Raw genomic sequence first — 64,710 nt, forward strand, 5'->3', positions numbered from 1 at the left:
GGCTGGAGTGCAATGGCGCGATCTTGGCTCACTGCAACCTCCGCCTTCTGGGTTCAGGCAATTCTCCTGTCTCAGCCTCCTGAGTAGCTGGGATTACAGACATGCGCCACCATGCCCAGCTAATTTTTTTTTTTTAATTTTTAGTAGAGACGGGTTTCACAATGTTGACCAGGATGGTCTCTATCTCTTGACCTCGTGATCCACCCGCCTCGGCCTCCCAAAGTGCTGGGATTACAGGCTTGAGCCACTGCGCCCGGCCTATGATGAGCTCTTAGGGGTTGGATTGGAATCTCCAAAACGCCTGTCCTCCTTCATGCAGAAGAGAAGGGGAAATCCCAGCTACTCAGGAGGCTGAGGCAGGAGGATTGCTTGAACCTAGGATGCAGAGGATGAAATGAGCTGAGATCATGCCACTGCACTCTAGCCTAAGCAACAGAGTGAGACTCTGTCTCAAAAAAAAAAAAAAAGGAGGTGGGGAAGAAGGGGAAACAATAGAGGCGCTTTGCTGAGGATAGAGAGGAGCTGAGCCACCAGCAGGGCAGCACCAGGTCGCATGCCATGGTCCTCCACTGGGCCTCCTCCCCAAGTTTCTCTTCTTCTCTCTGGGCTTACCATCTATTGTACTGGAGGGAGGTGAGGCCCTTGAGGGAAGCTAGGGTGCCTAGATGGGCAGAGGGTGCCACGCTGTCATCTGAAAGGGGCCTTCAAGGACAGGAAATCACAGACCTGAATGTTGTCTGTTTCTATCCCATTTCACTGCAACCTGATTTCCCTGAGAATTAGTCTGTTTCCTGCTCCTGTTCTTACAATGGACAGTGGTGTGGGCCTCCCCTAGGAGGGGTCCCCTGGGCTTCTCCTGGAACTTTTGAGGAAGATCAGCAGCCAAGTAAGTCATTTTGAGCCCATAAGCCCTGAATCGAGGGCTCTGCTTAAATAACCAGCCCTTCCTGAGCCCTCTCTCTCCTTTATTTCTCCAGTGAGAAATGTCCCCTGTATTCCTGAGGTTTCACATGATCCAGTGTCAAGGGTCTGCACTTTGACATTTAAGTCACAGGAAAAGAAGCCACCAGTGTGGGATCTGCTTGAGTTGTTATACAAGTGTGAGTCCACCTCCCAGAGATCCTGAGATCCTACCCCAGGGAGACTCCAACTGCTGGGCTTGGCAAGGTGGCTTTTTCACTCTCTTCTCCCTGCCCACTCCTGGCATGCAAGCCCTCTTCCTACAAGTGTTTGCCACTGACCTCCCAAACCCTCCCCTGTGCCAGGGACTGACTGACAGGAGGGTGGAGAGCCCTGTCAGATAGTAATGCATGCCTGGTGGTCTTCCCCCAGGCAGTGGCAGTGTTAGAATTCAGAAGCCAGACCAGTGATGAGAAAGATCAGGTCTTTACTGCAAAATCATTCAAAACTCACACGGCAGTAATTCCTTCAATACATTGCAAAGACTTCTCAGGGCCAGAGCCCCACTCACTATCAACAGTGTATTGCATAAAATAACATTTTAAAAATAGTGTGGGCACTACCTTTTGGGGAGGAAGAGTCAGTGCATCTGAAAGCACTGGCCTCTTCTGGGGAACCGGCCCCCCAGGGCCTCATCCCTGCTGCCTCTAAGGGCACCTTCGGGAAGAATCTGCACAGGCCCAAGCCCTCCCCATGTCAGGCTCCTGCCCACTCAGGGATGGGGCAATGAGGGCTCTGATCGGGCTGGGCTTGTGTTGGAGCATTTATGTGGGCCATGGCGGGTGCATAATCCAGCTCCTGGCTTAGGAGGCGTTGGTGTCTGGGCACAGGTGCACGCCATGACCAGGAGAAGTTGTGTACAGCCTCCACCTGCCTGCCACCACCGCCTCTGTTCTGCTGCACAGGCATCTAGCTCCAAGGCTGGGTGGGTGACTCAGCAGCTGATCGCCCCCAGGGATGGGTGAGCGTGGGCTCATCTCTGACAGTGACAGGTGGATCTCCACCTGAGGCCTCAGACTCCAAGCTAAGCACAGGCAAGACAGCCAGACGAGGGTCTTCTCGGGCCTGCTGGGTTCAGGAGATGTCGGGGAAGGTGTCAGATCAGCAAACCCACATTTCTCTGAAACCTGGAGGGCCTGAACATCACTTTGCAAACAATTCCAGGCTCCTACCCCAGCCCGAGACCCCTTCAAAGGCAATTCTGCTCCAGGAAGTTCTGTCTCCAGGGTCCTGGCTGGGCAAGTTCAGTGATGCTTTAGGAATTCATGGCTTTGTGAGGCCGAGGCTGCATCCACAGGGCAGCTCCCCCGCAGGCCCTGCACAGCTTAGGGCAAAGGACCAAGTCACTTCACGGTCTCTGGGGTCCTGCCTATTTGAGTCCCGGCAGGGGTCAGTCAGGCCGAGAGTGTGACCCCGAGAGCCCACCAAGGCGGGCCTGGAGCATCTGCAGCAGCGCCCGTCTGTAGAGGGGTGAGGAGGGCACGGGGATCGGGGGTGGGCAAGGCGGCACCCTCCCTAAACCCAGGAGGGCTCAAAGTGCTGACAGTGCTGGTTTTCAGTCATTTCTCCTTCTCCTAATGGGGCCAAGGCCCCAGGCTAGAGAAGAGCTAGGGGCTCCCACGCTGAGAAAGGGGTGGGCTCAGAAGGCGAGATGCAGTGGGGTGGGGAGTAAAGAGGAGACAGAAGAGAAGCGGAGTTACCAGGACTGGCCCTGCCCTGCCGACAGGAGGTTTGGCACTGGCAGTGAGGGCCAAGGAAAGGCACCAGGTAGGCCCACAGGCCCTGTCCCAGCAGTGGCCTGCCTGCCAGCCACCCTCTGTCTCCAGGCCAGGCCTGAGTGGCTCCTGTGCATCCACTAGGAGTGAGAATGTCTGGATTTCTTGGGTGACTTGTGTAGCGTCAAGAATAAAAAAATACTTTCTATTGAAATATGAATGGGAAAAACCCACCTTAAAAAACTAGACCTTTTAAATCAGAAATGTGGAATTGAAAATGCTTCCAAGTCTCCATTCCACAGTGTGTGAGCGGCCCTAACAGAGGCGCTGGGACACTGGTGAGCCAGGGCCTGGTAAGTAAAAGGCCTGTCTCCCCCGAGACAGGGAGCATCTGGTGGTGTTCTTGCCTCTGCAGCAGAGGGGTGGTGAGAGGGTCAGGGCACATGATGGGGGTTCCTGGGCTTTCTCTGGGAGGCCGGTGCTCTGGTCACGTCTGAGGGTCTTCCTGACAAGGGGACACAGCTGTGATGTGGTGAGTATCCTGAGCTGACGGCAAACCCAGCTGGAATGGCTGAGCCACACTCACCCCCAGCCTTCAGAGCAGGGTCTGCAGATGGGCATCAGGTGAAAACGTTTTGTTCCTGGTACTTGCGCCGGCGGGCACAGCGGGGGCAGCCCTTCTTCACCACAGCCTGGCAGCTCTGGTGGAAGACGGTCTTGCACTCGGCACACCTGGGGAGAGAGCAGCACGCCTGCTGGTGTGAGCTGGGCTGGAGATTACCCTGTGGACACACTGGTCAGCGCTTTTGACCAGAACCCATGATACAGCTGTGATGTACTGTGTAACCCATGCATGCACACTGTGCCTCTCTGTCCCGGAACTGGAGATTCTTGTAACAGTGCTTATACATCACACGATGCACACAGATATTCTCTGTCCTACTGCATTTTCATAAATGCTGCTTGAGATTCATTAAAGATTTCTTTCCTATATTTAAAAACATTTACTTACTTGATTGTTGAGGCAGAGTCTTGCTCTGTTGCCCAGCCTGAAGTGCAGCGGCACAATCTTGGCTCACTGCAACCTCTGCAAGGATTCAAGCAATTCTCCTGCCTCAGCCTCCCAAGTAGCTGGGATTACAGGTGCCCACCACCATACCTGGCTTACTTTTGTGTTTTTAGAGGAGACGAGGTTTCACCATATTGGCTAGGCTGGTCTCAAACTCCTGACCTCAAGTGATCCACCCACCTCGGCCTCCCAAAATGCTGGGATTACAGGCATGAGCCACTGCATCCAGCCAAGACTGTGTAAGTTTAAAAACTCAGCCCCAGGCCCATTCAGGGCTGAATCCTGACCAGTGAACACAAAAAGAATGAATGCTCCCAGTTCAGTTCTCCACTCCCACATGGGATGCAGGAAGGTTTGGATAAATTTTTCCATTGAGAGGTTGCTGATAATGAGCAATAACTGGGAACAAGAGGGATCATTTCAGCAACAGAGGCAGTGGCGGCAGGTACTACCCATGAGGTGCCCACTTTGTGCCTAGTCTCACACCAACAATGCAGAGCAGTAACTCATACAACCCTCCTCAACCCATGTATACACTGAGGTGCCAGGAGGCTCCACTCAGAGAGCCAGTAGCCACCTCTTCTTTAGGAAGACAGACGGTTCCGCAGAGGCAGAGTAGTCCTGGGAGGGCTTGTCTGTCCCGAGCTGGACCGGAGCTGGCCATGACTGCCCAGGGCATGGGCTGCCCTGAAGAACTGCACCACCCCTTGGCACGGCACAAAGTGGATGTTCAATACGTTCCTGCCCAAAGATCAAGGCCTGCTGCCCTGCATGGTTGGGCCTGGCTGTGGGCATGGGGGAGGGTGGGGCTGGAAGGCGGCTGGCTGGGTATCCCTCATACCTGACTGTGGTGTCAAACTCAAAGGGAAAGATGATGTCGTGATGGTGGCAGATCTGGCAGATGAAGCCTCGCTGGGTGCACAGGTCGCAGTGGTAGACATGCTGGGAGGCAAATTCAATCAGGGCCTTGAGGAATCCTTCATATACCCCATCTGCGATCTACGGAGGGCAAGTAGGAATCCTTCATACACCCCGTCTGTGATCTGTGGTGGGCTGGTAAACTGAGGCACCAGGCCTTTCAAGCAGCTGCACTGAGGCATCATGGCACCCTGCCTGGAGAACTTCTGCCCCCAGTTTCCATGTGGGCAAGGAAAGAAAACCTCCCTGAATCAGGCTCCCTGAATCAGGCTCCCTGAATCAGGCTGAGCATCCAGCCTGTGGATGCCAAGGTTGCTGGGGGCTTATGGAATTTATAGATGAGACCCAAATCCACTGTGCTCTCCCCTTGGGGAAAGGAGTATTCCATTCTCTTCCCTGTGATCCTGGGATTGCTGGAGTGCTTGTTTATCCAGGGGGGCTGGGGGTATCCGTCCCTGCCCAGGAAGCTGGGGCGGCAGAGCAACCCATCCTAAGCTGCAGAAAAGCTGAAGATTGCCGTCTTCTTCAGCAAACTACAGACAGCTCTGTCCCATCTTCCTTGCTGATTTCTCCTAGAATGAAGTCTCTCTAGAGGTCTGGGCAGGGGAAGCATGACACTCACCTGCTGGAGGTCAGCAACACTGAACCTGTGTGGAGACTCCAAGAGATAATTCCTGTGGTTGAGCCTTCAAACAAAACACAAACGACTCTTTAGAAAGGTTTCCAAGACCTGGGCCAAGCTGTACTGTTTGTTTTCATTCCCCTGGTGCTGCTTACCAGGCAGACACTTCCCTCCTGGGTGGGGCAAGGGCTAGGAGTGCAATTTGGCCTGCCCGGGCTTGGGACCTGGTCTTCAAGGTAACTAAGTAGCTGGTGGTACCTTGGGCAAGTTATTTAACCTCTCCGAACCTCTGGTTTCCCTCCCTGGGAAACGGAGTTGTCTGGGTTAAGTAACTTATTTAAAGCATTTGGCTTGGTGCCAGGCTCACAGTAAACATGTAATTAATCATGAGGAGGAGGATGGGTTCTGACACCTGGGACCAGGAACTGGACAGTCATTCATTTGATCCTCACAATAATCCTGTGAGGCTGGTACTATCATAACCCCAATTTCGAGAAGAGGAAACAGAGGTTAAATCACTTGGCTGAGGTCACACAGCTAGTAGGTGGGAGAGCTGGAGTTTGAACTCAGGGGCCTGGCTCCAGAGCCTGCACCCTTGTCCACCTGGTGAATGCCTAGAGATGTAGGCTGTTGTCATTACTGCCACCATTACAAACCAGGGACAGGGCTGGGGACAGTAATGCACAGGATGTGGCCTCTGCTCTGCTGTGGCCCCTGGCTTGGCTGAGGGACAGACATTCAAGTGTTTGGTTTCAGTGCTACATGAGCAAGTGAGACGTGTCCTAGGTACAGCTCACTTCAGAGCAGATCCCATTTCAGAGGTGGCAATGGGAGCAGAGGACAAGGGCTGAGCCGCTAACATGGCTCTAGTTTCTACCACACCAATGGCAGGGATCCAAAGGGCCCCATCCTGAGAGACGGAGAGGAAACAGCTGCAGAAGGTCCCCTGGTACAAAACCTGCCCGGTCTTGCTGTGTTTGTTTGGGTACTGGGGGTGAGGGTTTATTCCAAGTCAGAGGACACTTGGGAACCTGCCCCAGGATGCCCCAGACATCTGGGGACAGGATGATGCCAGCCCTGGGTCTGGGCCTCCTGAGTGCAAGCTGTGGAGCATCTGGAATGGGGAGGCTTGGCTTTGTCCCAGCTGGTGGCCTCAGCTGTAGCCTAGGGGAGCCCAATCTGGGGTGGAGACGGTGAGTTCCACCAAGCAGCCATGCAGGCCGAGATGCCAACTGGCCCCTTGGTTTACCACGCTGGTATCCCCAGTAAACTTCCTGCACTCTAGGAAGGGGAGCTGCCATTTGTCACAGAGAAAACATGGGACACAGCAGGCCGGGGGGTATACAGGTTGGGCCTGAGCTGGCAGGAGGAGTGGGCTGATCTGGATGGAGAATTAGCTTTGCCATCTGTCCTCTGACCACACTGTGGAAGCCCCTGTGCCCTGGGCCTGTCACCCTCTCAGCAAGGGCTTGCAACTGGCTTCTCCACAGCACTCAGCAAGGCCAGAAGGGAGAGAGCGCTGGCCCAGGGGTGAGAGGTCACTTCCCCTCCTGGCCTCCAGGAGAGAAACTCATGCACTGAGGCATAGCCAGGCCTACTCAGGGCCTCAGTTTCTCCACCCATACAATGAAGAATACCCTCTTTGTCCTCTGGCATGAGGCTGGCTACCTGGGAAAGAGAACAGAGGAATCTGGAGGGCTCTTTGGGAGAGAGGAAGATGAGGGAGAGGTTGAATCTTAGCTCCTGGAACTGATGAAGTGATGGGGAAGGAAAGGGCCTGGCAAGGGCTAGAAGATCGGGGAACATGAGTAGGGGGCCTGGGTACCACCTGTCTCCTGAGCCCTGGATCCTCCTCTGCCCACCCCTCCCTGGCTGTTGGGAAGGACACTGAGGTCTGGTGGGTGGACAGTGTGTGAGGCATTTTGTGATAGCTTTCTCCCAAGAGCTGGAGAAGACACTTTCAGGGGCTTCTTGGCACTTGGAGACATGTCCCAGGTCTGCTGGAGAGAACCTGGCCAGGCAGCTGCCACTAGTGCAGGCCAGCTCCTCCCTGACTTCCCGTCCCACATCCAAGACCTGCCTGTTGCCTCAGCCCTCTCAACCTCCCCTGTGGCTGACTTGGTCCAGACCCAGCTCCCTGGGTTAATTACTAACACCAGCCGACACCCAGGGCTCTCCCCTTCACAAACTGCACTCCCCTGGGGCCAGAATGGTCTTTTTGTTTGTTTTTGTTTTTGAGACAGAGTCTCACTCTGTCTTCCAGGATGGGGTGTAGTGGCATGATCCTGGCTCACTGCAACCTCCGCCTTCTGGGTTCAAGCCATTCTCCTGCCTCAGCCTCCTGAGTAACTGAGATTGCAGGCGTCTACCACCATGCCCTGCTAAGTTTTGTATTTTTGGTAGAGTAAGGGTTTCACCATGTTGGCCAGGCTGGTCTTGAACTCCTGACCTCAGGTGATCCACTTGCCTCAGCCTCCCAAAGTGCTGGGATTACAGGCATGAATCACCTCACCCAGTCTTTTCAGAGTGGTCTTGTCTAAGCTGCTGATCAGAAGTGACAGCCCCATGCTCAAAACCCTTCAATGGTTGCCCATAGGTGGCAGATCAAATCCAAAGGCCCTGCACCTGCAGCCCGCTGCCCAGAACCCCTCAAGGTCCTAAGTGAGCTGTGCTCCTGCCCGCCTGCTATTGGTCCTCTAGCCAGGAAAGCCAGGTTCTCCCCTGCCCTTTCTGCTCTTTCCTCATTTTTCTAAGCCCCAGTTCAATAGACACACAATACCACTGGTGTTGTGGCAGCACGTGTGTGTGGACAGAGTGCCGGGCAGAAGCAGGGATGGTGGGCTCTGACACGGGCTAACTGAATGGTCTGCTTTATTCCCTTTCATAAATGCCTCTCCCTTGGAAGACTGACCTTTGTAAAGAAGAAAAACATTTTAGAAGAAAAAAGGAAAATAACTCCATGCCCTCAGCTCAGATGGCATCTCCTCTGGGAGCTCCTCTGGCCCCTGCCAAGGTTGGATCAGTTGCCTTCAGGGCAAATACTATGCTGACCCAGGGCTTGAGGGCACATACTACGCTGACCCAGGGCCATCTGTGGCCCAGACTCTGAGTCCCTCATGCAGCCCTCACCACTGCTCAGGAGGCCACAGGTATGGAGGAATCACTGGCCCATTTTATAGATGGAAAAGCTGGACCCAGAGAAGTGAAGCAATTTTCCCGACTCATAGTGAGTGAGGGGCTAGGGAGGGGCTGCTGCCATGCTCTTTCCTCTGCTCCATGGTTTCCATGGGACTTCCACAGGCACGGCCCTGCCCTTTAGCAGACTGAGCACATAGCAGGAGTACAGTGCTGCTGCCCAACGACAGAGCAGGAGGGCCAGGGAGAGACAGACAGGGCTGCCCCTGGTGCCCACAGAGACAGGTCAGTAAAGCTGATGAACAAACTCTCTCAGCAGCGCAGGGATGGGTGAATGGGGCTGGGGCCCACAACGTACCCCACAGGCCGCTTGTCTACACAGGTCTGCAGACCTCTGCAGGCTCCTTGACCAGGGAGGGTAATGAGGCCCCACCTGACTCCAGAGATTTCACCACCTGATTAGGTGGGCTGGAGGGTAGTCTCTCTGGAGCCCTGAGTCATGGGCTCTCAGAGGTAGCGAGTGAGTCCGCGCACTCCAAAAGGTGGAGACCCAGTCACCCACAGATGCTTGGGATGGACAGAGCCTCCTGGGGCAAAGCCTTCTAGGCTCTAGGGTCCTACATGGTGGCCCCCAGAGGGCTTTCTATTCTTCCAGGCCCTGCAGAGGAGACCAAGGCTCAGCTGGCAGCTGTGGGGCCAGAGTCTCCTCTTTCCCTAGGGGAGAGCACCCTGCAGCACCCCTTGAGAGCCCCAGGGGACCTGCTTGGGGCACACTCTGGCCCTGAGGAGGCCCAGCTCTGGGAGCACTACATCCAGGATGGAGGAGGCAGCCTTCAGAAAGGTGCTCTCTGGGACAACCCTGTGGGGAGGGAAGGCCCAAGCTGGTCCCTGCCCCGAGAAACCCAGCAGAGGCGGACTTGAAGCCCATGCTGGGCAGTAGGCACAGGCAGGCTTCTCCACCTGAGGTCTGCCCTCCTGAGGGCGAGGGTGAGCAGAGCCCTGGGAAGGCTGCAGCCCCGGCCTGTGACCTGAGGACTAGGACACATTTATGATAGGCTGGGAGAGGCCCAGCATCACATCCCATCCCTGAGCACCAAGGGCCCCAGGCCCTAGGTAAGAGAAGCTTCTTGAAGGGCATCCTGAGGGCCCTGCCCTGATGACATCATCTTTGGAGAATTTCAGGAGGGAGGCTGCTGTGGGACAGGGAAGAGGTGAGAACATCTGGCCCTTGTCTGCTCTTGCCACACTCCCTACTTCCCTCCTAGCTGTGGCCAAAGTTCTCCCTGGGCTTTCCATGGATGGTGACTTTGCTCATGGCCTATGCGTGCTGTTCCTTCTGTGTGGAATACTCTTTCCGCTTTGCCTCCCCTTTCTAATTATTCCTCATTTTTCAGGTCTCACCTTAGAAGTCACTTCCTCCAGGAAGTCCTTCCTGTTTTGTCCTCCTCTGATCTGGGCTAGATGTCAAGCCTCTGTGCTTCTAGGATGTCCAGCCTCTCACCCTGGATGGAGTTGCTGGCTTTCCCACCTGTCTTCTGTCTCACCCTCACCCTGCATGGAGTTGCTGGCTTTCCCTCCTGCCTTTCCTGCCAGGCCAGAGGCTTCCGGAGGGCTGGCCCTGGCTCTGCCCTGCTCAGTGTTGGAGCCCACACACCTCGCCAGGTGTGCAGTGCTTAGTATGTTCTCAGTCTATGTTTGGGAGTGAACAAATGGATACATGAACAAAACCCCAAAATCACTCCCAAAAGATGTGATCGTTTCCCAGGCCCAATAGGAAGATCTCTGCCCAGGTTTCCTCCAGGGGGATGCCTTACACTGGGCACTGCCCCCTGTGTGTGTGTGTGCACAAGTGCCTGCATGTTTGTACATTTGTGTGTACATTCATGTGTGTGCGTATGTGTTTGTGTGCATGGGCACATGTGCATGTGTGTCTGTGTGTGCATATTTGTGTGCATGCACATGTGTGTGTACATGCACACACATGCACGTAGTGGGTGCTCACCTCTTGCTGAGCTCCTTCAGGGCGCCGCTGCGGCACAGACCCAGGTAATCCCCCAGGAGCTTCAGCTGTTCCCGGCTTCTCCCGATGAGGTGCATCTGCTCCACATGCTCGTACAAAGACGCATTCACCATCTGCAGGTTGATGAGGGGCTGGGCCCGGATCTGCGTCAGGAACTTCAGGGCCTGCCTGCAGATCTGGGGGTATCACCAGGCATTGGGGGTGGGAAGGAATGGCTGTTCAGTGAGCACTGCCCAGCCAGGTGCCACCTGACCTGCTCACTTACCTGAGGGGCTAGCTTCATTTTACAGATGGGGAAACTGAGGCTCAGGGAGATGAGGGGATTTGGCCAAGGTCACCCAACTTGTGAATGGTACAGTCAAGCTCTGAACCCAGTTTATCTGACTCCCAAACCCACTCTCCCTCTAACGGCAAGGGTCGCTGCCCCCTCCCCAACCATGCTATGAGGGAGGGACTGCTCTCCTTGCTCTGGTTAACACCCCGCTGGGCCTCACAGATCCTTTCCTGTCCTTCCCCCTACTAAAGGAAACAGGCACTCCCATCTGCGCCCCGACTCAGGAACCAGGTGACTGGCTGAGTCAGGCTCCAGCCACAGGAAGCCACAGATCAGACACAGCCCAACAATAGGCTTCCCCAAGCTCCCTCAGTTCACACCAGCAGCAACACCAGGGCTCCGTGTGCAGCTGAATGATCCGTCTCAGTCTGTCCTGGCTGACAGGGTGATGAAGGTTCTACCCTCGGCCCTGATCCTAATACCAATGCCAACAATTGAGTGCCTACTATTGCAAAACACTGAGCCAGGAACTTGACCACAACCCCTTTATCCTCAGAATGACCCGTTAGGGAGGGTGTCCCATCCCCATTTTCTTAGATGAGGAAACAGAGGATTAGAGCAGCTAGCGTGGCTTATAAAACCTGCCTGCAGAACCTGCCAGGTCTGAGCTGAGGTGTCATCTCTAAAACCAGGCTGCTGCACTCACCAGAAGCCCCCTCCACTGCATTTTTTTTTTTTTTTGAGATGGAGTCTCGCTCTGTTACCCAGGCTGGAGTGTAATGACAGCTCACTTGAACCCTCCTGGGTTCAAGCGATTCTCCTGCCTCAGCCTCCTGAGTAGCTAGGATTACAGGTATGTGCCACCACGCCTGGCTAATTTTTTATATTTTTGGTAGAGATGGGGTTTCACTATGTTAGCCAGTATGGTCTTGATCTCCTGACCTCGTAATCTGCCCGCCCTGGCCTCCCAAAGTGCTGAGATTACAGGCGAGAGCCAACTCGCCTGGCCTCGATCTTTAACATCTTAATTAGTCCTCTCTTTACATATTTTCTTTTATTTGTGGTGGCTTTGTTTTTGACACTATTACAAATTATTACCTTTTAAAATAGTAATTTGTTTGCTGATATATAGAAATGAAATTGATTTATTTGACTGTTGTATCCAGCAACCTTTCAAATTCTAATAAATTGTGTAGGGAAAAAAATCTGGCGTTGGAGTCAGAACTGAATTGAATCCTGCCTCCACCACGTTCTACCTATATGACCTGGTGAAACTCATCCCTCTCTGTGACTCAGTTTCCTCATCTGTAAAGTGGGGAAAATGAAAGCAACTAAGGTCCATGGGTTTGGGGCCTTTTCGTTTGCTGTTGCTGCTGTAGTGCTGAGGCCTGGCACTCAGCAGGATGTCAGCCCAGGACTGAGGCTTCTTTCTCATGGGTTTATTTTGCATTTAGAATAAAGGAGGTATTCCAGGAGAGTTCCTGGCACAGGGTCTGCCAGGTGGCACATCCTCAGTAAATGTGAGCCTGCTATCAGCTGCTGTATGAGTGCCTGGTGTGGCTCTGTTGTCCCCTTAAGGGTTAGAGGACCGAACAGGCCCTCAGGAGACTTGCCCCTGTATTCGGGGGTTGGAAGGACCTCTGACCTCCCGTCTTCCAGCTCCACCAGCATCTCTCACCTCCCCTAGCATGGACAACGCCTTCTTTTCCTGTAGCCTGGGGCCCTGAGTTACCAGCCCCTACACCCCCCACCCCCCAGCCTAGGGACAGCCCAATGGCAAACTCCTGGTGACTTGGGTCAAACTTTTATTCTCCAACCCTAACTCAGCTCTTCCCATGACTTGGCCCCAGGCCTTGGGTGAGGCTCTGATGAAATAACACAAAGGAATGTGCACTGAACACTGCCAAGTGCTGCAGATGGGCAGGGGCTTTGTGCTCCCCAGTGACTGTTCCTATCCTGTGGGAATGGAGGAGACAGACAAAGAGAGAAGCCCCACTCCTGGGCTGACATCCTGCCAGTGCCAGCAGGCCTCAGCACAAACGGGTTAGCCAGAACAGCAATGGCAAACGATAAGGCCCCAAACCCATGGGCCAGCCACTTTCTATCTTGAATTTTCCTGTCTTTCCTAAGCCAGCAATCTTTGAGAGGGAGAGTAAGCTGAGGACTTCCTGATTTCAGATATTCCTAGAGAAGGATTGTAATTTTCTAGTTAGAAAAGGAAGTGAAAAGGAAGTGGCACAAGAATGAGGGCAATGAATCTTCCAAGGAGATGGCTCAACAGAAGTATCAGGGTCCTCTAAATAGTGAACGTGTTTTATGATCAAAGGGTTCTTTGCATTTTTGGTGATTTTGTGGTTTAATTTCCTCTATGTAGTTAGTTAAATATTTAACACTGAGAGCAGGGGTGGGGATAAGGCAAACAACAAAAAAGCAAAAATGAAGCCAACTTCTGCAGTGGGGGAGGTTCCCCCACCAGGGACGTGGAAGCTAAGGTTGAACTGACTCAGAGAGTCACCCTCCCTGCACTATGATGAAGACACATCCACACATCAGGACTACACAGCTGGCAGGCCCTGGCTCTCCAGAGGAGCAAACAGCTTCTTCCTTGTGTTTCTGTGTCTGTCCTAGTAGAAATCTGTGCCCTTGGAAGAAAACTAAGTTTGCACCCCTTGAGGCAGACACTAAGTGAATGAGATAGATGGGTGAATAGGTGGATGGCCCAGGGCAGGAGGTATGACAGGCCCTGGGGAGGGAAAGGACTCTGTTCTGACAGGCACACACTGCCACACCTGCCCGCTCAACAACCCCGACACAGACATTGTTGTTAATCCTCCCTTTATAGATCAGGAAATGGAAGTTAATTTGCTTGTGGTGACACAGCAAGAAAAGTGGCTAAGTTCAGCTGGAGAAAAGGAAAATTCTCAAAGACTTTAGGATACATTTTATTCAAAAGCATCTGGTGAACTTAAAAAAGTACCCAAGGTATAATATTAAGTGAACTAAGCTTGTTATAAAGCAGTATGAGTCCTGTCTGATCTCAACTTTACAAAAAATAGATGCATGTGTCAATAAATGCACAGAGAAGGGTATACCCAGAAATGTTAATAATGGTGATCACTGGGTTATGACACAGAATTTTGATTGGTCTTTGGGCTCTTCTGTAATTTTGAAATGTTAAACAATAACCACGTATTATCTTAATAATGGGGGAGGCACAGAAAAAGTGCTTTTCAAAAACATGAAATAAATAAGCCCATGCAGGGCCTGCGGGGATGCAGTCACCTGGGCCTCATAAGGCTGGCAAAGGCAAGGATAACTGCTCCAAGGTATAGCCAGCTCACTGGCCAGCCCATCTACCCATCTACCTACCTATTCATCCATCCACCCACTCATTTACCCATCCATCTACCTATCTATTTACCCATCCACCTACACATCCAACCATCCATCAATCTACCCATCCACCTACCCATCCACCCATCCACCTACCCATCTACCCATCCACCTAACCACCTCCCCATTCACCTACCTACCTACCCATCCACCTAGCCATGCATCTATCTTATCTATCTATGTATCTATCTATCAATCAATCAATCATTTATCTGCTGGTGCCTTAAGCAGTTATGTTTGTAGCTGCAGGAAATCATCCTCAGACTCCCTCCTGGGGACCAAGACAGCCACCGATGGTACTCTGCCCAGGTCTGCGGGCAGGCGCCAAGCTTTTCTCTTGGTTAGCCACCCCCACCTCACAGTGCCTGAACCAGTGACCCTGGCTTCCCTTGTTCAGAGGAGCCAAATTCCTCTAAACAGATGAACAGCAGCAGCAAAGAGGAGTAAACACCCCTCTGCCTCTCCGCAGCCCTGAATGGCTATGACAGGCTGGGCTCGAGACTTACCGGGCGCTTGGTGAGGTCCCAGTTGTGGATGATCCTGGCTGGAATCACTGAGGCATCGTCTTGGTGGCAGATGTCACAGTAATAGAGGCCAGAGAAGGCACAGAGCTTGGGTCGTACAAAGGAGAAGCCGATCTGCCGGGAGCAGCCTGGGGAGATGGGCAGAGTGAGTGGTGTGGCCAGAGTCAGCTCCTAGTAACCTGGGAGCTGCTGTGGTAGAAAGGATCTGCTAGTTTTTTTTTTAAAGGTAAGTGCAAAGATAAGAATAACCACCACTTGTATTTCCACCACTCAGAACCACCCCCATTCATTAATCTTTACAACACACTGTAAGAACTATCATTATTTTACAGCTGAAGAAATAGATGCTCAGAGAGGTCACACAGTGATGAAGTGGCATGGCTGGCATTCAGATCTGGGTTTGGCTGGTTCCAGAGCCTGCATTCAGTTCCACTACCCCTTGCTGCCTGTGTCCAGTGTCCCCACTGCTGGCTCGGCAATGCCAGCCTCCTCTAGGTCCACCCCTCCACTGGGTCCCAGAATGGAAGGAGCAGAGTAGGGGTCTTGGTGAGCAGTGAAGTCGGGGGTGGGGGTGGGGCAGGGGCTGGGGTCAGGGCTGGCCACAGGGAGCGGAGGGGCAGCCAGCAGGGGGCAGGGCAGTCCGCACAGTGTCTGCTGCCTAGGACTGTGGGGCAGGGCTGGCTTCTGGCCCCTCAGTTGGAGGTGTCTCCACAGCTGGGGTCAGTGGGAGCAGGAGTGGGGTTTGCCCTGGGCAAAAAGCAAAGGCCCTGACTCAAATCCTGAACACATGCCCTACCTCCCCCAGGGGCAGGCAGAAGGGTCCCTGGGCCTTGGGACCTTAGGGCAGGCTCTGCTGCACACCAGCTGCCTCACCCTGACCTTCACCTAATTTCTTCAAGGCTCCATTTCAGTGTCTGTAAAATTCAGCGACTACCAGCTATTTTGTGGGGTTATTACAAAGCTTAAATGAGACAAGGTTCTGCAAGTGCCCTGCAAATTATGAAATACAACCCAGATGCCAGTGGTTGGTGTCTGCCACTGAGCCATGCCTGCTGGGTAGAAAGGAAACCCAAACTCCCATGTGGCACAGTCCCACAGGCAGGCTAGTGGGTGGCAGCCATGGTGAGAGCTGCCCCTGTAACATTCACACCCACAGGCGAGAAACTTTCTCCCAAGCCCCAGAGTCCCGGCTTCCTCAGGGCCTGGCCCCCACAGGCTGAACAGCAAAATGTGAGTGCTAGGGCAGGCTGGGGAGAGGCCAAGTGAGGCTTGCAGGTGTTTTCCGTAGTAAGCTCTGCTCTGCCTAGCTTCTCCCATCCTCCTGGGGCCAACCGCAGACCACTTCCTTTCAGACGCTTGAAGCAGGCTTCCCTCCAGTCCATGCCAACAGGATAGCTTCCAAACCAAGGATCAGCTTCTTGCTCTGGCCTTCTGCAGCAGGGCAACCCCCTTACAGGTCACCTGAGTGCCCCATGGTGATGGGATGCTATCTGCCTCTGGATGGTGGGGGTAGTGGGAGGAGCTAATAATGGAACGTGGGCAAGTGAACATCACGAAGCCTCGAATAATACCCTAGAGGGATGCCCTCTAGGGTCTTGTCTATGAGCACAGACTCTGGAACCCCCCTATTCATTAGTCTTTACAATACACTGTAAGAACTATTATTATTTTACAAATCTGCCTCTGGCCAGGCATGGTTGCTGACACCTGTAATCCCAGCACTTCGGGAGGCTGAAGCAGGAGGATCACTTGAGCCTAGGAGTTCAAGACCAGCTTGAGCAACATGGGGAGACCCCATCTCTACTAAAACAAGCAAGCAAACAAACAAACAAAAAAGGAAAATTCTGCCTCTGTCACTTACTAGCTGTGTGAGCCAGGGACCAGGCACTTACCAGCTCTGTGCCTCAGTTCCCCCCATCAACAGAGATGATAATAGTGACACCTATCTCTACAGGGTTGTTATGAGACTTAAATCAGATAATCCAAATAAAGCAGCTGGCCCAGAGCCCAGCACAGAAGTATTAGATTTGATGATGAGGAAGACACAGCAGTTGTACTGATTTGGAATAACATCCACAATGTAGGAAAGAACCAAGTTGCAGAACAATATATACAGCATTCAACATAGCAGCCAAGAGCCCCGTGTGCCCCCTTTAAATGTAGATGAATTTAAATGGAAAATTCAGTTGCTTCACTAAACTAGCCACATGGTAGCACCACGTGGCTCATAGCTACAGCACTGGACACACAGACCTAGGATATTTTCATCATTACAGGAAGTTCTATTGGACAGCACTGAATAGCACGAGCCCATTTTTATAATTAAAAAAACACTTATAAAAGCAGCAGAAATCTTTGGAAGGATACCACACCCCCGCTCTGAAAGAATGGGATAGTGGAGCAAGAAGAAAATGAAGGGGGCTGGGACTCCCTGAGCAGGGCAGTGAGCAGCCAGCCTGCCACCCATCAATGGGAGGTGGCAGGAGAGGGAAGGGGAGAGCTGGGTCCCCTGCCTGTGAGCTGGGCACTGGACCCAGCGGGAGCTGGGGAGGAGCAGAAGCTGCAGGGCAAGCCTCGTCTGCGGCCTCACCCCTAGGGGAAGGATGGGGCATTTGTGGGGAGTCTAAATCAGGAACCCGCAGGAGGCAGAACGAAGCTGACAGGCTGGGGGTGGCAGCAGAGCAAGTTGGCACCTGCGCAGAAGCAGCCTTGGGAGTCAAGGCCTTTCTCTGTGGGGATGGCCACCAGGTATTGTAGCAGGAAGCCATTCTCCCGGGTGGCAAATTTCAGCACCTCCTGACAGTTTTCATCCAGGCTCCCGCCCAGAGTCACCGCCTCCTCAGCTGTCTCTAAGTAGGATGCCAGGACTTTTCGGACCAGGTTCCTCCATAGGGTGGCCTCCTCAGCGTTCCCAGCCTGCAGCTTCAGGACGGCCTTGGCCGTGATGATTTTAAAGAAGGACGGGCCCCCAAGGCTTGTGTCCGGCAGGATGTCCCGTATGGTCTCCACGCCATGGCTGTCACTCAGCATCTTCTCATTGTTCCTGACGCGAAAGCATTTCAGAGCCTCTAAGGACAGGGAAAAAATATAGGGCATCCAGGTCCTGTCCATGTACAAGAACAGCAGGGACTCCTTGATGGCATCTGGCTCTGGAACCTGGGCAGAAGACCAGTCAAACTGTGTGCCCTGGAGGGCCACAGGCTCTGAGAGCAGGTCCGACTGAGAGGGGCAGCCGCCTTGGGGTGCCTCGGGGGAGTCCTCAGGTTGGTCTGGGTACTGCACGTTCACCCACTCATCCTCCTGCTGAGGCCGTACCTTCTGCAAGGCCTCCCGCACCCGGTCCAGCCAGTCCTCGGCTTCATCCTGGGAGGAGGCACGCAGGGCCAGCTTCTTGCCAGAGAAGACTAGCTCAAAGCGCCCGTCGCTGTGGGCTGGCCCCACAGACTCACAGCGCAGCAGGGAGCAGTTCTCCACACAGGTGCGCTCTTCGTTGCTCAGGTAGAGGCGGAACTCCAGCGGGGAGAGCTCACAGAAGAGCTCCTTCCAGATGCCCATCGCCCCCCGCCGCTCCACGGTGCCCAGCTTCATGAGACCCCGGAATGGGTTGGACAGTCCTGGAGGCAGAGGCAAAAAGGGACACATTAGACAGCGGGCCTGTCTCTGTCCTGCTCAAGGCAACCTCTGCTTCCTGATGCCCTGAAGTGCCTGTGAACTGTCCCCAGAACACAGGGCACTGTCACATGGGACCCTGAAAACTGGATGGGAACATCCCCATTCGCACCTCACCCCTGCTGCTCTTGCATCCTATATTTCACTGAGAAAATAAAAGCAACCAAAAGATCACCTCCACATGCCCTGCTCCCTTCACCCACCCCTTCCCTTCTGCTGCCAGGGATGAACCGAGTGTGCTTCTTTCCGTGAGGCCAAACCCACCATTTGTGTAGGAGGTCCTCCCTCTGCCACCTACTCAAGGACAAGGACATCTCTCCAGCAGTCCCCCTCTCCTCTGTCACTGCTTTCTTCCTTCTCCGTGGGGTGACTCCCATTGGCACACACGCTGTTCTTTTTCCCATCTTTAGAAACACCTCTCGTCTCTATGCACTTCCCTAATGACCACCATGTTTCTTGGGCCCCTTTATGGAAAACCTGTTTGAGGAGCTATCAAAACTCTTGGACTTGACCGGGCACAGTGGCTCACACCTGTAACTCCAGTACTTTGGGAGGCTGAGGTGGGTGGATCACTCGAAGTAGGAGTTCAAGACCAGCATGGCCAACATGGTGAAACCCTGTCTCTACTATAAATACAAAAATTAGCCAGGTATAGTGGTGAGCACCTGTAATCCCAGTTACTCCAGAGGCTGAGGCAGGAGAATCATTTGAACCCGTGAGACAGAGGTTGCAGTGAGCTCAGATCGCTCCATTGCACTCCAGTCTGGGCAACTGAGGAGTGAGACTCCGTCCAAAAAACAAAAACACTTTTGGTCTCTAGTTTCCCTGCTCCCATTCCTTCTGGAACCTGCTCCAAGTAGGCTTCTGTCCCCTCATTCTACTGATGCTGCTTTTGAGACGGCTGATGTCCTCCTTGTTGCCAACCCCCAGGGCCACTCCTCAGCCCTCACTCCTACCCTTCTGTTTCTGTGGCTCACTCCTCCCCATGGCCTCTCAGATTGGAGTGCCCAGAGCTCAGTCCCAGGTCCTGGTCTCTTCTCTGTGGATGCCACTTTCTCAATAATCTACCTGCTCTCAGGCTTTAGCTCCCAATTTTTATCTCCAGCCTGGCCCTTGCTCTTGAAATCCAGATTCATTTATCTATCTGCGCCATGCGTGTCCATTAGGATCTCAGCTGACAGGCCCAGAATGAATTCCTGCTGCCAACCTGCTTCTTCCTGAACGGTCCTTATCTCATCAAATGGCAAAATTCATCCTTCCAATTACTTGGGCTAAAAACCTTGGTGTCAGCCGGGCATGGTGGCTCAAGCATGTAATCCCAGCACTTTGGGAGGCCGAGGTGGGTAGATCACGAGGTCAAGAGATCGAGATCATCCTGGCCAACATGATGAAACCCCGTCTCTACTAAAAATACAAAAATTAGCTGGGTGTGGTGGTGTGCAGCTGTAGTCCCAGCTACTTGGGAGGCTGAGGCAGAATTGCTTGAACTTGGGAGCAGTGAACTAAGATTGTGCCACTGCACTCCAGCCTGGTGCCTGGAGTTTTGGTAACACCAAAAACCTTGGTGTTACCCTAGGTTTTCTTTCTTTCACAGCCTACATCAGCAAATCCTGTTGGCTCTGCCTTCCACACACATCTGGAATCCCCGCCTTTCCCAACCACACCCCACTCACTGTCATCTCTGGCCTGGCTCGTGATGTCAACCTCCTCTCCTCTCCCATAGTCCCTCAACATAGGAGCCACGATGACCTGTTTAAAGGGAAGTTAGAGCATGTCTCTCTGCCCCAAAACTCCACAGTGGCTGCCATCTCCCTTGGCAGAAGCCAAAGTGCTTCAGGTGGCCCACAGACCTCATCAGGTTGACCTCATCGCTCGCCACCCCGCTCCCATCTCCTCTCTTCTGCCACTCTGGTCTCCACTGTCCCTGGACAAGTCAAGTGCAGCCCTGGTGCAGGGTCTTTGCATTTGTTCTCCTTGCCTGAAACACGTTCATACTCATGCCTCCTTCCCTCCCTCCCCTCGAGTCTCCTCAAACCTCCCCTTATTGGTGAGGGCTTCTCTGGCTATCTTATATGCAATGGTCCACTCTACCTCCGCAGAGAGGGAGAGATTTACTGTCCTCCATAGCACTTATTACCACCTGAACACACACTATGCTTACTGGTTAATTTTATTTCCCATCTCCCCTAATAGAATCTAAATCCCATGAAGAGAGGGACATTGCTTTGCTTCCTGCTATGTCCCCAGCACCTAGAACAGTGCCTGGCATAGCACAGAGGCTCAATAATATTTGCTGAATGAATGAGTGGGTGAGTGCCTATGTATCCCAGGCTGCCCAAAGCTCCCTGCTCCCTGGGGTGTGACAACAACCAAGGTGTCCAAAGGACATACAATTCTCACTCCGCCAGTTTGGAACAGGCTTTGAGATTTCACACTATTGTACAGGGGTTTCCCATCCTTCAGGAAACTTGATGGCCTAGACCTGAAGTACAGCTTCGTTGGCAGGTTAGAGAATACAGCCATCACATAGGCTGACAGACAAAACAGAAGCCAGCCAGAGATTGTGTTCTACCCACGTGACCCACACCAGGACTACCCATGCCAGGACCCCCTAAGCTGGGCAGGATTCTCTGCCCAGTCACTGCAAACAGAAAGTGAGAGAGAGAGACAGATTCTGGAGCGTACGTTTTTTGTTTGTTTGTATTGAAGAGGAAACCCATCATGAGGGTTACAGAACAATTTGGTTATGGCTATTTAAGGCTTACTGAAATTTCACAGTGTGTGGAGATCAAGCTGGCCTTGCTGTAAAAGCAGTGGAGAGGCTGGGTGCAGCGGCTCACACCTGTAATCCCAGCACTTTGGAAGGCCAAGGTGGGTGGATCACATGAGGCCAAGAGTTCAAGACCAGCCTGGCCAACATGACAAAACCCTATCTCTACTGGAAATACAAAAATCAGCTGGGTGTGGCAGTGTACTTCTATAATCCCAGCTCCTGGGGAGGCTGAGGCACTTGAGCTGGGACGTGGAGGCTGCGGTGAGTTGAGATCATACCACTGTACTCCAACCTGGGTGAAGGAGCAAGACTCTGTCTCAAAAAAAAAAAAAAAAAAAAAAAGGAAGCACTGGAGGACATTAAGCAAATAGCAGATAGCCTGGCCAACACAGCAAAACCCTGTGTCTACCAAAAATACAAAAATTAGCCAGGCATTGTGGTGGGCACCTCTAATCCCAGCTGCTCAGGAGGCTGAGACAGGAAAATCCCTTGAACCCAGGAGGGTGAGGTTGCAGTGGGCCAAGACTGTGCTACTGCACTCCAGCCTGGCCAACAAAGGGAGATTCCATCTCAAAACAAAGAAACAAACAAACAAAACAAATAGCAGATCTGATCAAACCCCCCAGAGCTGTTACATAAACCAACTACTGAGAGTAAAGACCTTTGGAAGGCCCATTTAAAACACCTGGGGCTTCATGGGGCCAGATTTACTCTGAGCTACAGGTGGAATCAAGAGTTCTCTATAATCATAAATTGCACAGAGTAGCTTTCAGGGAAAATATTTTCCTATTTGACAGATGAAACAATATTTTTATCCATGCAGGCAGTTTTGAGACAATATAGTACTTTTCCTGAAATGCTTCCCTGAATGACTGAGCACGATTATGACAACATTCTACAATGAAGTTTTATAATACTGTGGAACACACTGCTCCTTTGGCAATGGAAAACAGGACTTCACAGCTGCCTTCTGAAAGGCCTGGTCCCTGCCGATGGGCCCCACCCAGGACCCTCCTGGTCACCTACCTATCTGCCTGCGGTGAACCACCCGGAAGCTCTTATGGCCCTGTGCTGGGGCTGCCTTGGTTTGCCTGCCTCCTGGGGAAGGCACACACACTTGGTCTAATGCCCCCAGGGAACAGCTTTTTCTTGGTCCTTGAGAAAAATGCCTGTGGAGACCAGGCCTTGACTCTCGAGTCCCCCTGGAAGAAGCTATGGGGTGGTCTGAAGCACTCTCCAGGGGCTGCTCCTGGGAAGGCCGGTAGAAGTCATCTTCCGAGATCCAGCTCTTGTTTTTCTGTTGGAAAAGAAGTTGTTTGTTTAAAAATTTGTTTTGTTTTTTTGAGACAGAGTCTCGCTCTGTTGCCCAGGCTGGAGTGCAATCATGGCTCACTGCAACTTCTGCCTTTAGGGTTCAAGCAATGCTCCTGCCTCAGCCTCCCGAGTAGCTGGGATTATAGGCACCTGCCACCATGCCCAGCTAATTTTTGTATTTTTAGTAGAGAAGGGGTTTCACCATGTTGGCCAGGCTGGTCTCAAACTCCTGATCTCAGGTGAGCCACCTGCCTTGGCCTCCCAAAGTGCTGAGATTACAGGTGTGAGCCACTGTGACCAGCCTAAAAAAATTTTTTTTAGTCTTTATTTAGATATGGCTCATATATCCTAAAATTAACCCACTTAAAGTATATAATTTGGCCAGGCATGCTGGCTCACACCTGTAACCCCAGCTTTTGGGAGGCCAAGGTGGGAGGATCAACTGAGCCCAGGAGTTTGATACCAGCCTGGGCAACATAGTGAATACCCATCTCTACAGAAAATAGCTAGCGGGGCGTGATGGTACACCTGTAGTCTCAGCTACTGAGGAAGCTGAGGTGGGAGAATTGCTTGAGCCCGGGAGGTCCAGGCTGCAGTGAGCTGTGATTGTGCCACTGCCCTCCAGTGCTTACAGCCGGGGCAACAGAATGAGACCGCATCTCTAAAAATAAATAAATAAAGTGTCCAATTCAAGCGTTTTGGCTTAGTCACAGAGTTGTGCAATCATTGCTACCATCTAAGTTGAGCAAATTTTCCTCACCCCAAAAGGAAACCCCATACCCATTAGCTGTTGTCATCTCCCCCGGCCGCTCCCAGCTCTAGGCAACCACTCATCTACTGTCGGTCCCTGTAGATCTGCCTGTTCTGGACGTCTCACAGGGATGGAACCATATGACACGTGACCTTTTGTGCCTGGCTTCTTTCTCTTAGTGGAAGAGAAAGAAGGTGCATCCATGTTATATAAGCATGTATAAGTGTTCATTCCTTTTTATTGCCAAATAATATTCCATTGTCTCGATCCACCACATTTGGCTTATTCACTCATCAGCTGATGGACGTTGGGTTTTTTCTCCTTTTTGTCTGTTATTAATAGTGCTGCTACAATCACTTATACAGAAGTTTTTGTGTGGCCATATGTTTCACTGTCTTGGGTATATACTTAGGAGTAGACTTGCTGGGTCATGTGTAACTCTATGTTTCCCTTCTTGAGGAATTGCCAAGCTGTTTTCCAAAGAGGCTGCACCATTTTATATTCCCACCAGCAATGTATGAGGGTTCCAATTTCTCTCCTTTAGAAATCTATTCAAATCCATTCAAATCTACTCAAATCTATTGTCTGTCTTAAAATGGGGCTGTCTTTTTGTCGCTGAGTTGTGTTGTGGGTTGAATTGTGCCCCCCCCCCATAAGGACATGTTGAAATCCTACCCCCAGTATCTCAGAATGTGACCTGTTTGGAAACAGTCTTTGCAGAAGTCATTAGTTAAGATGAGGTCACGCTGGAGTGGAACGGGCTCTTCATTAAGTATGACTGGTGTCTTTGTAAGAGGAAGAGAAAAGACACACAAAGAGAGGAGAACACCAAGTGAAGACAGAGACAGGGAGGAAGACCACGTGTGACAGTGGAGAGAGAAGACCAGAGTGACATGCCTACAAGCCAAGGAATGCAAACAAGCGCCTGCAACACCAAAACCCAGGAGAAAGGTGAGAACAGATTCTTCCTTAGACTCTCCAGAAGGAGCCGCCAGAACTATCAGAGAATAAATATTAGTTTTGTTTTGTTTAGGTTTTGAGACAGAATCTTGCTCAGTCACCCAGGATGGAGTGCAATGGTGCAGTCTCGGCTCACTGCAACCTCCACCTCCCAGGTTCAAGCAATTCTCCTGCCTTGGCCTCCTGAGTAGCTGGGATTACAGGAGCGCACCACCAAGCCCGGCTAATTTTTGTATTTTTAGTTGAGACACGGTTTCACCATGTTGCCCAGGCTGGTCTTGAACTCCTGACCTCAGGTGATCCACCTGCCTTGGCCTCCAAAGTGTTGGGATTACAGGTGTGAGCCATGGCACCTGACCTGTTTTATTTTGTTTTGAGGCAGGGTCTTGCCCTTTGCCCAGGCTGGAGTATAGTGGTGCAATCAGAGCTCATTGCAGCCTTGACTGCCCAGGCTCAAGCAATCCTCCCACTTCAGCCCCACTGAGTAGCTGAGACTACAGGCATGCACCGGCATGCCTAGCCAGTATTTTATATTTTTGGTAGAGATGGGTTTCACCATATTGCCAGGCTAGTCTTGAACCCCTGGACTCAAGTGATCCTCCCGCAGTGCTAAGATCACAGGTATGAGCTACCCGGTCAGCAATGTGTATTGTTAAAATTTAAACAATGTATCATCCCATATATGGTACTTTGTTATGCTGGCCCTAGGAACTAATCTAAGTTGTAAGGTGCTTTATGTATTCTGAATACGAGACCCTTACCAGATTTATGATTTGCAAATATTTTCTCCCATTCTGTGATGTGCTTTCACTTTTCTGATGGTGTCCTCTGGAGTACATAAGTTGTTAATTTTGATGATGTCCAGTTTTTGTTGAAGTCTATTTTTGGTGTTGTGATTCTGGTGTTGTATCTTAAAAAGCCATTGCCTACGCTAGTATCACAAAGATTTACTTCTGTGTTTTCCGCCAAGAGCTGTGAGGTTTAGTTCTTATATTTAGGTTTCTGATCCATTTTGAGTTAGTTTTTGTGTAAGGTGTGAGGAAGGGGTGTTATTATTTTGCATGTGGGTATCTAGCTGTCCCAGTATGTAGGGTTTCTAAGCCCTGCTTTCAGGTCTGAGATGAGGGAGGCCTGGTGAGCGGGTCTCAGGGTCCTTACTGGCTGCCTCTGTGGCTCACTTCTGCGCAGGCCCCTGCAACCCCAGGCAGCCAGGCCCTGCCCCATCCCTTTGTTGTTCTCTTTTGAATCTGAAGCTGCTGGGAGACAGGGTTGCGGGGAGTGGCTGGGGTGAATGGGCTTGTGGGAGTGGATTCTAATTCCTTTTCTCCAGTATTTCAAGTCTTCCCTGGCTTTCTGTGCCTGAACATGGAAGAGCAGAAGCAAGGGAGTTGGCTGGGCCACACTAAGTAGCTGTGTACACAGAGGAACTGAGTCACCCAGTGGTGTGACCAGCCCTGCTGTTTTGTTAAGTGCCACTAACCTGATTTATACCCTCAACTGCTTGGACTTTGGGCCAAGCACTTGCTGGAGATACCAAGAAAATTTACTGCATACCTGCTTTGTAATCAGGGAATGGCTGGTTTGGACAGTTGGATCCATTCGGATGCTACACAACTCCTCAAGCCAAGAGTGGCAAGTTCTGACTCAGGCGCTTGGGGGGCAGCTCACAGAACTAGGTCCCCAGGGCCTCCTCCATGGGGACTTCAGAACTGGCAAGTGCTTCCCCCTCCCAGTGGCAGATGATGTGTCAGTCAAGGCACTGGGGACTAGAATCTGAGCAAAGCCTGTGTAGGTCATCAAGACCTGGGGGACCTCCTCGAGGAAAATGGGCAGGAGAAACAGCTCCCCAGCAACCACGTGGCTATCCTGGCAGCCTCACATATACCTGGGAAGTCATGTGATCTCCAGCCCCTGCGAATGGCCCTGACAGGAGAGAGTACTATCCCTGAAGACTCAGCTCTGGGGACATCCATCACCTCTGCCTGGAAGCTTCTTTCACCCATGCCCAGCCTCCACCCTTCCCATCCCTAGCTGGGTTAGGCCCTGACTGGGATCCCACAATATTCTGTGCTCACCCCTCTTCTAGTATCTCTAAGCCTGTTTAGAATGGTTCTTTTTCTTGGTATCTCCAGCAAGTGCTTGGCCCAAAGTCCAACCAGTTGAGGGTATAAATCAAAACCACCCCAACATCTTTAACATAAAATAACAAAGGTGTGCCAAGGGGCCTGGAACGAAAAAGACAAATGTGAATTTTAAGATTATGAATGTTCAGGCTGGGCATGATGGCTCAGGCCTGTAATCCCAGCACTTTGGTAGGACAAGGCAGGAAAACTGTTTGAGGCCAGGAGTTTGAGACCAGCCTGGCCAACATGGTGAAACCCCATCTCTACTAAAAATATAAAAATTAGCTGGGTGTGGTAGTGCATGCCTGTAATCTCAGCTACTTGGGAGGCGGAGGCAGGAGAATTGTTTGAGACTGGGAGACAGGGGTTGCAGTGAGCTGAGATTGATGGAGCTATTGCACTCCAGCCTGGGCAACAGAGCAAGAGTCTGTCTCAAAAACAAACAAAAAAACGTTTATGGACATTCACTGGGGAGGGCTTCTGTCTCCTTAGAGTAAAGAGACTACTAGGACATGTTCAGACACAGTCCATTGACCACAGCTGCCAGGAAATGAAACTAGGAAACACGTTTTGCTTTCTTTCTTTTTTTTTGCCCTTCTGATTGTAGCCTTTTGCTTTTTAAGCAACAGGGAAAAACAGTGAGAATGCAGGTTCCTCAGAGCTTCTGCATATGGCTCTGGACAGAGTTCTGAGGCTGTGTGCCCCAGGTGGGTGGGGAGGGGGGAGAGGGTATGAGAGAGAGTATACGCATGAACAGCATTGTTTCTCTCTTCTCTTCTTTCTTCTTCTTCTTCTTTTTTTTTTTTTTTTTTAGATAGAGTCTTGTTCTGTCACCCAGGCTGGATTGCAGTGGTATGATCTTGGCTCACTGCAACCTTTACCTCCCAGGTTCAACCAATTCTCCTGCCACAGCCTCCTCAGTAGCTAGGATTACAGGCACCCACCACCACCTGGCTAATTTTTATATTTTTAGTAGAGACAGGGTTTCACCATGTTGGCCAGGCTAGTCTCGAACTCCTGACCTCAGGTGATCAGCCTGCCTCAGCCTCCCAAAGTGTTTGGATTACAGGCATAAGCCACGGCACCTGGCTTCCTTCTCTCCTTTTCTCCCCACCACCTTCCTACAACTTGCTCACTCAGGGTCCATGTCTGGCCAGTACCCTGCCCTTTAACAGTGGAGGGAAATCATCACCGACTAAGGATCTATAGCACAGCCACAACTGTCACCAGGTACCCAAGCCACCTTGCATTACTAAAGGCTTCCTGACACCATATATAACAGCTGAATCCCAGAGAGGAGTGTGGCTGAGGAGTGAGACACATGGTCTCCAGGCCACTTTCAGAAGGATGAGACTTTGTCCTGCTTGTCCTCATTATGCCAGGCAAAGGAACTGCCTGTACTCATAACTGTGGGAGAGGAACCAAGTACCATGGGCAGGTGGTCCATGGGGACAGTGATTAAGACCAAGTCCTAGAACGCACATTGAGCTCTGGGAGTTAAACTGAAACGAACTCACAGCCCCCAGATCCCAGACATGCGTCACCCTTGAGAGCCCCCTACTCCCTGCACCTTTCCTTCCCAGGGCTTAGCACAATGTAATTATGATGCAGATAATCATTTGTCTAATCTAATATCTGTCCCCAAAGGGCCAGATATTGTCTGTCCTGTTGTATCACTCTACCCCTAGCACCTAACATGGTGCTTGGCTTATAGTAGGTGCTTTGTGTTCAATGAATTAAAAATCAATTTTTTAAAGAGAAAGACTGAATGGGTCTCTGTACCATAAAACCTGACAGTGACCACAACATCTCCCCCAAAATAACGTCAAATAAAAAGCACATGGCTAATTGACAGAAGCATAGAAAGATGAGGACCACAGGGGTAGACATACACGGCACAGCCTGGCACCATCCACAGGAGCCCAGCAGGCCCACGTAAGCTGGCAGGCTATACTGTGGTACCTGGTGACTACCTACTGAGTGAGCAGTGAATGCATCCACAAATCCACTGTGAGATGGACACAGGACAGCAGCAGGACCCGAGTTTCTTACATCAAACTCAGCAACAAGTGTTTACATGTCACATTCCCTAAGCAACCTTCCAGCAATCAGAGTCCCCTGTAGCTGGCACAGAGGCAGAGCCTGCTATGATCACACCAACCTGACCACTCTGTCCGCTTGATGATACACTTCGATGGCCCACTTTGGCCTCCCAAAGTGCTGGGAGTACAGGCATGAGCCATCAAGCCCAGCCTGAACGTCCATGATCTTAAAATTCACATTTGTCTCCTTCCTTCCAGGTCCCTTGATTCACCTGTTATTTTATATAAAAGACATTGATATAAAGACATTGGGATGGTCATGATTTATTCCCTCATCTTGTATGATTCTGGGCCAGACACTTGCTGGACATACCAAGAAAAAGAACCATTCCAAACAGCCTTATACTGGGATGGGGGAACAAAATAAACTTAGAAGTTGGCATCTCAAGAATCTCTTGGGAGTTTGAGGACTATTCACTGATGCCCACTCTCTCCCAAGTGCACTGCTTGGTGCTGACAATACAAAAGTGAGTAGGACTGGTGCTCTGTATCATAGAGCTAATATTCTAGTAAGGAAGACAGAAAATAAACAAGGAGACAAAAAGATATTATACTGTAATTATGAGTGTTATAAGCAAAGTCAAGCAGATGAATGGGACAGAGCGTCCCTGGGGATGGCTTTTGAGCTACGGAGGTCCGGTCAGGGAAGGCTGAGACAACAATGAAGCAAGTTGGGAAAGAAGGAACAGCAAACATAAAAGCCTGAGGCTGGGCCAGGCATGGTGGCTCATGCCTGTAATCCCAGCACTTTGGGAGGCTGGGGCAGGTAGATCACTTGAGGCCAGGAGTTTGAGACCAGCCTGACCGACATGGCGAAACCCCATCTCTATTAAAAATACAAAAATTAGCTGAGTGTGGTGGTGGGCACCTGTAATCCCAGCTACTTGGGAGGCTGAAGCATGAGAAGCACTTGAACCTGGGAGGCGGAAGTTTCAGTGAGCTGAGATCGCACCACTGTACTTCAGCCTGGGTGACAGAGTGAGCCTCTGCCTCAAAAAAAAAAATTTAAATAAAGAAGCCTGAGGTTGGAAGGAGCTCACCTGGACTCCTTCCAACCTCAGGCTGCAAGGAGGCCAGTGGAACAGGGCTTAGTGAGCAGAGAAGTTACCCTGTCCCATCAGCTTTGAGGCCCTGGCAAGATAGGATGCCTGAGCCTGTAAAGCAGAAGCTAGACCCTGGGCAGGAGTGAACTCAACCTGGTCAGTGCTGCTCTGTGAAGCCCTGTGGGGCACATAGCCAGCATCGAGGCAGGCTGTCACTCTGCCTCCAGCTCAAGGCAGGCGCTGCAGAGCTTTCCTCTTCAACCAACAGCATGGGTTGGTAAGTGCACAGTCACAACCTTCAGGGTCCTAGAGCATTCATTTTCAGAAGTAAATCTTCAGAATGTACTGAAGCATATTCAGAATAGCAAATACGAAGAGTCTGACCCACACTGACTGTTCTGTGATTTACATGGTCATATTCAAGAAACAGAGTGAGGCCAACAGATATCCATATAGAAAAATATGAGCTTTGACTTTTTTTTTTTTTGAGACAGAGATTGTAACCCAGACTGAAGTGCAGTAGCGCGATCTCGGCTCACAGCAACCTCTGCCTCCCGGGTATTCTCCTGCCTCAGCCTCCTGAGTAGCTGAAACTATAGGTGCGTGCCACCACACCTAGCTAATTTTTTTGTATTTTTGTAGAAATAGGGTTTCACCATGTTAGCCAGGATGGTCTCAATTTCCTGACCTCATGATCCGCCTGCCTCAGCCTCCCAAAGTGCTGGGATTACAGGTGTGATCCATTGCACCCAGCCAAGCTTTGACTTCTAACTCACACCACACACACAAATCAATCCCAGAGGCTGGGCATGGTGGCCCACACCTGTAATCTCAGCACTTTGGGAGGCCAAGGTGGGCGGATCACGAGGTTAGGAGTTCAAGACCAGCCTCCTGACCAACATGGTGAAACCCCATCTCTAAAAAAATAAATAAATAAATATCAATCAATCCCAGAAAGATCATAAGCCTAATTGTGAAAGATAAATCACTAAAGCTTCTAGAAGATAATATAGGCAAATACCTTCAGATCCTTGGTGGAGATAAATATCTCTTGAATGGGGCAAACCATAAACAAAAAGACTGATAAACTCCACATCATTAAAAGAATCTCTGGTCAATAAAAATACCATTAAGAGATTTAAAAGTCTAGTGCTATAGACTAGAAAAAGATACTTGAAATATATACTATTTTTGCCCAATAAAAGATTTATATCTAAAATATATAAAGAGCTCCTACAAATCAATACAGACACATACAACTAAATTTAAGACTGGGATGACAGCTTGGACAGACATTCTATAAAAGAGGATTGAATGGCTGATAAGCAAATGAAAAAGTATCACTTTTAGTCATCAAAGAAATGAAAATTAAAACCACTACACTCTACCAGAGTGGGTAAATTAAAAAGATTGGTGACACCGTTGGCCAGGATAAAGAGCAACTAGAATGCTCATTTGTTGCCAATATGAGTATAAATTAGCACAACACTTTAGAAAACTGTTTGGTGGTGGTATCTATTAAAGCTAAACATGCAGGGCACAGTGGCTCACGCCTGTAATCCCAGCACTTTGGGAGGCGGAGGTGGGTGGATCACGAAGTCAGGAGATCAAGACCATCCTGGCTAACACAGTGAAACCCTGTCTCTACTAAAAATCCAAAAAAATTAGCCAGGCATGGTGGCATCACATCTGTAGTCCCAGCTACTCAGGAGGCTGAGGCAAGATAATTGCTTGGACCCAGGAGGCAGAGGTTGCAGAGAGCTGAGATTGTGCTACTGTGCTCCAGCCTGGGCAATGATCGAAACTCCATCTCGAAACACAACAACAACAACAACAAAAAAAAAACAAAGCTAAACATATGCCACCCAAAGACCTGGCAATTCCAGTCCTAGGTGTATACCCACAGAAATAAGCACCAAGGCTCTCCAAAAGCATCACAAGAATGTTCACTACAGCTTTCTTCACAATAGTCAAAATCTGCAAACAACCCAAATGTTCATTAACAGGAGAATGGATAATAGGTTGTGATATATTTTTACAATGGAATACTGTAGAACAATGGAAAAGAACAAAGCATAGCTTCATATTATATGTACAGCTGAAGCTCACAGACCTAGTGGGCAGCAAAAGAAACCAGACACAAAAGAAGACATACTGAGGCCGGGTCCAGTGGCGCATGCCAGCACTTTGGGAGGCTGAGGCAGGTGGATCATAAGGTCAAGAGATCGAGACTAGCCTGGCCAACATGGGTGAAACCCTGTCTTTACTAAAAATACAAAAATTAGCCAGGCGTGGTGGCGCATGCCTGCAGTCCTAGCTACTTGGGGGGCTGAGGCAGGAGAATCGCTTGAACCCGTGAGGCAGAGGTTGCAGTGAGCCGAGATCGTGCCATTGTACTCCAGCCTGGGTGACAGAGTGAGCCTCTGTCTAAAAAAATACATACTGCATGATTCCATTTAGAGGCATGAGTTTCAACAACAGAAAAAAACTAACACAAGGTGCTAAAAGTCAGAATGGTGGTTTTCAAGGGGCATAATGAGTGGGAGAAGTCCAGAGGAGCCCCTGGTGGGCTAGACACGATCTGTATCTTGATCTAGATGGTGGTCACAGGGTGCACATCATATGTAAATACTCACCAAGGTGGACACTAAAGATCTGGTACTTTAGATACATCATTACTCAAAAACTTTTTAAAGGAGAAAGGGGGGCAATTCCTCAGGGAAAGGATGGCCTTTTCAACAAATGGTGCTGGTTCTACTGGGTACCTACATCCTTCATACACAAAAGTTAACTCAAGATGGACCACAGACTCACATTAAGAGCTAAAATGATAACATTCTAAGAAGAAATCATGGAAGTAAAACTTTGTGACTTTGGATTAGGTTTTGGGTACTTAGATACTAACACCAAAAGGACAAGTAACTAAAGAAAAACTAGATAAATTGAACTACATCAAAATTAAAAGCTTTTATGCTGCCAAGAATATCACTGAAAGAGTGAACAGACAACCCACAGAATGGAGAAAATATTTGTAAAGAATGTATTGGTAAGGGTCTAGAATCCAGAATGTACACTATTTAAAGAACTAGCCTGGGCGACATGGTGAAACCTCGTTTCTGTAAAAAATACAAAAAAATTAGCCAAGCATGGTGGTATGAGCCTGTTGCCCCAGCTACTAAGGAGACAAAGGCGGGAGGAGCACCTGAGCCCCGGAATTTGAGGCTGCAGTGAGCCAAGATTGCACCACTGTACTCCATCCAGCCTGGGCAACAGCGAGACTCCATTTCCAAAAAAAAAAAAAAACTAGATAGTACAAACTGTTGGTGAGGATGTGGGGAATATAAAATGGGGCAGCTGCTTTGGAAAACAGTTTGGCAGTTCCTCAAAAGGTTAAATACAGTTATATGATCCGAAAATTCTACGCCTAGTTATGCATCCAGGAGAATCAAAAACACATGCCCACATAAAAACTAATACACGAATATTTGTAGCAGCATTATTTATAATAGCCTAAAGTGGAAAGAACCCAAATGTCCATCAGTTGATGCAACCATACATAAAAAGTGACATAGCCATACAGTGAAATATACAATGGGAGACTACTCAGCTATAAAAAGGAATGATGTATTTACACACAGCCACAACATGGATGAACCTTAAAAACACATGCTACATGAAAGAAGCCAGACACAAAGGTCACACATTGCATAATCTCATTTCTATGAAATGGCTAGAACGGACAAATCTATAAAGATAGAAAGTAAATTAGTGGTGACCAGGGGTTGAAGGGAGAGAGTGGGAGTGATTGCTAATGGGTAGAAGCTTTCTTCCATAGGGGATAAAAGCGTTCTACAATTAGACTGTGGTGACGATTACACAACTGTATGAATATACTAAAACACATGGTATTATAGTTTAACAGGTGAATTGTATAGTATTTGAATTCCGTCTCAATAAAGCTGTTAAAAAAAGGGGTGGGGGGTGTCTCTGCCTGTCTATTCCATGGCTCTGGCCCCATCCTGAGTCATATGATTTAGAGAAAGCTTGTCCAACCCACAGCCCAGAGGCACATGCGGCCCAGGATAGCTTTCAATGTGGCCCAACACAAATTCATAAACTTTCTTAAAATATTATGAGCTTTTCGGCCTGATGTGGTGGCTCATGCTGTAATCCAAGCACTTTGGGAGGCCGAGGCAGCTGAACCATTTAAGGTCAGGAGTTCGAGACCAGCCTGGCCAATGTGGTAGAACCCTGTCTCTACTAAAAATACAAGAATTAGCCAGTCGTGGTGGCAGCTGCCTATAATCTCAGCTACTGGGGAGCCTGAGGCAGGAGAATTGCTTGAACCCAGGAGGTGGAGGTTGCAGTGAACCAAGATCGTGCCATTGCACTCCAGCCTGGATGACAGAGTAAAACACCATCTCAAAAACCAAAAAGACCCAAAAAGCATCATGAAAATTTTTTTGGTATACTTACCTGGCAGGGGAGATACCATGATCACGAAAATTTTTTTGGTGATTTTTTTTAAAGCGAATCAGCTAACATTAGTGTTAGTGTATTTTATGTGTGGCTCAAGACAATTCTTGTTCTTCCAGTGTGGCCCAGGGAAGCCAAAAGACTGCACACCCCTGATCTATAAGCTACTGCCCAAAGAGAAGAACATGAATGGAGCTGAAAAAGCAAGACTAGACCCCACCCTGAGCTCCAGACTGCAGCAGGGATACACTCCCGGCTTTGTGTCCTTGTGGGAACAAGCATACAAGTCTCTGCCTCTGCTTTTCACAACCCTCTTTTGCTCTCCATGGTGTGGTTTAACTGTGAAGCCAGGCCAGGTATGGGGGCTCATGTCTGTAATCCTAGCACTTTGGGAGGCTGAGGTGGGAGGATCATTCTAGACTGGGCAACATGGTGAAATCCCATTTCTATTTAAAAAAAAAAAATTAGCTGGGCATGTTGGCTCTACCTGTAGTTCTAGCTACTCCAAAGACTGAAGTGGGAGGACTGCTTGAGGATGGGAGGTTGAGGCTGCAGTGAGCCGTGATTACACCACTGCACTCCAGCCTGGGTGACAGAGCAAGGCCTTATCTCAAGAAAAAAAAAAGCAAAACAAAACAACTGTGACGCTTTGAAACAGAAATAGTCAGAGGTACCTAAGCCTGTAAAGGTATTTACTCTCTTCCATCACAGCAGCACCAGCCCTACCCGTGCCGTCTCTTCCCTTTCCTGTGGACCTTGTGGCCCCGGCATTTTAGAGCAACTGCTTTCTCTCACCCTGCTGGCTAGGCCGCTGGGGCTTGAACTGCAGCAGGCACAGATACCACACATATACTTTTCCTACCCATACTCAGTAAACATCAATAACTTTGGGAAACTGCAAAGGCCAAACAAGAAGAAATGGAAAAGACAGAAGAGCTCAAATTCACAGCCTTTGGCTTGTGCTTCATTGGGCCAGTAGTTCTCAGGCCTCTCTACTCATGGAGTTCTCTCAAAGAGATGTCCAGGGCTGGTTTCCCTCAGGGACTATGTTGTCTCTGGCCTCAAATTTCTGGGCTCCAGGGATCCTCCTGCCTCAACCTCCTAAGTGACTGGGGCTGTAGGCTTGTGCCACTGCACATGGCTGGACTGGCTTAGTCTAGAACAGCGCTGTCTAATAGAAATACAGTATGAGCTAAAGCTTATAATTCTAAAAAATAAAAAAAAATTTAAATTTAAAAAAAGAAATACAGTACGAGCCACATATATAATTTTAAATGTTCTAGTAGCCACATTTTTTAAAAGTATGGCAGATGTTCTCAGGATCTCCTGGGGCTGAAGAAATGGGTGAAATTAATTTTAATAATATATTTTATTTAACCCAAAATATCCAAAAAAAATTTTTTTTTTTTTAAGACAAGGTCTCACTCTGTCACCCAGGCTGGAATACAGTGGTGCAATCACCATAGCTCATTGCAGCCTCAATCTTCTGGGCTCAAGCCATCCCGCCACCTCAGCCTCCCCAGTAGCTGGAACTATAGGCACACACCACCAGGTCCAGCTAATTTTTATATTTTTTGTGGAGACGGAATCTCACTTTGGTGCTGAGGCTGGTTTCTAACTCCTGGGCTCAAGCAATCCTCCTTCCTTGGCCTCCCAAAGCGCTGGGATTACAGGTGTGAGCCTCTATGCCTAGCCCCCAAATATTTTCATTCTAACATGCAATCCATAAAAAAGGGAGCTAAGTATTCTTTTATCATGCTAAGTTGCTGAAATCCAGCACATATTTCACATGGCACATCTCCATGTGGACTTGCTACATTTTAAGTGTTTAACAGCCACATGTGGCTGGTAGGTGCCATATTGGACAGTACAGCTCTAAAACCTGGGTCATGCTGCAAAGTGAGTATGTTCAAGGCTCAGTATTTTATAAAAATATTAACTTAATAGGCCAAGGGCATTGGCTCATGCCTGTAATCCCAGCACTTTGGGAGGCCGAGGCAAGTGGATTGAGACCAGCCTGGTCAACATGGTGAAACCCCATCTCTACTAAAAATGCAAAAATTAGCTGGGCATGGTGGTGGGCACCTGTAATCCCAGCTACTCAGGAGGCTGAGGCAGGAGAATCACTTGAACCCGGGAGGTGAAGGTGGAAGTGAGCAGTGATTGTGCCACTGCACTCTAGCCTGGGCAACAGAGTAAGACTTCATCTGAAAAAAAAAAAAAAAATTAATAATAACGAGTACTAAGGAGGAAATGAAGGTTCAGAGAGCTGAAGTGGCTTGCCCAAGGTCTTATGCTGGTGAGTGGTCAGATGAGAATGAACTTCACAGAGTAACATGAAAATGACAAGAGATACAAACGGGAAGTGATCAGGACAGTGCCTGGCTTACATCTACAGCTCACACGCCAAGAAACATGAGCCCCACCATCACGATGCTATTAACACTATCACCACACAGGGAGAGGAAAGCTAACAGGGAGAAGGCAGAGACCACTTGGGGTCACTAGCTGGGGAAACCCTGCGTCAGCTGACATTTCCCAAGACCGCCCCCGGAATGGCTTGCACCACTCACCGGACTGGTGGGTGAGGAAACTACCAGCTTCGGTCCAGCTCCATCATGTGCCGGGGCCTTCTGCCAGCCATTCCCTGGGCCCACTGTCTTGCTGACAGTACTAGAAGGCTGCTGGCCTGTGGTGCTATCTGCAGGGGCAGCTTGAGCAGTGCCCAGCTGCTGTAAGTCCAGGGTGCTGGGTGACTGGGGATGCAGCTCCTGTGGGTGGACATCATCTTGAGTTCCAGAGGCTGCCTGGGCAGGAAGGGGCTCTGCAGGTGCCTCACAGTGCGCATGTGTGCTGGTGTTGAGGCCACGGAGGCAGAGAGTGGCCTGTGGTGTGGGGATCTCCATTTCTTGGCTCAGTCCATTGGTTGGCACAGAGTTTACCTGGGCTTTGCTGAATTCCAACAATACCCTAGAAGTTTTTAAACAAAGAAACTTGTGTGACAGGTTGTCTGTAATGATGCCCAAGGCTATCAAGGTAGAGGGAAGAAGGTAAAACTGCTGTTTTATGATTTAAAACAACCCACACCCTCTTAATTACCCACTGCACTGCCCTCACACAGTCCTCCTCTGACACTCCCACCACTTTCTTCCTGGCCAGGATTTAGGCAACTGGGTGGACAGGTGATTTGTGGAGCCCAGGATATCAGGTGAAGAAGCTCCCACAGCAGACAAAAAGGATTTGGTGTGAATGGGGACTTACTGGCATTCTGAGTAGGCTAGCTGTGGGCCTGGAGAGCTTGCTCAGCCAAACACACGGTTGTGTGGGCCATCCTTTCCCCAAACACAGTCTGCAGCAGAGCCTCCGGGGACAGAGAGTCTCAGAACAGGCCTCCTCCGCAGCACAGGGAGCTGAGGTGCCAGGACTCTGTGCCCTGGAGCAGGGACTAGGAGAAGTGAGGGCTAACAGGTTTCCTAAGAGAGGTTATCCTTTGTTCCTGGGCAGGCACTGGGAAGCAGAGCTGGGGGAGGCGCAAGGGCTGGTTCCCTCAGAGCTGGACTGGGTGTGGAGACAGCAAAGCCTCACATCCCCAGAAACTGCTGCTGGAGCTCAGTGTACAGCAGGTGTGTGAGGGTGGATATGACTATACACAAGTGCTCCTGCTCACTCTCCATGGTGGGACTGCCACTCCCTGTCTCCTCCGTGGTGCTTCCTGGGGCCACAGGGAGCAAATGTTACTGCCTTGGTACCTGTGCGTGCACACACACACTCATACATAAACACCGCACAGAAACATGCTCTGGGCCTTCTGGAATGTGCACTGACTAGCAACTGCTCCTCCCTCTCCTGAGGCTTCTGAGGAGCCAAGCTCCATTTTGAAAATAAACCTGTTTGCTATCTCTTCTGCTTATAAAACCAGTGGAGCTCGTCATGGGCAAATGCAGGTTCAGATGGCCACAGGCTGCCTGAGCGAATGAAAATCAGTCTGAGCAAATGCAGGTTCAGACGGTCACAGGCTGTCTGAGGCCCAAAAGCCTGCATGCATCTGCCCTTATGGCTTGGACTGGGTCCAGAAGACACATGAAGCTCCCCTTAATTTGGGCTTATGGAAATGAGGATTTTAGAATCCAAGTTGCTTACCTGATTTTCTTCCCAGTGAGCTCTGCTCTTACCTATACCATCTTAACCCCAAACAACATTTCAAGACATTATAGTCAAGAATAGGTGGCCAATCCATACATGTATAAGTAACTGATTTTGGCCAGGCTTGGTGGCTCACGTTTGTAATCCCAGCATTTTGGGAGGTAGAGGTGGGTGGATCACAAGGTCAGGAGTTCAAGACTAGCCTGGCCAAGATGGTGAAATCCTGTCTCTACTAAAAATACAAAAAGTAGCCAGGCATGGTGATGGGCGCCTGTAATTCCAGCTACTCAGGAGGCTGAGGCAGAGAACTGCTTGAATCTGGGAGATGGAAGTTGCAGTGAGCCAAGATCACACCACTGCACTCCAGCCTGGGTGACAGAGGGAGACTCTGTTTACAAAAAAAAATAAAAAGTAACTGATTTTCAACATAGACACCAACATATTTTAATGGGGAGAGAATAGCCTTTTCAACAATGGTGCTGAGATAAGTGAGTGGGTCACATGCAAAATAAAAAAGCTAGACTGCTATCTCATATTATATACAAAAATTAGCTCAAAATGGATTAAAGACCTAAATGTAAGAGCTAAAACCTTAAAGCTTTTAGAAGGAAAGAGAGGTATAAATTTCATGTCTTTGGATTAGGCAATGGTTTCTTAGATGTGAGATCCACACCATAAGCAAGCAATAAAAAATAAATTGGCCAGTCACGGTGGCTCATGCCTATAATCCCAGCATTTTGGGAGGCCGAGGCGGGTGGATCACGAGGTCAGGAGTTCAACACCAGCCAGACCAATGTAGTGAAACCCTGTCTCTACTAAAAATACCAAAAAAATTAGACGGGCGTAGTGGCGGGCACCTGTAGTCCCAGCTACTTGGGAGATGAGGCAGAAGAATTGCTTGAACCCAAGACACGGAGGTTACAGTGAGCTAAGATCATACCACTGCACTCCAGCTTGGGTGACACTGTAAGACTCTGTCTAAATAAATAAATAAATAAATAAATGTTATCCCAGCAGTTTGGGAGGCCAAGACGGGTGGATCACCTGAGGCCAAGAGTTTGAGACCAGCTTGGCCAACATGGTGAAACCCCACCTCTACTAAAAATACTAAAATTAGCTAGGTGTGGTGGCACACACCTGTAATCCCAGCTACTTGGGGGGCTGAGGCAGGAGGATCACTTGAACCCGGGAGGGAGAGACTGCAGTGAGCCGAGATTGCGCCACTGCACTCCAGCCTGGCAACAGAGTAAGACTCTGTCTCAAAAAACAAAAATAAAAAATGTTTGTGTTTTAAAGGATACTATCAAGAAGGTAAAAAACAAAACGAAAAACAAAAAAACAACTCACAGAATCGGGGGAAATATTTTTAAATTATATAGAAGGGCCTATTATCCAGAATACATACAGAACTCTTACAAATCAACAATAAAAAGATAAATAACCAAATTTTAAAATTCTTATTTATTTATTTTTTTAAAAGACGGGGTTTCACCATGTTGGTCAGGCTGGTCTTGAACTCCCAACCTCAGGTGATCCGCCCGCCTTGGCCTCCAAAGTGCTTGGATCACAGGCGTGAGCCACCACGCCCGGCCATAACCAAATTTTTAAATGGGCAAAGGATCTGAACACACATTTCTCCAAAGAAGATATTCAAATGTTCGATAAGCACATGAAAAGATACTCAGTATCATTAGTCAAAGAGAAATACAAATCAAAATTACAATGAAATACTACTTTATACCCACTGGGATGGTTACAATAAAAAAGACAGAAAATAACAAGGGTTGGCAAAGATGTAGAAAAACTGTAACTTGTATATATTAGTGGTGAGAATGTAAAATGACATAACTACTACAGAAAACAATTTGGTAGTTCCTCAAAAAGTTAAACATAGAAGTACATGTGACCCAGCAATTCCACCCTTAGGTATATAACTAAGAGAATTAAAAACATATGGTGGGGCGTGAGATGCCTGTAATCCTAGCACTTTGGGAAGCTGAGGTGGACAGATCACGAGGTCAGGAATTCGAGAACAGCCTGATCAACATGGTGAAATCCTGTCTCTACTAAAAATGCAAAAAATTAGCTGGGCATGGTGACGGGCACCTGTAATCCCAGCTACTCAGGAGGCTGAGGCAGAGAATTGCTTGAATCTGGGAGGTGGAAGTTGCAGTGAGCCAAGATCGCACCACTGCACTCCAGCCTGGGCAATAGAGCGAGACTCTGTCTCAAAAACAAAAAACAAAAAACTGTATGTCTACCCAGCCTGGGTGCAGTGGCTCATTACAGGCATGAGCCTGTAATCCCAGCACTTTGGGAGGCAGAGATGGGCAGATCACCTGAGGTCAGGAGTTCACCTGGCCAACATTAGTAAAACCCTTTCTCTGTAAGTACAAAAATTAGCTGTGTGTGGTATTGGGCACCTGTAATCCCAGCTACTTCGGAGGCTGAGGGAGGAGAATCACTTGAACCCAGGAGGCAGAGGTTGCAGTGAGCGGAGATCACGCCACTGCACTCTGGCCAGGGTGACAGCAAGACTTCATCTCAAATAAATAAATAAATAAAATTAAATAAGAACACAATAAAATACAACAATACCACCAATTGAGCACTATTGATCCCTATGCACCAGGGACCATTCTAAGTACTTAAAACTAAGTACTTAGACCCTCTAGACTATACCTACACCACTCAGTGATTATTATAACACAGATCCAATCTGCACGGAAGAAGCTATTCAGGACAGTCAATCCTCTATTCACTAGGCTAACTGCAATTTGGTTTCTGCTAAACAGAACCACTTTATATTAATAAATTTCATTTTGAATGCTGTGTCTTTTATACTTTCTTTACATTTAATTTGTGGATGTTTTGATTTTATACGTGTAATGATAGGCACAAGGAATTTATGTCTAATTTAAAGTTACAAATATTTAAATAATGTAAAAACTTTAATGAACTCTAAATGTCGGTGAGAACAGTTTACCCTTGAAATATATACTTCAAGAAATGCTGGTCTCTGGATGCTCAAGGACTAACTTCAAGGCCCAGCTTGATGAATGCTGGTGCTGGTTGTGTGTTTGTGCCTCTGTGTGTCTTACGTTTGCCAGTTCCTCATGCCACTGTCTGGTATGCGTCTATACATCCTGACCCTTTTCCCTCCAATTTCCCAATAATAGCCGGGACAACACTTCCCGTGCAGAGAGGATGGTTACTGATTCAGTGACCTTAAGCTGGAATTTTCCAATCACAAGACACATGAGACAAAGGCAAGACACATGACAAGGGGATGGCTGGCTGGTCTGCAGAGGAGGCAGACACACAGGAAGGGCTAAGACAGGTGAGTGAGCCTAAGTCATGCCCTGTGCCTGGGTCACACTGTAGGCCTGTCACGCCACAGTCCCAGTGGTCACCGGAGGCAGAGACTATTCCTCCCCAATATATTCTATCTAAATCTCTCCATTTAACATTTGAAAACTCCACCTAATGTGCTCAGAAGCCATTTCTGGGCTTAACAGACAATCTCCTATGTGTCATTCACTAACAGGCATCTGATTTGATTCTCAAACAGCCCCATGAGGGAATCTCCATTTTACAGATGAGGAAACAGAGCCCCAGAAAGAGTTGGCAATGTGCCTGACCTTCCTAGGCTTGTAAGTGGTGGAACAGGACTTGAAACTAGGTCTGCTCCAAGCCCAGTCCATTACACCACCCAATGCTGGTACTCCTCCTATGCTGGGTGAGAACCCTGGAGGGACCTGAACCAAGGCGAGACCGCAGGAAGAGTGGAAAGAAGGTCATCCCAAACACAGCCTGATGGAACATGTACCAACTGAAGGAGGCTTTTAATAAAAAGTTCCCATTTTCCACCTATCAGATGAACAAATATCCAAAAGTTTGCTAATACCATCAGTTGGCAAGGCTGAGACACAAGGACATTCCTGGTGGTGTATAAGTAGCCATTATCTGGGAACATTCCATATTAATCTATCCTTTTGCTCAGCAGTTTTGCTTCTGGAAGTTTACTGAACAGAGATACCTACACAGAACTAAATGACCGCATACACAAGGTTATTTATGAAAACAAAGACCCCAGCACCCATTAAATACTGGCCTGATTAAGTAAACTAAGGTACATTCATAGACTGGAACAATATGCAATAGAAAAAAAAAAAAATGAGGCTGGGCAGGGTGTCTCACACCTGTAATCCCACCACTTTGGGAGCCCGAGGCAGGAGGATCTCTTGAGCCCAGGAGTTCAAGACCAGCCTGGGCAACATAGTGAGACCTCCGTTTCTATAAAAAATAAAAGCAAAAATAAAAAATAAAAGAATGAAGAAACTCTGATATGAAAAGATCTCTCGGCCGGGCGAGGTGGCTCACGCCTATAATCCCAGCACTTTGGGAGGCTGAGGCGGGTGGATCTCGAGGTCAAGAGATCGAGAGCATCCTGGTCAACAAGATGAAACCCCGTCTCTACTAAAAATACAAAAATTAGCTGGGCATGGTGGTGCGTGCCTGTAGTCCCAGCTACTTGGGAGCTGAGGCAGGAGAATTGCTTGAACCCAGAAGGCGGAGGTTGCGGTGAGCCAAGATCGTGCCATTGCACTCCAGTCTGGGTAACAAGAGTGAAACTCCATCTCAAAAAAAAAAAAAAGAAAAGATCTCTCTAAAATAAGATATAGAACAGTATGTAGATACTGCCTTTGTAGGGGAGAAAGCAATAAATAAGGAAGAAAATTTTTAAATCTTTATACTGGTATTTGTTGTAGATGCATTTAGAAATTTGGAAGAATATATAGGAAATTCATCATTATGGTTGTAGGAGTGGGAGGAAAGAACAGGGTAGAGGGAGAACAGGATGGGAAGGGCTTTTACTATACATATTTTAGATTTGTATTAACTATATAAAAATGGATTATCTATGCAAAAAAATTTTAGAAGGCTGTGTGAAGAAGGTTCTGCCCCAGTTCCCTCTCCAGCCAAGTTCATCTGCCCCATGTACTCTTCCACACACCTGTCTGTCCCCACCTGTCCACCACCTCCTGCATGCAGCACTCAGGCCCTGTGTCCCCAAGGTCTTCTGTGAAGTCACACTCATGCATTATGTTTCAGCTATTTGTTGGAAGTTTTAAGTATGCTCTGACCTACTAGTTTCCTTCCTTTCCTTCTAGGAGAAGACAACAGTATTTTACACTGTGCCTTGTAGTGACTAAGTAACTTGCTTTTTTGTTGTTTTTGTTTTAATTTATTATTATTTCTACATTTAGAGATGGAATCTTGCTACATTGCCCAGGCTGGCCTCGAACTCCTGGGCTCAAGCAATCCTCCTGCCTTAGCCTCCCAAGTGTTCGGATTTCAGGTGTGAGCCACTGCACTCAGCCAAGTAACTTGCTACAAGTCACCCAGGCAGAGCTGGAGCCCAAACCTGGAGAGTGTTCTAAGTCCACTCTCTCCATTATGCCTGTGTTGCATGCTCCCAGTGACTCCAATTCCTGGAGAAGGCGATGTCTCCCTTGGCTTTCTTGAATTACTACTAGAGTTCAGTGACAGACAATCACAGGCTACAGGAAAAAAAAGAGGAAGAGAGGAAAGAAAGAAGGGAGGGAGGAGAGAGGGTAGGAAGGAGTAGGGGTAGGGTACTCACTCTTGCAGAGACCGGTCTGAGTCCTCAGCGTTTGCTGTGCCCAGGTCTGAGTCGTAGAACATGGGCTCCTCGAAACGGTCTGGACTCTTGGAGCCATTCTCTTGGAGTAAGCAGCTATCAGAGTTCAGGCTGCAGGACAGCTGGGATGAACTGGCCATGTCCAGGCTGAGGGAGGAGGCAGTGAGCTTCTGGTTCCTCCGGATCTTATGACCCGAGTGCTGGACTTCAATGTCCTCAGAGCCCGAGGAATGGGAAATGGAATCCAGAGACTCCTTCCTCTGTAGTTCTGCACAGGAGGTAGAGAGAGGGTCCAGCTCAGAAAGCGGGCAAAGCCCAGACAGGGCCAGTGGGGTAAGCGTCCACTCATTTAAGATGGCAGACTTGTAGGAGAGTTCAAAGGACAAGGACGTGAGGCCCTGCAGGAAGCTCAGGAGGAACTCGCCCTCCTCGGCGTCCCGGAGCAGGGCGGTGGGCTGGTAGTACTCGCACAAGCGGGCCTGCTCCTGCAGCAGCAGCTTCAGGTAGCACTCCATCAGGCCGTCGTTCAGGGCCAGCCGTAGCCATGCCCGGCAGCGGCCCACGTCTGTGTTGACAAACGTCAGGTGCTCCAACTCTGAGATGATGTGTCTGCAAAGGGAGAACAGATGTGTTTCAAGCAACTACCCCAAATCACGTAGATGTGCTTTTATCCCCTGGTTAGCAGGAACGAGGAATAACCACTGCAAATAGATACAGGCATGAAGAATTCTTGGATCATAGTGTTTTAGGCCAAATGTGGTGGCTCACACCTGTAATCCCAGCACTTTGGGACGTCAAGGCAGGAGAATCACTTGAGCTCAGGAGTTCGAGACCAGCCTGGGCAATAGGACAAAACTCCATCTCAACAACAACAACAAAACAGCCAGATGTGGTGGCTTGCACATGTAGTCCCAGCTACTGAGGAGGGTGAGGTGGGAGGATAGCTTGAGCCTGGGAAGCAGAGGTTGCAATGAGCTGAGATTGCACCACTACACTCCAGCCTAGGCAATGGAGTGAGATCTTGTCTCAAAAAAAAAAAAAAAAAAAAAAAAGCCGGGTGTGGTGGCTCACACCTGTAATCCCAGCACTTTGGGAGGCCAAGACAGGCGGATCACAAGGTCAGCAGTTCAAGACCAGCCGGAACAACAAGGTGAAATCCTGTCTCTACTAAAAATACAAAAACAATTTGCCAGGCATGGCGGTGGCACATGCCTGTAATCCCAGCTACTCAGAAGGCTGAGGCAGAAGAATCACTTTAACCCGGGAGGTGGAAGTGGCAGTGACCTGATATTGCATTATTGCATTCCAGCCTGGGTGACAGAGTGAGATTCCATCTCAAAAAAAAAAAAAAGAAATGTGTATATATATCTGGTTTTAAAGGAAATATAGAAATATTAAACTATAACCCCCAACCTTTTGAGACTGGAATTGTGAAAGATAATTTCCATGTTCATTCCAGCTATCCCTGGGCCTCGGACATCATCTGCTCATCCAAGGCATGCTGTCAGAGCTCCCTAAGTGCAACGTCCTTGGAGCCGTGAAGATTCAGGATAAAGACATGGTCCCTACCCTCAGGCATAAAAGACTGATGAAAAAAGGCATAAAGGGTAGGGTATCAACAACCCTGTAAGAGGATTAGGGAGATCTCCCATGACAGCACGTGGAGGAAGAGTGGGTGATTTGATTGCAAGGCCAGGAAAGAGAGGGTCTTGAATACCAAACCAGTAAGGCAACACAGGGGAATGGGCCCACACCCAGGCCATCCACCAGGGAAACTTGAGCAGGATACAAATTCTGGAGCCCAAACCTAGTGAATCAGACTCTAGGCTAGTATCTGGGGGCCTGGGGCTACAGATTTTTATTTAGAAAAGTGACTTGACTGGTTTGACTGGCCAGGCGCAGTGGCTCACACCTGTAATCCCAGCACTTTGGGAGGCCAAGGCAGGCGGGTCACCTGAGGTCGGGAGTTTGAGACCAGCCTGACTAACATGGAGAAACCTCTTCTCTATTAAAAATACAAAATTAGCTGGGCGTGGTGGCGCATGCCTGTAATCCCAGCTACTCCGGAGGCTGAGGCAGGAGAATTGCCTGAACCTGGGAGGCGGAGGTTGTAATGAGCCAAGATCTCGCCATTGCACTCTGGCCTGGGCAACAAGAACAAAACTCTGTCTCAAAAAAAAAGTGACTTGACCACAGTCATGCAGACTGCAGGGTAGATGTTCTGCATGAGATCAGACCCCAAGTGTACCAAACTCAGTCCTGGAATGCCTCAGTCTGATGTACATGCCCCTCCTCTGAGCTACCACAGTCCCTTGCGCGTTTCTATCACCCCATAGGAATATAGCCCGCACTCTACTACGCTCAGTGAGTAAGCTCCAGGAGCTTCAGCTCAGTAAATGTTGACCAGATGACAGACTCAAGGAAAGACAGAGTGAGATAAGGGGACAACTAGAAAGCCACTGTTACCCAGGAAAGAAGAGGAACCTGAGATGGGGCAGTGGCAGTCGGCGTGGAAAGGAAGATCAGAGACTGACAAGGCTTCTTTGGGCTCAAGGTGGCATTTAGTGGTCCTTAGAGGCACAGTGCCAGCTACTCGCTCAAAAGCCCAGACAGAGGCCAGAGATAAGTGTCTCAGGGTGAATATTCATATGCTCCTTCCTGATTCCCATCTTTAATAAAAATAACCCCATACCTCCTTAAGAAATAAGATTTACAACTCAGATGTTCAAACAATCTAAGGCAGGGTCAGCAAATGTTTTCTGTAAAGGACCAGACAGTAAATACTTTAGGCTTTGCAGGCCACACAACCTCTGTTGTAACTACATAACTCTGCCCCAGCGTGGCAAAAAGTCTGTTCCTGCTCAAGGCGACCAGTCCCAGGGCTCAAAGCAGCCACAGGCTCTTGCCTGAGTGCTGAGGGTCTCCAGATCTGCTGGCACACTGGCTGGGAAGCTTGGTCTAGAGATAAACCTTTCTAGAAGACACTTTCAACCCTACCTCACCCTATCTCTATGCTACAACACAGGGCATCTCTGTTGGCTTCCTGAATAGCTGGGGAGGAAAAGCCAAGTGTCCCATACTCTGCTGATCCTCCCCAAAGCAAAACTTCTCCAGCTAATCTCACTTGTGGGTGACAGCTTTCAGGAGGGGCCAGAAGACAGGCTGGGGCAGAGGCTTCTGGTGGGCACTTTTCTTCCTTTTTCCTCCGGCCTCAGCTCGGATGTGCTTGGCGTGCAGGCCATGGATAAAAACAGCCTCCAGGGCACTGCACATGGTATTGGCATCTCCGTCTTCACTAGTGACCACTGTGTCCAGGGACACATACTGCTTCTGCAAGGCCTTCACGGATCCCACCAGCTTCTTCTTGATGACCTAGGCAACGCCAAACAGAACACAGGTCTTTAGCAGAAAATCCTATGGAGATTCCCTAGAGTGTAATTCTTTGCCTGTTGCCAAATACACGTGCAACGACATGCACACACATCTATAGGTAGGTATGTAGATTCCTTCTGCAAAATCAGCACATTGTTAACTATAGCAAAGAGAGACAAAGCATAGAGAAGAAAAGGAAAATCACACACACTGCCCAGAGATAATTATTGTTATTGTTGTTTTACATATCCTTCAGTGTAGACCCTTTTGATTTTTAGACCAAACTTACGTGAACTTAGAGCCACATAATCTTGCATTTCAATTTAGCCCCATCATAGCTGCAGCAACAGGAGCTTGGGTAAACCCATCTAGGACAAGGGTGGGGCTTCCCAGCTTTTACCGAAACAAGTTTCTGTAGAGAATCCATAAGCTAAGAGGAAAACAAAAACAATCCCTTCCCCCTACCCCCACAGCAATAAAAACATGAGGAGATCAGGAGCCTGGTTTACATGAAGAAAGATCCTAGGCTGGGTGTGGTGGCTCAAGCCTGTAATCCTAGCACTTTGGGACCCTAGAGGCAGGAGAATTGCTTGAGCCCAGGAGTTCAAGGCTGCAGTGAGCTGTGATCACACCACTGTACTCCAGCCTGGGCAACATAGCAAGACTTTGTCTCAAAAAAAGAAAGAAAAGGCCAAAAAGGCCGAGCGTGGTGGCTCACACCTGCAATACCAGCACTTTGGGAGGCCGAGGCAGGTGGATCACAAGGTCAGGAGTTCAAGACCAGCCTGGTCAACATAATGAAACCCCATCTCTACTGAAAAACACAAAAAAATTAGCAAGGCATGGTAGTGCGAGCCTATCATACCAGCTACTGGGGAGGCTGAAGCAGGAGAAATGTTTGAATCCAGGAAGTGAGCCAAGATCTCGCTACTGACTCGAGCTTGGGCGACAGAGTAAGACTTTGTATTAAAAAAAAAAAAAAAAGAGAGAGAGAGAAAGAAAGAAAAGAGGGGGGAAAGAAAAGAAAGATCCTAGGCCTGGAAGCCACAGGACTAGGCTCAGTCCTAGCCATCAGTAACTAGATGGGCCTCCTCAGACATTTCACTTAACCTCTCTGAGCCTCAATTTCCTCATTTATTAAAGTAGAAATAATACTTTCTGATCTATAGCACTATAAATATTGCTCCTGAGGGCAGGACTACCTTTTATTTTCAGGGAAGTGGTCTCCCTTGAAAACCAGAAGACCTACTAGATAAATTATAAGAGGCCGGGCATGGTGGCTCATGCCTGTAATCCCAACACTTGGGGATCAGCCTGGCAAACATGATGAAACCGGTCTCTACTAAAAAGGCAAAAATTAGCTGGGTGTGATGGTGAGTGCCTGTAATCTCAGCTACTTAGGAGGCTGAGGCAGGAGAATCGCTTGAACCCAGGAGGCAGAGGTTGTAGTGAGCCAAGATCATGCCACTGCACTACAGCCTGGGCGGCAGAGACTCTGTCTCAAAAAAAAAAAAAGAAAAAAACATAAATATGTATATAAAAGAGCTGAGTGTGGCACTAAGACCAGTGTTTTATTCATCCTTGTGTCAACATTTGGCACTGTGCCTGGCACGTAGAAATACTCGATAAATGTTTGTTAAATGAATACACCACAAAATGTATATTGAAGTCTTCTGGAAATATAGAGTAAAAATCGAGCATAATTATAAGTATGTGAAAATCACTAAGTGTTTGGAAAAGGACTGGAAGGAATTGAAGAAAAACTGATTTGAATTGTTGAGTGATAGGATTATGGATATATATTTTAATCTTTTATTTTGATTTCAGCCAAAATAAATGTTAATAATCTTTGAAAAGTTAAATTTTTAAAAAGTAACAGCTTTAATGAGATATAATTCATATACCATAAGATGCACCCATTTAAAGTACATAGTTCAATTGCTTCTAGTACATTTACACAATTATGCAACCATCACTACTATCTAATTTTAGAAGACTTTATGGCTGGGCACAGTGGCTCATACCTGTAATCCCAGCATTTTGGGAGGCCAAGGCAGGTGGATCACCTAAGGTCAGGAGTTCGAGACCAGCCTGGCCAACATGGTGAAACCCAACTCTTCTAAAAATACAAAAAGTATAATATTTTCAAGCATGTATCAGTACTTCATCCCTTTTTATTGCCAGATAATACTCCACTGCATAGATATACCACATTTTATCATTCATTCCTCAGTTAATAGACATCTGGGTTGTTTCTACTCTTTTGCTATTATTAACAATGCTGCTATGAACATCCATGTACAAGTTTTTGGGTGGATTTATATTTCCAGTTCTCTTGGGTATACACCTGGGAGCGGAATTGTATATGTAACCCTATGTTTAACTTATTGAGAAACTGCCAAACTGTTAACCGAAGTGGCTGCACTATTTTACCTTCCCACCAGCAATATGAGTCCCAGTCTCTCCACATTGTTGCCAGCACCTAGTTACTGACTTTTTATGACAGCCATCCTAGTGGGTTCTCCAAGAGACAGTCCTAGGGGGCTCTGGTGAACTGATCACAAATAATTACATTTAGAAAATCCTAGAACACGGTAAATGTTCAGATACATGTAAGTTAACCAACTTACCCCCATTACTGAAACAACAAACTAGTGCCTGGGAATATCTGTTTCCCACCTAATTCAATGCACTGACCAGCCTGTGACCAAATCATGGCCTAAGGGCACAGGGCTGAATGGAAATCCTTGGTCTTCAGGTAACTGATCTTAAATTCCCACTGCTTTTTGTAAATTCCCATCTTACCACCAATAAGGTAATCTAGAAAGGACAGGGTCTCCTCAGAGCCTGCTTGTGTTGTAACTTTTTCCTCTACCTGGCCTCTCTTGCAGGGCAGTGCCTATTCATTTCGAAGTGAGCCAAGCCAAAGAAATGACTGTCCCCTGCAGCCCTTCCCCACCCTTAATCCTCTTTTGCCCACCTACCGGGATGGCAGCCCGGGGGTCCAGTCCATTCTCCACCACTGAGAGCATCTCCACTCACAGAACTGCTCCCTCGGAGAATCACATAACACCTGAAGAGACAGATGGCAGCCAGATGAATGGGCAGCCAGCTCCCCACCAGGCAGAGTCCATTCCCAGCAAGCAGTAGGAGGTCAGCCCCTCTCACTCAACACAAAAGTAAAAACTGAGAGTGGATTTGAAGGAAGGAGAGCCCAGAGGGCTCAGTCCTTGGGAGGCAAGGAGTCCTGGGTGCCAGAGGTGGGTCCACCCCAAGAAGTAAGTGGTAAAGGCAATTCACATCAAATGCTGCCCGGAAAGCCAGGGCCCTGTAGGATCGAAACCTGTAAGCAGGGAACGACAGGCTGATGCAGATACAGAACTGTGGGTTCAAAGCGGAGGATGCAGCTGAAGGCGGAAGGAACCCACTGGGACCAGGAAGCAGGGGCTTACAAGTTACATTCAGGGGCTGGGTCCTGCAACACCCTGCCCCCACCCCTCACGCTTGTCCCAGTCCAATGTCTGCCAGCTCAGCAGTAAAAAGTACAACTGGAATGGCTTTGAAAAGAAAGGGCTCCCTTGCTACACTTCTTCTCCTTTAGGCTTCAAGGGTCTGGCTTGAGTAGCATACAGAGGCACGTCTAATCGCAACAACCACGAGGTCTCATTGCAATCTGCCACTAACCAGGTAGGCATGCGCAGACCTCTTAGATGGAGAATGTGTAAAACGCCTGTCACAGGGCCTGATGAGTACCTATACCTGGTGTCTGTCATCCCAGTGGATATGACCACCTACATCTACAGACCAAGAATGCCACGTCCAAATGAATATGCAGGAAGAGCTGAAGTCAGTGAGTGGTTCAATCCCTCAGGGCTGCCGGATTTCCCCTGGGAATGGGTGGGGTGGGGTGAGGACTTTGGCCTGAGCCTGAGGGGGCTGCTGGCTGGTGGCCCCATCCCAGCAACTTGGGCAGACCTAGGCTAGGCAGGCACATTCACATCTTAACAAATCTCTAGCGAATGCCTGGCTGAGCATCAGGGGAACACCAGGAAAGGGATGGCTGTCTGGGCTCTCAAAAAATAATGGCACAAAGAAGTTAACAAAACCAAGGCTCTCTTTACTTATATTGCTAATTGATATCCCTCCTAAACACCCTAGAAGTGCTGTTTTATTATCTCCACCTGACAGATACAGAAAGACAACTGACCCAGGTTAAGGAAGTTCCTGAGGTCCCAGGGCTGATAAGTGGCCCGACTCCACCACCAGCCCCCAGGAGGAAGCCAACTCAGCCCTAGAATAACCCCAATTCCTGAGTCAGTGCTGTAAACCAAAAATAAAATTCTACATCCCCCAACTGCCTGAATGGATTCCCTCTTGGCCAAAGGGATTTTGAAAAAACTTAAAAACTTAGTTCAGGCCATGACAGGAAGTGGGGCATGGGCCATGCCTCATGATAGCCTCTCCCTTCTGGAGCTTAGACACAACTGACCAGCATTGGAATCCTAAGACTCACAGGACAGACCCTTAGCAATGAAGATACCAACTCCAACCTGACTCTGGTCTAACATCACATGAGAGATAACTGGCCCTAAAGGAAATCAAAGTATTTTACCCCCAAATATGTGTATTTGACATATTTTGGAATGGCCCTGCAAAGCCACCTCTTGTGGGGAAAATTTATATCCTGCAGAGATTCCCTTACCTTTCTAGGCCTTTTACTGATCTAGGAGAGATTTAACTAAGAGTCCCACACCTTTTAGGGTCTGATAAAATACACGTACTGTCTATTTTCTCTGGAGCCTGTTACCTGAAGGCTTCATCTACACCTTGGCTTCCACAACCCACCTTATCTTAACTCCAAGCATTTCTCTCCGTTGACTTCAACTCCTTAGGCAAAGTTTAACTCTTTCAACCAATTGCCAATCAGGAAATCTTTTAACTCACCTTACCTTGCCCCTATCAATGTATACCTTACATGTACTAATTTATGTCTTTGCCTGTAACTTCTGCCAGTACCTTGGATAAAAGCAAGCTGTAACCCAATCACCCTGGGCACCTGTTCTCAGGACCTCCCAGGACTATGTCATGGGTCATGGGCAAAACTGAGGTTCAGTAGCAATGAGCCTCAGGTAAGGGACAGAACTCTCTGGTTTCTTCATCCCAACTCTTGCATCTTTCCCTGGACTAAACGGCCTCAGGTCTTTGGCTCAGAGAATTTCAGGCAAGCTGTAACTTCCTCTTCAGAGGTACTTGGAAGCTCCATTTTATCACAGAAGGTCTAAAACCAACAAGAAACAGTTCTGCCGATCAGATTTATAGCCCCAACCAGCCGAACCCAGGTCCTACCAATGCTCCCAAAGCCTCAGAGCTATACTTTCTTCAATGTTTCAACACAGGAAGGAACAGTTCCAGTTGGTTTCCTTCATTACACTGCCTGGCCTTCTCTATATGTCCAATTTCACTTCCTACAGATATCAAGGAAGAAAAAAAGAGAATTACTTAGATGAGACTTACATTAAAAGAAGAAAGATAACCTGGCTTCACCACTCTCAAAACACTCAACTATCAGTGAACAGCAGCCTCTTCTCTTGAGGGACTTCTCAGCCATTCCCCACTGCCTTCTCACCACTGAATTGTGTACCTGGCTGTTCAGAGCCACAGCCTGGCTTTAAGCCACCCAGCTGCTGTACCAATTGATGAGTCATGTTTTTTCCATTGGAAAAGAATGACAAAGTTATCTTCTGATTCAGAAAGGCAGCTGATCCTTCAGGCATGTGAGTGCTGACTGAGGAAACAGCAACTCTGTCCACCTGAGGAAAGCTGGATTTCTGTGATGGATGGAATGGTGGGGGGTTGGAGCTTTGAAGCAATTAAATACCAGATGAAGGGTGAGAAACTTGTAGCTTGTGATTCCCAGACTCAGGGCTAGTGGATGAGGGCAGAACTGGAGTCAGTGAACACTGGGAATCTTTCTTTCCTCCCTCCTTCCTTCCATCCAATAACACCTATCTTCCCTATATTCTTGTCCCATATCCCAGAGGATTCTAACAAGGACCAAACTCTAAATGAATGAAAACAGGAAAGTTGCCTGACCCAGTCACCACTGTACCTAGAACAGTGCTTGGCACACACTGGTGCTCAAAAAATAAGCTGTTGAATGAACCAATTAATAAAATAAAAACAAGGCACAGGGCAAGTATCTCCATTTCACACACTGGGAAGTTGGGGTATGTAACTCTTAAGTGCTGGGGCCACTGTGGACCTCCTTCCATTAAGCCAAGCTGCCAATAAGGCTGAAAACAACTTAAATAACCTGCATATGAATAGAAGGACATTGAAGGTAAACAGCATTTCGTTTTCAAAGGAGTAAGACTATAAACGGCAAGCAGAGACAATGTTCTTTAGGACCCTTTAAAACTGTGGTCAAATGGCCCACCCATCTCATGCTGGGTCCTCAGGATTCAGAGAAAATGTGTCCCCAAAAGCCCTCAGGAAACTATAAATGCTGAGCATGGGACTTGGGTGCCTCTGAGATACTCTTCTGCCTCAGCTACTCTGAGATAATGTGGTTCCCTGTGTTCATGGAATCCAAATGGCCAAAAGTCAATGAGCCAGCACTTGCAAGAAAAGAAGGCGATTCAAGAGCCTCTGTACCTCCTAGGCCTCAGTCTCCCCAGGACCTACTCGCCTATACTCTTCACAACAGGTAACACTGCCTCTGGCATCCATCGTGTCCCCTGAATTCAGCATCAGGATTGATCTGCCATCAGCTCTGGCAGGGAGAGGCCCTTACAAGCACCAGAAAAAGGAACACGGACAATGTTCTGTGACCACAGCAGAGACAATGTTCTTTAGGGCCCTTAAAAAACCTCCCAGAGGCTCTCCAGGGCCAGAACAGCAGCTAGAAGGAAGTGATAACTTCCATCATCCTATGCTACGTGAGCTGAGTGAGTGGCCATCTCTCACCTTCCAGGTGTTTGAATGATACCTACCATTCCAGCAGCCAGCACAAGTCATTTAATATGAATGCCAGAAACACAGTTGCTGCGGACAGGTACAGGAGACCAAACGCTAGGAAAACCTTCTGGCCCAATCCACTATTTGGGGAGAGCCCACTGCTCCTCCAACCTCATTTACCACCTGAGGCCCTAGGCCCACCAATCACACTGCTCAGTCTCTAACTGCCAGTCTGAGTGAGCACCTACATTTGGCTGTTGAGGCTGTTGGTGGAGTTGGCAGGAGACTCTGCACCAGGTTCTCAGATTGAATGGGAGTTGGGTCGAGGAAAGGAATGGACGCAGAGTTGGGGTGAAGAGCTGCGGTGGAGTCAGGGAGGGTGAAAGGACATGGAGATGTCATTTTTAACCAGATTGGGTGAGGGTGGTAAGAAAGGAGGCAGCAAGAGTTCAGGACAGTTTAGCAAAGACTTAGGGATTGATGTCCTCAGGACGGCAAGAGTCGGAAAGGAAGTATACAGTGGGCTAGGAGACTAAGACGAGAAGACACAGTTAAGACTTGGAATAAGGCTGAGATAGAGTTATCCAGAAGAAAGCGGTGAGCTCAACAGGGCACCTACTTTGGGGGAGGGGCCTTAGATGAGAAGGGGCAGAGGTAGAGTGTTTGGGATCAGCAGATCTTGGGGAGCTGGACAGGTGATGCGGGTGACTGGGATAAGAAAGCTGAGCCAGAAAAGGGGAAACCCGAATACTGGGTCTCGGGGAGGTGAGCGCGGAGCACCGGGGTTACCAGAGGGGTCGGGAGAGAGGACGAGGTGTGTCAGGGAGAGGCGAAAGGACGTGGCCGAGATCGGGGTTGGAACTGGGGTAAAGTGGGGTCACTAGTGAAGCTGCATTTACGCAAGACCGCTGGTGAGGGGATGCGGGAGCGGGCTTGGGGTGGAACAGACCGGGCGGAAGGGCGCGCAGCGGCGGTGCGGGGGGAAGGCTGGGTGGGAGCCGGGAGGGCGCGGGCTGGGCAGGGCTGAGGGCTCTGAAGCCGGGCAGTCTCAGGGCAACCAGGGCTGAGGATCGCGGGGGGAGCGGGAGGCCCACCCGCCCATTCGCGCCTCGGCCCCGCCGCCCCTCCGCCGCCCTTCTCGCCTCTTGACCCCCTAACTCACCAAACAGAAAAGGGAGCGAGGCGGGGGGCGCTCCCGGTTGCAGCAGCCCCTCAGCCTCGGAGCAGAGGATGCGGCCTCTCGGCCACTGACAACAGGAAGCGGCGCCCGCGGCTCCTGACGCCATCACGCTCGCTCGGCGCTCCGGACCCGCCCAAGCCCCGCCCTCGGCCCGTGCTGCCAATCGCGGGGCCCGAAGGAGTCCTGGGGCGGGGCCAGCTGCTCTCGGAAGTCCGTGGGAGCCGAACCACCGAGCAGATTCTTGGTCTGGGAGGCTCCGGACCCGGGGGCGCCGGCCGGGCGCAGAGAGGCGAAGGCACCGGTGCCAGGAGGAACGCCTCCGTACCGCTTGCCTCCCGCAGGTCTGCGTCAGACTAGATCCTGGCTTCTGGGTACCTGACCTCGCTTGGCCTCAGCACCATCTGTGCAATATTGGGGCTGTCACTTCGCATCCCTCAGTTGAAGAGTTCCGATGTGTGAGTGGGACTAATAATGCCAGTCCTAGCTTTGCCTGCCCGAGGGCAGCAGTGCAGCCCTTGGGGCGGAGCCACCGCCTTGCGCTTTCAGGAAAAACATAGCTGTTTTAAGCACACCTTATCCCAAGGGAACGCCTTGAAGTCCCCTTGGGCACTCTCCTGTGTTTAACTCTCCCTTTAGCCACGCGTGGCGCGAAGCTTAGGGGCCCGGTTATTCTCTTCTAGCCATGTAGAGAATTTCTCTCTTCCTTTCTGTTTTTGTTTTTGAGACAGGGTCTCTGTCGCCCAGACTGGAGTGCAGTGGCACCATCACGGCTCACCACACCCTCGACCTCACAGGCTAAAGGGTTCTCCCACTTCAGCCTCAAGTAGCTGGAACTACAGACATGCACCACCACGCTCAGCTAGTGTGTGTGTGTGTCTGTGTGTGTGTGTGTGTGTGTGTGTGTGTGTGTCAGGGAGATAGGGATCTCACAGTGTTTCTCACAGTGTTGCCTAGCCTGGTCTCCAACTCCTGGCCTCAGGCAGTGCTCCTGCCTTGGCCTCCCAAAGTGCTGGGATTTTGGCGTGAACCACCATGCCTGGCCTGTCTGTCTTCTTTCTATCCTAGAAGTGACATTTCTCTTTCAGATGAACTTGGAACAAAATGTCCTAAGTAGTGACCACAGCTAGTGAAGAGCAGGGCAGGGGATGTTGTCAGGGACCCATACTCTGGACACTTACACTTGCAGGCTTTGGTCAGTTGGGAGCCTGGGTCCTGAATGTGGGTGAGGAGAAGTACTGTTACATACGAGTCCTAAATAGGCACAGCGGTGGCTGGGAAACGGGCCAGTTCTTGGACGAAAGCTTCACTGCCCTCGGCCTGGCCGTCCTGTGCTCTTTTGGCCTCTCTGGGTAGGAGGGTGTCCCTCCTATCTCTGCAAAGGTCAGAGTCCCACTGCCTGCTTTCAAATATAAAACCAGCCCTTGGGGATATGACCCCAGACTGTATGAGGACCACCCTTTCAGTAATTCTCTCTCCAGGAGTGAGAACCTCCCCTCCTCAATTTTAGGCTAGATGGGTCTGAGGGTGTTTATTACAGCTCACGGCTGAGCAGGAAGACTAGAAATAAGGACATAGAGACAAACTATTCTCTTGGTGTCAAACTCGTTTTAAACAAAGTGGGAAGTAAGGGATTCAGTAAGGAAGTCCTTTTACCTTGGCAAAAGGATAGTATATCTGGTCACAACTGGCACAGCATGATTCTTGGTGGCTTCACAAGCATTTGCTGTCCCCCATCAAGCACATAATGTCCCTCAGTAATTCCACCACATTTTTGTGGAGCTGCTATGTGCTAGAGCTGTGGGGACCCCTCGGTAATCTCTTGCCTGCTTTTTAGGAGCCCCTATCTCCTGGTCTTCTCTTACTTCCCAAGCCACCTCACTTCTTTGTAAGGTCTGCAGGCAGCTAGGCAGGGTGACTCATGCCTGTAATCCCAGCACTTTGGGAGGCCGAGGTGGGCAGATCACAAGGTTAGGAGTTCAAGATCAGCCTGGCCAAGATGGTGAAACCCCCATCTCTACTAAAAATACAAAAAATTAGCCAGACATGGTGGCACATGCTGTAATCCCAGCTTCTCGGGAGGCTGAGGCTGAGAATTGCTTCAACCCGGAGGCAGAGGTTGCAGTCAGCTGAGATTATACCATTGCACTCTAGCCTGAGCAACAGAGCAAGATTCCATCTCAAAAAAAAAGAGACGTCTGCAGGCTTATTTACCTCTTCTTAGCTTGTTCTGCATGCCTTGGAGAGGCTGCATGAAGCATGGATCATGGAGGGGAAGTGGAGGAGAGGGAAATGCGTATTTCCACAAATGGACCGTGAGTCCACCAGGCAAGCTCCAGATAGGGAAAAAAAAAAAACAAAAAAACCCTCACATTATCATGTGACTTGCACAAGAAAAAGGGTACCTGCAAAGGGCCAAAGGACCAGAGAGGAGAATTTGAGAGATATCCTGAAAGAGGCAACTTTTGATGTGAGCTTTCTAGGTGAGTAAAGCGCATTGCAGATGAAGGGACTGGCTGGTAAGTGGCCAGCAGAAAGGAATGCAGGTTGAGTTCAGAGGAGGGTGCACCCAGAGGTGGGGAGGAAGGCAGGAAGTGAAAAAGGAGGCTGGGCGTGGTGGTTTACACCTCTAATCCCAGCACTTTGGGAGGCCGAGACAGGCGGATCACTTGATGTCAGAAGTTTGATGCCAGCCTAATCAACATGGTGAAACCTCATCTCTACTAAAAATACTAAAATTAGCCAGGCATGGTGGCATGTGCCTGCAGTCCCAGCTACTTGGGAGAATTGCTTGAACCAGGGGGGCAGAGGTTGCAGTGAGCCAAGATCATGCCACTACACTCCAGCCTGGGTAACAGAGTGAGATCCTTTCTCAAAAAAAAAAAAAAAAGAAGAAGAAAAAAGAAAGTGAAAAAGGAAAGGGTGGCCAGGCGCAGTGACTCATGCCTGTAATCCCAGCACTTTGGGAGGCCAAGGTGGGTGGATCACCTGAGGTGAGGAGTTCGAGACCAGCCTAACATGGTAAAACCCCATCTCTACTAAAAAGACAAAAATTATTCGGGTGTAGTGATGGGCGCCTGTAATCCCAGCTACTTTGGAAGCTGAGGCAGGAGAATTGCTTGAATCCAGAAGGTGGAAGTTTCAGTGAGCCGAGATTGCGCCTTTGCACTATAGCCTAAGAGACAGAGCAAGACCCCGTCTTAAAAAAAAAAAAAAAAAAAAAAAGGAAAGGAAAGGGTAAGGGGAGAGGGCCAGAATGGAAGGGGGGCTGAAGACAAACTGTGAAGGCATAGTTGGAGGTCAGCGCAGGAAGGGCTCAAAACGTTTGCAAGGACAGTTCACACCCCACTGGCCTGTCAGCTTAGATTTAAAGTACTACCCAGAGTTATTCAAAGCCAGACATGAGAACTGCAGGCATCAGAATGCCCTGGGGATGGGCCCAAAATGCAGATTCCTAAGCCTCACACTAACCCAAAAGAGTCACTCTAGGATGGAGTCCAACAATTTGGACTTGACCCCACCTCTCCTGTCCCTGCCCTCACCACTGATGGACCTAAAGCACAATAAAAAGTGGGAATCTCTGCCCTAAATAATCCCTTTTGGCAGTTACTTTCTGTTTTAACCTTCAAGTCTGTCCTCCTGGACTAACCTAGGAGATGAGGGGTAAGGGAATTAACATTTATGGAAAATGGAAGAACCCAAATAGGCACCTGTGTTCACCTTATATTCCTTACCAACCACCGGAAAGGTGGGTGCTGCCATTATCCCCATTGTACGGATGAGAAAATAGGCTTAAAAGAGGTTAAGTAACTTGGGGGTGGTCACAGCCAACTAGTAAGTGCTAGAGGTAGGATTCTCACCTAGTTCTCTCTGATTCGAGTTGGAGAGGCAGCTTTGTTCAGTGGGTTTTAGAGCCAGGGCTGCTTAGATTTGAATCTCAGCTCTACCCTATGTTATTTGCTGGACCTTCCTTAAAACAGTGTGGGGCCCAGGGCAATCCAATGAGTATGGGCTAAGACAGCTGCCACACAGTCAGCATTTCCCCCAGGCCCCTCAAGATAGCACTGAAGACAGAAATTTCTAAATTGAATTTTATTGATGTTCAGGAAAGAGAAGTAAGTCACAATGTCCCTTGGGCCTCAGCCCCAAGCAGAGAGCCCAGAGTGTGTGACCTCAGGCAAGTACTAGAAACTCTCTGAGCCTTAGTTCCTCATCTGTAAATTGGAGATAATGTCAGTTGATGTGAAGATTAAATATGATGATATCCTGGCCAGACACAGTGGCTCATGCCTGTAATTCCAGAAGTTTGGGAGGCCAAGGTGGGTGGATTGCTTGCCATCAGGAGTTCAAGGCCAGCCTGGCCAACATGGCCAGAGCTGTTTCTACAAAAATACAAAATTAGCTGGGCCAGGAGTTCGAAACTAGCCTGGCCAACGTGGTGAAACCCTATTTCTATCAAAGATACAAAATTTAGCTGGGCATGGTGGTGCTCGCCTATAATCCCAGCTACTCAGGAGGCTGAGGCAGATCATGACTTAATCCTGGGAGGCAGAGGTTGCAGTGAGCAGAGATGATGCCACTGCACTCCAGCCTGGGCAACAGAGTAAGAGTCCGTCTCAAAAAAAAAGAAAGAATAAATATAAAATAAAATACTCTGATGATGACTGCTTCCACCAAGGGTGCCTCATGCTCTCTCCTTTTCTTTCAGTGCCATCTGCCATTATCACGCCCTTGCTCTCTGCCAGTGCTCTGGCAGAGCAGGGGGGGGCTCATGCCCACAGTGCCCTCTCCAAGTTCTGTCCTCCATGTGCTCAAATTATCCCCTAAGCCTGTCACATGTGGTCATCCCGGAACTTTGCTTAACTGCTTCCTGGGTTGGGGCCTTTATTTCTTGGCTCCCTTCTCTTCTTGCTTAATTTCCCCTCCCTTTGCTGCATGCAGCACATAAAGAATCCCTTTTTAACATTAAAAAAAGAAAAAGAGAATAGTTTTTGGAAATCCTCATGATAGAAGTTGTATCTTTAGGCCGGGCAAGGTGGCTCATGCTTGTAATCCCAGCACTTTTGAAGGCCAAGGCTGGTGGATCACCTGAGCTCAGGAGTTCAAGACCAGCCTGGGCAACATGGTGAAACTGTCTCTACAAAAAATAAAAGAATTAGCCAGGTGTGGTTGCTCAAACCTGTAATTCCAGCTACTCACGAGGCTTAGGCAAGAGAATCACTCGAACCCAGGAGGTGGAGGTTGTAGTGAACCATAACCATGTCACTGCACTCCAGCCTGGGTGACCAAGTGAGACCCTGTCTCCAAAAAAAAAAAAAAGTAGGTATATCTTTAATATCCATTAACAGGGAAAAAAAAAAAAAAAGCCCATAAGAACCAAGAATTACCATGAGGACACACCTGCTTTTAAATGAATTTGTGTGTTATTTACCAGAGTAACATCTATGAACTTGCAAAAACTTACTGGTTTTGGCTTAAGAGTTTGCCCAATTCAGCCTCAATATTTTTTTTTTTTGAGATGGAGTCTCACTCCCGTCACACAGACTGGAATGCAGTGGAGCGATCTTGGCTCACTGCAACCTCCACCTCCTGGGTTCAAGTGATTCTCCTTCCTCAGCCTCCTGAGTACCTGGGATTTCAGGCATGTGCCACCACGCCCAGCTAATTTCGGTATTTTTATCAGAGACGAGGTTTCGCCATGTTGGCTAGGCTGGTCTCAAACTCCTGACCTCAGATGATCCACAAGCCTTGGCCTCCCAAGGTGCTGGGATTACAGGCACGAGCCACGACCACTGGCCTAGCTTCAATCTTAAATGGGTGGGAATGGTGGCTCACACTTTGGGAGGCCAAGACAGGCAGATCCCTTAGTAGCATTGGAGACCAGCTTGGGCAACATGGTGAAACCCCATCTCTACAAAAAATTCAGAAGTTAGCCAGGTGTGGTCAAATGCGCCTGTAGTCTAGCTACTGGAAGGCGGTAGGCGTTGGCGCTGGGGTGGGAGGATATCTGGAAGCCAGGAGTTCAAGGCTGCAGTGGGCCGAGGCTGTACCACTGCACTCCAGCCTGGGTGGCACAGCAAGACTCTGTCAACAACTCAGAAGGCTCATCAGGCAGGAGGATAGCTTGAGGCCAGGAGTTCAAGACCAGCCTGGGCAACATAGTGAGACCCTCCACCTCTGAAAAAATTAAATATTAATAAAAATAAAATAAAAAGGAACTCTAGTACCTTCAGTCTTTGATTCTTCATCCCTCATTTCATCCCCTTGTCTTCTGGCAATAGAATTTCCTTCTTCTTTTACTTTTGGGATGAGCCACCTGGGATTCTGCTTGGATTGAGTTACCGCCTTCCAGGCTCAAGCGATTCTCCCACCTCAGCCTCCCCAGTAGCTGGGACCACAGGCACATGCCCCCCTTCCTGGCTGACTTGTTGTAGAGCCAGGGTTTTGCCACGTTGCCCAGGAGTTTTTCCTTTAATGTGCTCCTGCTACTTACTATCTCTGCTCTCATGTGCTCTTATGCGAGCTCATGAGAGCAGAGAGATAGCAACAGGAGCTAAGAAACTCTAATCTGTGAAAAAATATTAAATATGAAATCGTGATAGCTATTAGCAATCCCAGACCCAGGCCGGAGAGCCATGGGTCATCACTTTTTACAACAAATTCTAAAATCTTCCACATATACCATGACCAAGGCACATCAAAACAACCCAAGGCTCCTCACGCCTCCACTTTTATCAGCCTGGGCCCGAGATAGCTGCACATTGAATAGTCAATTTTTGGGGCTGGTGGAAATAACTTACCATGAGTAACTGCCCTAAAATATACTCCAAGCCACATGACCCATGCCTGGCATTCAATAGAGCCAGTGGCGTTCTTTAGGGTTGATCATAGCTCTAAGTGGTTCTCCTTTAAAGAGCAAAGTCTCCTGGGAAAGGTGACCATTAAGCAGAACATCTAGGGCCGATCTTGCTTTTGCCCTGATAAGAGGGGCCAAGGGGCTTTGTAGAGCAGCAGAGGCTGTGACGGTGAACCTTACTGTTTTTAAAATTGTTCTTAAGAGGCCAGGTGCATTGGCTCACACCTGTAGTCCCAGGACTTTGAGGAGCAGAGGCAGAAGGATTGTCTGAGTCTGGGAGTTCAAGATTAGACTGAGCAACTCAGGGAGACCTCATCTCTATAAGAAATTTAAAAGAAAATTAATCAGGCACGGTGGCACATGCCTACGGTCCCAGCTACTTGGGAGGCTGAGGTGGGAGAATCACCTGAGCCCAGAAGGTTGAGGTTTGCAGTGAGCCGAGCTCACACCACTGTGCTCCAGCTTGGATGACAGAATGAGACTGTCTCAAAAAAAAAAAAAAAATTGTCCTCACGTCTGTGTGGATCCCTGACTAGGTTTGTGCCCTAGACAGACTTCCTCTGAGGTTATTTCAGGTGGTGAGACTCTTTCCAACTTTATAACCCCTGTCTTCTGGAGGTCCCTTTGGGTGGCAGTAGATATGGGATTTGGTGTCTGACAGATCTGGGGACAGATCCCAGCTCCAAATGGCAGTCTCTTTACAGCTTATAGGGCAAATACTTGGCGCTATGTGCTGATCTTTAGGAAGTCAGTCTGTATTTCATAACGAGTCACATGCGGATAATGAAGGCACGGCCTAAAATGCTCTTATTCATATTCCTGAGTCATCCCTGAGGGCCAGGCTTGGTGTTAGGCATGGGGCGGGGGAAGGGAGCAGGGCTATGTGCAGAGGAGGTTGCGATTCTTGCCTTGTCAGGGTTCCTGACCTGATGGCGACCCGGGGTGGAGTCTTCATAGTGACAGACACCACTGCAAGAGCAGACTCAGGCTATGCAACCCCCAAAGCAGGGCTCCTCACTCACCGGGATAGATAGAACCATTGGTCCTAATTCCTCAGCCCTCCCTGCACCCACCGCTTGCATGGTTTTGTGGTGGGTGGAGGGTACTTTCTGCCCCCTGGCTTGGGGCTTGCCCACGTGGCTTGCTTTGGCCATGGAATGAAGCAGAAACGAAAGCCTGCCGGTTCCGAGCCCGCGGCCTGAAGACGCCTCAGGCGGTTCCGCCGCCCCCGTGCGCTTCCCCCTTCACCCAGAAGCCCTTCTCTGGTGCAGCCGCTGCTTCCTCAGCCGCGGCCCAGAAGGAACGGCCCCTGGCCAATCCGCAGGCCTGCAGGGAGCCGCAGAGCGCAGCAGCCGGCCCAGCGTTCAAGCCGAAGCCCAGGACTGCGAGAACCTTATTCTAGCCGCCGTTCTGGACGGTGGATTAGGACGCGTTGCTGTGGCAGAAGCTCAGTGCATGCACCCGCTCCTTCATTAGGCTATAGGGCCAGCGGCTGCGACAGGGACCTGATACAACAGTGCGTTAAATAAGGAGCTTATTGAGCTCTCCTGCCGTAAGGCGGTGGAGAAGTCCAGGGCCAGTGTGGGGGCTCCGGCCGGGGCTGCGGCCCATCCGCGTGGAACCTCACTCTGGTTCGCAGGTTGCGGTTTTAGGAGCCTTCAGCCTGGCGAGCCCCAAACGGTCCACAGGGCGGCGCCAGACCCTCTTCCCAGCGCCACCTCTAAAGCCTTGGCTCCAACCAGTTCCGCTTCTGCTTCAGGCTCGGGATTTTCACTCTTCTCAAATGGGGGTGGCCCTCTCCCGATCTTCTGAGTCGCAAGAGCATCTCTTTCCTCCAGGACCTCAGAGCCAGAGCTAGGCGAGAGGTTCTGACCTCCAGGGTCGGGGTGGCGTCCCTGTGAAGATGCGGTCCTTCCTCCCGTCCCCAGGCGCCCGGCCTCTTCCACCCTCAGCCCCCTGGTCGCTTCCAGCTGAAGACGCCAGCGCACCTCTGCTCCCTTCCCGCTCTCTCTGCAGTACCGCAGAGTGAGCACACAAGGGCTTAATAGAGGCTTTGCTGGGCACGGGGCTCCCGTCTGTAATCCCAGTACTTTGGGAGACTGTTGTGACCTGAACGCGAGCCCGGGAATCTCGTCCAGCGAGAGAGTCCCAAACCTGGAAGAGAGCGCGCGCCGGAAAAAAAGGAGATAGAAAAGGCGAGGTCTGGAGGGCTACATGGGCTTCGCTCATGCAGCAATTTTATTTTTGCACTGTGTTTCATTATATACTTTTCTGAAGTTAAAGTTGTTTATGCCAGATCAACATACTTAAGTTACAGTAAGCAAGTTATGCCCAGTAAGTTAAGCCCAGTAAGTAGGCTAGTCCAGGCTAGTCCAGTAAGTAGATTACGCCCAATAGGTCAAGGTAAGTAAGTTACAGTCACGCCCTGTAAGCTATGGTAAGTAAGTTACAGTTACACCCAGTAAGTTACGGTAAGTAAGTTACCAAGTGTAAATACTTAAGTTAATATTTTACAATGAAGGTAACAAGGGTCCAAAATGAACACAATGAGACAATAAACCATAAGAAGCTGAAAGTAGACACAATGCCTCCCAAGTCCTCATATCCATAAAGTAATGTCTGTTAATTATTTTGGATAACATATAGTTCCTCTCTCGGTTCCTACTTTCCCTCAGCTCGACTCCCCCAACCAGGGATCT

General features: G+C 49.3%; 1 protein-coding gene across 7 annotated transcripts; it reads right to left on the reverse strand.

Moving 5' to 3' along the window:
* Window positions 1-1,370: 1,370 nt before the first annotated feature.
* On the reverse strand, window positions 1,371-55,247 carry PLEKHM1 (pleckstrin homology and RUN domain containing M1). Of its 7 annotated transcripts, none has more exons than XM_035303165.3 (13): window positions 55,141-55,247; window positions 50,006-50,094; window positions 46,774-47,021; window positions 43,632-44,258; window positions 36,415-36,811; window positions 22,099-22,369; window positions 17,324-18,244; window positions 14,613-14,758; window positions 10,422-10,615; window positions 5,285-5,348; window positions 4,586-4,686; window positions 3,262-3,407; window positions 1,371-2,284 (listed from the first exon to the last, which is right to left on the reverse strand). In XM_035303165.3, the coding sequence occupies exons 2-12, from the start codon at window positions 50,051-50,053 to the stop codon at window positions 3,296-3,298; spliced, it is 3,129 nt and encodes a 1,042-aa protein (XP_035159056.3). In that variant the 5' UTR covers window positions 50,054-50,094; window positions 55,141-55,247; the 3' UTR covers window positions 1,371-2,284; window positions 3,262-3,295. The 7 variants fall into 7 exon arrangements, with proteins under 7 accessions (XP_035159056.3, XP_035159054.3, XP_078229491.1 ...); XM_035303163.3 differs by having other exon boundaries at window positions 4,586-4,743; XM_078373365.1 differs by having other exon boundaries at window positions 4,586-4,743; window positions 46,730-47,021.
* Window positions 55,248-64,710: the final 9,463 nt, after the last annotated feature.

Source organism: Callithrix jacchus, chromosome 5 (assembly GCF_049354715.1).
Source record: "Callithrix jacchus isolate 240 chromosome 5, calJac240_pri, whole genome shotgun sequence".
NCBI classification, from domain to species: domain Eukaryota; kingdom Metazoa; phylum Chordata; class Mammalia; order Primates; family Cebidae; genus Callithrix; species Callithrix jacchus.

Coding starts and splice junctions, on each gene's coding strand:
- PLEKHM1 (XM_035303163.3), bottom strand. CDS start 50,053: ATGCTCTCAGTGGTGGAGAATGGACTGGACCCCCGGGCTGCCATCCCG. Junction 10,616..14,612: donor GGGACCTCACCAAGCGCCCG/GTAAGTCTCGAG, acceptor TGATACCCCCAG/ATCTGCAGGCAGGCCCTGAA. Junction 4,744..5,284: donor GTGTTGCTGACCTCCAGCAG/GTGAGTGTCATG, acceptor TGCCCTCCGTAG/ATCGCAGATGGGGTATATGA.